This window comes from Puntigrus tetrazona, chromosome 15, assembly GCF_018831695.1.
Source record: "Puntigrus tetrazona isolate hp1 chromosome 15, ASM1883169v1, whole genome shotgun sequence".
In the NCBI taxonomy this organism is placed as follows: domain Eukaryota; kingdom Metazoa; phylum Chordata; class Actinopteri; order Cypriniformes; family Cyprinidae; genus Puntigrus; species Puntigrus tetrazona.
In genome coordinates, this window is record NC_056713.1 from 4,989,213 (window position 1) to 5,061,301 (window position 72,089).

General features: G+C 37.8%; 4 protein-coding genes and 7 pseudogenes across 4 annotated transcripts; 1 reads left to right on the top strand and 10 right to left on the bottom strand.

Annotated features, from left to right (window-relative positions):
• Positions 1-2,396: 2,396 nt before the first annotated feature.
• Positions 2,397-3,414, bottom strand: LOC122359336 (annotated as a pseudogene).
• A 2,539-nt stretch (positions 3,415-5,953) lies between these two features.
• LOC122359337 lies at positions 5,954-6,858 on the bottom strand (annotated as a pseudogene).
• A 9,042-nt stretch (positions 6,859-15,900) lies between these two features.
• On the bottom strand, positions 15,901-16,819 carry LOC122359529 (annotated as a pseudogene).
• An 11,243-nt stretch (positions 16,820-28,062) lies between these two features.
• Positions 28,063-28,978, bottom strand: LOC122359536 (annotated as a pseudogene).
• Positions 28,979-31,467: 2,489 nt separating this feature from the next.
• LOC122359339 lies at positions 31,468-32,156 on the bottom strand (annotated as a pseudogene).
• Positions 32,157-36,305: 4,149 nt separating this feature from the next.
• On the bottom strand, positions 36,306-36,960 carry LOC122359340 (olfactory receptor 52L1-like). Its single transcript, XM_043259637.1, is given in 2 exon segments — positions 36,306-36,719; positions 36,721-36,960. Coding segments are annotated over 2 exon segments (654 nt in total).
• Positions 36,961-39,761: 2,801 nt separating this feature from the next.
• On the bottom strand, positions 39,762-40,712 carry LOC122359437 (olfactory receptor 52N2-like). The gene has a single exon (XM_043259738.1). It carries the CDS (start codon positions 40,710-40,712, stop codon positions 39,762-39,764), a length of 951 nt encoding a protein of 316 aa, XP_043115673.1.
• Positions 40,713-45,271: 4,559 nt separating this feature from the next.
• LOC122359341 (olfactory receptor 52A1-like) lies at positions 45,272-47,208 on the bottom strand. The gene is given in 3 exon segments (XM_043259638.1): positions 45,272-45,298; positions 45,300-46,105; positions 47,196-47,208. Coding segments are annotated over 3 exon segments (846 nt in total).
• Positions 47,209-49,752: 2,544 nt separating this feature from the next.
• LOC122359428 (olfactory receptor 52K2-like) lies at positions 49,753-50,712 on the bottom strand. The gene has a single exon (XM_043259726.1). The coding sequence runs from the start codon at positions 50,704-50,706 to the stop codon at positions 49,753-49,755; it is 954 nt and encodes a 317-aa protein (XP_043115661.1). The 5' UTR covers positions 50,707-50,712.
• Positions 50,713-56,640: 5,928 nt separating this feature from the next.
• Positions 56,641-62,115, bottom strand: LOC122359342 (annotated as a pseudogene).
• A 6,792-nt stretch (positions 62,116-68,907) lies between these two features.
• Positions 68,908-69,893, top strand: LOC122358523 (annotated as a pseudogene).
• Positions 69,894-72,089: the final 2,196 nt, after the last annotated feature.

The following is a 72,089-nucleotide window of genomic DNA, read 5'->3' on the forward strand; positions in this document are numbered from 1 at the left end:
GTTCATACAGGAACCCTGTCTGGCTCCTCTACATCCCGCCGGCGGCGGATGTGGCAGGAGCATCGAGTGTCAGGCCCTCAGTCGATGAATCCATGAGAACCGATGGGGGCTGGGGCCATATTAAAGTACCTTAAGAGGGACTTCGTAAATATGTGTGTATTTCTACGGTATAGCCTCCGACTCTTCCTCCTAGCGGACCTGTGCCGCGCCCAATCACTTCCAAGGTTTCCATATGTACTTTAAATGCTACCAAAGCAGATCCTAATTCCTTAGCCATTTCTGCATGTTGTTTGCATATATAGCAGATGTTGTCACATAACTAGACTGCCCATAAACCACGTTGAATAGCACTCCCACCTATCCAAGCCAAACATCCAAAAATTATTTGGGCTTAATTTTTGTACGCCATGTGTTCCAAACCCAAAAAGCTTTGTTCATCTTTTGAAACACAAGACAATATATTTTGGATGAAAACCGGAAACGTGACTGTCAATTGACTGTCAAATTAACTAATACTGTAAATTTCAGAAAAGTATGAAAGACATCTAAATATGTTGGCATCTGCTGGTTGCAAACCAGTATATGTAGTTCTTGATCAGTAACAATGAGAAGAATATACTTATTTTGAAAATCAAAGCATGAATATATACAGAGGATATATCCCTGGCATAACAGATGTAGTGGATTTGACTGTCATGTTAGTGATTATGAGAAGAAGCACATCGATAGTATATACAGTGCATCCGGAAAGTATTCATAAAGTATTCATTTTATTTCCCTCAAAATTCTACACACATATACCCCATAGCCATTAAAGTGAACAAAAGATTTTTTGAGGGTGTGTGCAAATTTATTAAAATAAAAAACCTGAAAATCACATATGCATAACTTCTTCACAGCCTTTGCCGTGAGGCTCTAAATTGAGCTCAGAGTTACATTCTGATTTCACTGATCATTCTTGAGATGTTTCAGCGAAAGCTTAATTGGGAGTTCACCTGTAAAGTAAATTCTGATTGATTGGACACTTGATTTTGTAAAAGCACTGCACCTGTCTATATAAGGTCCAATTGCATATAAAAGCACGACCAAGCATGAAGACAAAGGAATTGTCTGAGACACCTCTGAGACAGAGGATCCCCTATGGTAGAGCATGGTGGTATGACATCATGCTGTGAGGATGATATTTTCAGCTGGCAGGAACTGGAGAGACTAGTCAGGATAGGAGAGGAAAGATAAATGCAGCAATGTACAGAGACATCCTGGATGAAAACTAGCTCAGAGCGCAAGCTCTTGACCTCCTGGGCAACCAGTTCATCTTCCAGCAGGACAATGACCTAAAGCACACTCGCCCAAATATAAATGGAGTGGCTTCACAACAACTCAGCAATGTCCTTGAGTGCCAAGTCAGAAGGCCCAGACCCAAACTTCTATTCAACATCCTATGGACTAGCAAATGTTTGTACACCGTCGCCTCATCCAAACTGATAGAGCTTGAGGAGGTGCTGCCAAGAGGAATGAGGCAAAATTCCCAAAGACAGATTGTGCCATGCTTGTGGCATCATATTCAAAAAAAAGACTTGGAGGCTGTAATTGCTGCCAAAGGGTGCAGACTAACAAAGTATTGAGCAAAGGCTGTGAATGCTTATGTGAGCATGTGATTTTTTTTTTTTTCAGCTCTTTTTTTTTTATTTTGAATAAATTTATAAAATAATTTCAAAATCTTTCACTATCTTGTCATTATGGGGGTATTGTGTGTGAATTTCGGAGAAATAGAACTTAATCCATTTTGAAATAAAGCTGTACGCAAAAAAACACCATATTATTACATCACAGTCTTGCCTCATTAAATTTATTAGTGATAGCATAGATCTGGCTGAAATTATATATACTTGTTAGTGTGCAACATTTTCAATTTGTCTGAATCCTGAGTTTTTGTTTACTGTCTAAACACAAAGAGAGATAAATCATCTGAACTATGCACTTTTTTTATTAATTCGTTTTCAGGCAAAAATAAAGGAATTAAACAATACCTATTTCATTACTACCTTTTAGGTTATTAATAGAAATCATAATATTTCTTAATTTACAGTTAGTGCCTTTAGGAGTAAACTTAGTATAATAACACATACCACAGTCTCTTAAATAAATACACCACGTTTTATCCCAAGGTATGTCTTAACATTTTAAGGCATATACATTTGTATTTTCCTGTGTGCAAGACTTCAAGGAAATACATGCATACATCAACAACTACAAAATATGCTTTCTCCTACCTTAAGTTCTCATTTTGGTTCTGAGTCAGCGTATGGACATTTCACTTTTATTTGATTCATTACAAAGCTAAGACTCCACATTTTTATGAACTTATAAATATTTGCCTTGTATTTCTTTAGTTCTCACCCATAAATAATTAGGTTAAAACAACTAGGAAAAGAAGTAAAGTACATTGTGCTCACAAAGACGCTAGCGATTTGCTAGGGAGAAAATTATTGGCTACGTATTCTGTACATGTAAAGTATGTGTCCAAAGCAAAGTCAAAGTAACCGACATAACAATGACATGAGTAATGCAGGTGTTTAAGGCCTTCATATTTAGTTTTCATAGATTTAAACACAGAGGTGAAAATCACAATGTAGGGAAATATTGATGTGAATAAAATCAGCAGTTAGGGATAAAGAAAACAGTCAAAAGTCCTACAATATTATTAATAGATATATCTCCACATGCCTAACTAGACCAATACCATGTATGTTCACAACAAAATAATGATCAATTATATTTGTTTATACAAAGGACAGTGCCTTCCTGCCAGAGAGACAGTGGTGACTACCAGGAATACATTTCTGATGACTGGAAAAACAAATCTTTAGGAAGTTTGGGATTTGCATGCATTATGATAATAAAGAGGCTTTTACAAACTGCAAAATGCTTGGTCGATTGCCATCCACAAAGAAAGTAGTGCTGAAATGTTCCAACAAAATGAGAGCCAAACATTTGCATCAAACAACCAGTCAGAGATATACCACTCCAATTAAACAAAGGTTCAGAAGCATGCTAAATTACAAAAAATATAGGGCAACATTCAGATCTACAACAGCCATAAGACCAATTAATACATACATATAGAGAATGCAAGACTTTTGAGAGGTGTGATTAAATATGATGATGAGAATTTGCTATGACAGCCAATAAAAACATCAGAAAGAAAGGATAAACAATGAGGCCTCATTCTTTCTAGACTGCTGTAGAAACCAATAAGTTTGAAGTCTGTGAATGAAATATTTTCTGCAGGATCCTCCCATTGCTGAATAAAATCCTCTTCACATGATGTTCTTCTAATAAATTATGTTTTAAAAAGTAGTAGATCAAGACATCTTTATAAACAAATACAACAATGCATCATACTTTTTCCATTCTGAGGAATAATATATCTGTTTTTCAGTACAATTACTGTTACTTAAATGGTTTCAGAAAAATTATGATTGCACCCCTAATTACAAATAGCCTTAACAAAGTCTCGTTAGAGTTTATCTGACTGTACTTTGTAGTATACAATATTTCAGTTTCACCACTTGAGCCTTTGTTTATTAATGTGATATAAATCTACAAATACAGACTTTGTCTCCACACATACTCTTTCATAATTTAGATCAACATTTGAGTTAAGTAGATAGTGGAAGAATAAAAAATAACAAGCGCTAATGTCATACAAACCTACTTTCTAGCCACTGCACTTGTCTTTACTTTTCAGAGTCTCAGGAAGAAATGTAAGATAGACACATATCATAGTCTCGAAATGTACCATGTTATGTCCCCAAGAGTCTTCTGTACTCCCATAGAGCTCACCCTCAAGGCATTTTTAAATTATACACATTACTATATACATTATACAATTAATTATATTGTATACTTTCAGATGTGTCATACATTTAGGATCAGTCCCTCGCTTAATTCTAGGCACCTTATTAAATTTAGACTCAAAACTGCTGCATGCTGATATATAACCATACATGTTTTTATCCAGTCAAATTTATCATCATATATTTTATTTGTTTTGTCTTCCATTAGAATGCTGTTTATGATTAATTTCCAGCAATGCAAGATAACATGTATAATATTTGCTGTAGATAATTTATGGTAGCCTCTGGTTACTAAAGATCGTATTTTAGTATTTTGCATTTTCCAGCTTTTTGACCAGCAGATGTCCTCCATACATGCTTTCCTTTAGCGTTTCCAAACAGTGAGTCATTAGCTCTGTCCCATCATTGAGCTCGCTGACTCGAAAGTGTACGTGATTCAGTTACGCCTCCTAAGTGCATGTGATGCTCCGTTTTAACAGGATTTGCTCCACCATTTTTAAATGCAAATCACAATACACTTTGGGGCGGCCCAGTGTGTATTCTATTGGTTGCTAATGTATTTTTTTCTACGCTCATACTGTGAGGGCTCAGTTTTTAGGCCAAAATTGTTTGTTTCTTTTCCATTTTGTTTTTATATTTTACTTGCTTGTAAGGTGTCCATGTGGTGTCACATGTTATGTAGTGATGAATAAAGGTATATTATGCCTTATTGTATAATATACAACATTTAGGTTGCTAGGCTGGATCTCAGGCCATGCTGTAGGTAAAATCCTGGATGAATGGCTAGATTGTGTGAAACTATAGCTTAGACAGTAGACATATTATTCACTAGGCACGGGATGGGAAAAATATTGAACAAAATGGAAGCTTTGTTCACTATGCACTAACTGCATAAATTGAATAGCCATAATGTGAATTTTGTCTAGTTTTTTAAAGAAGAGAAAAAAATTACTTACCACATAAACATTACACATAACAAAAAAACAATGTGTTAATATTACTTCTCTTTGGAAGCAGGCATGTCTTTTTACAATTCAATCTATCATACAGTAACCAGCAACAGCCACCTGAGATGCAGTGCTGCTCTCTCCTGTCTGTGCTTGTGAGTGAGTTCATCTTTCTTGGACCTATCAAATGCTTTTACACTGCCAGCATATTTGCTGCATTGGTGTGTGGGCATATCTTTTGGTTATTCGGCTGAACACTCATTTTGCCATTTCAGCCCCTAACAGTTTCTAGTTGATGGACACAGGAGCATCCCTAATATCTACCTGCTCGACTTGTAGAAATCAGAGTATAGGTATGAGCAGGATCTCAACCCTGCTCAGGAGAGCTACTGTCTACACACTTCATTTTCAAGCCTGCTCCAACACACTTGCTATACAAATACTGAATAATCCCACAAACACCTGTAAAAAGCTGGCTTTGAAGGTGGGTTTGACTGAGATTGGACTTATGGTCGCAAGACATGGGCAGAAAATGTATATAAAAGATATAAGGCCAAGTTTAGAAAGATAAATCATTCATAGAAAGGAAAATAACATTGGCAAGCAGCCTTACCTTTTTAAGATTACATTTTATTTAATGGAAACTCAAACTTTATAAAGTTGCAGAAGTAGATGAATTTCATTTATTTTCTTGTAATTTGACACTTTACAATAAAACATGCATTCACATGGTATTTAAAATGATTATTATTGATTATCCATTACTGTAAATTATTTCCACATATACCATTATTAGAATAACTTTTTTCTGCTGTCTGTATTGATTTTAGTATTATTAAAAGAGGCAAGTGCCATTTAAACTAACACTGCTGAAATTAAGTATATAAATATATACTTCATTTTGAAACATTTTAAATTACATTTTTACCCATTCAAATTGAAAAGAAAATATGCTGCATGGCTGCTTCTATAATTTAAGACTCAAGATCCAACAAACACAATTACACATAATAATAATAAACATTCTCTTCGCCTTATAATGATTATTATTGGTGATAAATAGGCAGCAACAGTTAATGTGAATCAACCTTTTAGAATATAAATATTTAGAATTGAACTCTTGTATTTCCTTTCATTTGTATTCACTTAGATTACTGGGTTAAAACAGTTCCCGGAAGAAGGAGATATGACAAAGGTACCTAACACCTGAAAATCTCTAGGTATAGTAGAAAAACCCTAGCCAACAAATACAACTCTACAACAGCAGAAAAAAATGCCACCACCACTACTGACAATTAAATGTATTGCTAAGAAGTATAGATGGCTTTTTGCGCGACTCACCAGAAGGAGATTATGGGATATAATCCACGAAAAATCGCATGATATCACGAGCAAAATGCAAATACACAGTCACATGTTACTAAGCGAATGATAGGTTCCAGCCATGTAGTTCTTGCTCCCACATCACCTGGGCTCTAAAATTAACAACAGATGTATGCTCACAAAACACAACAGATAAATCTCATTTGATTTACAAAAATAGAGCTGCCCAATCAGACCGACTATTGCAACAAGCGCAAAGCAAGTTGCGGAAAAAATGGACAAACAGAATATTGGGGATGTTTTGAAGTTTACGTAGTGATAGTATTGTAATGGAAAGATAATGGCAAATAATCGGTCAACTGCCATTTCAAGCCAAAATACTTGACTGAAAACAACCCGCCATATGCAGACAAAACATTTGAGCAGAGACACTCATCTCTCTATAAATCCTATTTTACGCACGAACAGAAAACTGATTAACATCTCTCGAACAAGAAATATCGGCTGCTTATAAACCCAGAGCTGCAATAGAACCCGATCAGAATGTGGCACATGGGTGCATGCAGCTTGCTTTCTTTATAATCCACCAGCATTATTAATGAGTTTGCAAACAATGTGAAAGCAAAGATGATTTAAAAGGAATGGAAAGATATTGGCGATATGTCTTTCAGATCCGTGAATCCAATCAAGTAGAATTCCTGATGCGGAAAAGTTGAATGCTCTGACATCCATTCCTTTTATCACAAAGTTTGCTATGAAGACAAAAAGGTTGCAGTTAATAGAGAAATCATTTACAGAAGCTAGGAAACAGACACAAGAAACAGAGAAAATAGGCTTACATTTAGCATTAATAGTGTATTCTTGTAGTGGGCTTATATTTCATGCACTCAGACCTGCATCACATCTAAAACCTATTTCTCTTATTATTTTTCATGTCTGAAAATGAAAGCCTAAATTTTCTAACACGATTTTCAAATCTTACGGCTTATATCAGGATCTGTTTCGACTGATTCCCACCTCTTCTGATTTAGGATATGCTACCTCCTTAAATATTCCTGCGTTCCCCTCCTGGTACTGTGCTAGGACAATGACTTATCTTCATTATTACTGTGTTATATTTTTTGTAGTTTGTTTTCCCTAAAGTGGTTGTTGGCTTGAGATGCAGTATTAATTTTTGCAATTATAGAATAGGTCTTGCCGATACTAACAGGCCTTATTATTTAATAAAATTAACTGAATAATGAGTATAAGGATCACAGCTTTCTTTTTATATCAGTCAAATTAAAAATTTCTTATTTAAATATAATATTAAATATACCCTATATTTTTTAATGAATCACTTGATTACTTTATTTAATTTCAGTTGAAATAAGATATTATTTACAACTACGATTTTACAATTAGAATATCAGATGCCCATGAGCTGCTAATATATACTATACCATTTCTGAGATTGTGAATCAAAGTCACAATGAAAGCAACTACATAAAATGGAAATTGCAACATGTCTTTCTTTTGTATTTCTCTCCATTGTCCAATTAAACTAGAAAGACCTGAAACAAATGAAACATTAACTGATAAAACTAGTTACAGCTAGTCAAAAGGCAATGTGAAATAATTAATCTATAAAAGATAAAACACAACAAAATCTCATAACTTCAACCAAATTAAAAACAAAATTCCAAGACAGTCTAAGAAAAAAAAACAATTCAATTCGAATTTCAACAAAATATAATATCAGTGATACTAAAATAACACATAGCTAGTTAGGAGTTGAGGAATCTTTTTAAAAAATTGACAATAAAGCCAAAATGGATAGAAGATTGCTTCCTAAATGCACATTATTTTATTATTATTGTTATTATTAATACATGCAGCGTAATACATACATTAGAAATTTTTCAGCAGATGTCAGTAACAAGTTCAAATAATCCACACATACAAAGAAAACAAAGCAAATAAGTTCAGAAAATTACATTAATTGTAAAAGTAGAATAAAACAGAGTAAAAGTACTAAACTTACGAAGAAAGGAAAGCCATGGAAAACCAGGACACCCAGTTTAAATCTATCAGTGACTAGAAAGCAATCATGCTCATGGTGTGTTAAATTAATTAATTATTAGCTCTTTTCAGTCCCAATTTACCGGCTCCAACGATAGGTAGTATTCTCATTGTCCAACACTGTGTCACACAGAGAAACATTTTATGATTTTCACAAACGCCTTATTATTTACAAAAACACTGTGGCATTAGATTACACACTTCTTTCAAGGATGTATTAAGTATATATATAAATATTTTTGTCCTATACTACTTGTATATTTGTGTATCATCCTCTGAGAGACAACAGACACCATGCACCTTTTTAGATTGATGTCATAAGAATATACATTTGTAGTATAAGTAACAAAAGCCATTTATTAATATTTTACTAGCTCTTTTCTCAGGAGCTCTCTCAAGCACCTTAGTACATTACTATTTAGGCCTCTATCTTCACAGTTGGCACGACACATGCTACGAGGCTAAGTCCAAATGCATCACTCGCATCTAAAATATATATCACAGTGCTACATAAAGACTTAAAATATCTTCTCGTGATATCAAATACAGCTGTTAGTAAAACACTGTTATGAGCAGACTCACTGAGACAGAAACGATTGTCAATAAATAGACTAATAACTTAGCTGCAAAAACTGGAAATGTATACATACATCTGCTAGATGAGACACTGTGAATTTATCATTACTATAGGAGATCTGAGATTCACCTCGCTTAGACCCTATCAGATCGTCCATCCTCCATCAAAGCTGAGAAAGATAAATAATCTTTCCTGTACTTGAGAGACATAAAGGGAAGATTCCAGATTAGGCCATCTTTTGCTTTTGATTTCTCACTCATAGGCGGGAATAGGATACCCAGGTCTCCGGCTTTACAGATTATCTCCATGTTTGTATTCTGGGGGTCCTTAGGCAGGCTAGGGAACTCATATTAATGTTAAAAACTCTCACTTAAAGTGAAATGTTCATGCCACGCGGACCATTAACTTCAATACTTCCAGTCACATCGCTGCTAGAAATGTTTCTCAGATCAGTCCTGCTGGTGACAGTGATGTTGCTAGTATGCTTCCTGAGATGATCATGATGTGGAGCCTTTAAAGTGTTGAGGCACGCTATTTGGAGAACCTTTAGATTAACACTCAGAGTATGTTTGATTCCACAATACCGAGTTAAAGTAACACTGAACCAGTTTGACTTAATTTCTGTCAGACAAAAAATAGCAATGCAAATTAACAGTATGTGTATTTAATTTTATTTTATTGTTGGGCTATTGGCCCTTACACTTTTTATATTAATATACAACTGACCACTTATCAGTAAAAGTTTTCTTCTAGCACTTATTTTGTTATAAATGTGTTAAATTTACAACACAAGTCGAAGGTCAAGAGCCCATCTAAAGCAAACACAGTGATGATTTGTGATCGACAATCTTCCTCTGCTGAGACTTTGATAATTGATAAATATAATATAATTGAAGTACTTACAATGTATTGTCCTAACTACACACACACTGTGTGTGTAATTTTATTGTTGTTTTTAACACACACATGTTTTTATCACACTAATGTGTCACCCAAATAACACAGTTTGCGTCAAGAAATGTTCTATTCCTAAATATTCAATATTTTATATATTTGAAAAAATATCAAAATTAGAAAAACGATACAGTGAGCGCTATTGGGGCCACATTTGACCACAAACCGGTACGATTAGATATACCTGGAAAGATTTCTAACAGAGAGGAGTAAAAGAATTATCAGAAGAGTTGTCAAAAGCCAGGGAACCACTTGTGGAGAGCTTCAGAAAGACCTGGAATTATCATGTACAATTGTTTCAAAGAAAACAATAAGTAACTGCTATAACCTGTACACAATCACTATGCAAAGATCTATTGCTGAAGAAAACGTCATTGTTAAAGCTCATTTTACAGTTTGCTTCACAACATTTAGAAACAAAAAATACATATCTGGATGCCATAATTTGGAATGCTGTAATGTCAAAAGTAAGCACTGTACATCAACCCAAAACATGGGTGCTCAGCACTGGCAAATTCATATAATTAAAGGGAAGGATGAATGGAAATGTAGTGCAGAAACATTCTTGATAAAACATCTTCTGTCATCTAATTATGATGATGAAGATAGAAATGAGATAAAGAAACCCTCCAATTAGGTTTAGAAAGAGAAAGTAAAGCTGGTAGTATTGCCCAGCCAATCATCTTACTTGAGAACTAATAGAAAATCTATGGAAAGATCTAAGTTTAGAGTTCATAGAAGAGACAATCTGAGCAATGCATACAACTAGCATACAACTTATCTTAAAGCCACAGTTAGTGATTTTCAGTTGAACTTTTATGATACTTTTCCTCAAGGTAATTCCTTAATTTCTGGAAACTTATTTACAGAATTTTGAAGATTTCTTGGTTTATTTCAACATCTGGTGAAAATTTCATGTCAACAGCACTGCCGACGTATATTTATTGAAAAATTGTCACGCATGTTGAATCAATATTTTATCTCTGCTCGTTAATTCTTTAAATAATTATTAAAATAGTTGTGTTGAAGTTGTTTGGCATACTGACATTTTATACGATACTTGTATATTTGACTATCAGGTACACCTGATAGTCCACTTTCAACATTCAACTATAAGTAATGTTTGCAAGTATATATCAACTAACTCTCATTAGAGTACTTAGCAGACCGCGAGGTTCACGGTTAGTAAAAAAATCAACGACTTCACAGTTAAAGTCATCTGTATTGAGGCTATCAAACGAAGTGTTTGCAGACATTAAACAGACAATCTACTAATGCTTCATTGACTTCCTAGTTTATACATAGGCCTGGTTACAATGTTACTTAAATGTTGGGAAATGGACTAGCAAAAAATAAGTTTTACTTATTTATATAATATCTTGATGAATATATTTATATATTCATGTACTTAATGAATCTATATTCAAATATGCTCTGTATATTAGTCAATTCCTTTGATATATTATAAAGCAATGCATTATTTGAGATAAACATAATTTTTAAACACTAATTAGTGCATACTCATTTTTTTTCTCTTCAGCACTTGGACTGGAGTAAGGACAGTACATTCTCATCAGCAGATTAAAGTGCTAATAAGCAAAACAAAATACTTACTGTACAGTGTTGCATGCTGTTTTGATCATTCCTATTAATTATTAAACTTTGAATTAAACGAGGAAGACACATCAACATGGGGCTATCTCACGTAATGGTTCCATGGCTCTCATGTTAAATATATTTTACTGGAATTATTTTCATTATCATTATAACTTAAAGGTTTATCAAAGCAACTCTTGTCATATGTGACTAATTACAGACAGATGTATCCAGTAGCAGTTTAATTAACTAGCTTCCAGGCTTCTTAAAAGTGTGCTCCTCTTTAGTTCATTCTTGTCAGGGATCCCAGATGCTCCTGGGTTTTATTGTTTCAGTGCTTGAACAGTCCCCTAGGAAACTCTGAATAGGGCAGACACACACACACACATTTGCATTTGTAGTTTACAGGAGTCTCATCATAGAAGTAATTTTTTATACTGCTACGAAACCTATACAAACCCTGCACCAACTCTAAATCTAAAAACTACCCCTAACAGGAAACTAATGGTTTTTTATTTTATTTAATAAACTCTATATTTTAGTATGTTTGTTCAAATTTTGTTTTCGGGCACACTCCTGCTATGGAAAGTGTCCTCATAAACCATGTTTATGTTGTAGCACCCATCTCATTATACACGCATGTGTCCCATAAACCAAAATGCCAGTACACACACACACACACACACAATATATTACTGACAAAGTAATGGGACAGGCCCTACTAATGAACAGCTTTATGCTACTTCTGTAATTTCTTCGACAAGTATAAATGTTAATGTTTGAGCATACAAACAACTCTCTTTCTATTCCAACATAGGTGTCCCAGTATATGCTCACGTACGCCTCATCACGCTCCTCCATTACCCGCGCCACAGGCTCAGTCGTCCTCAAAACAGGCTCCGTCTTGGTCTGTCGTCGACCATCCGTCACCCTCGGGATTCCTCTCCTCCTCCCGTACCTCGTCCCTCCATCCACGGCTCCTGTCTCCAGGCTCCTCCTTCCCTCGGGTTCACCTCAGTCCTCCTCCATCGCTCTGGCTCCGCCCGGCCGTCTTCCCGTCCCCACGTCTCCGTGTCAGTGCGCCGAAGCCTGTGGCGTGCGCCTAGGACCTCCAGCGCCTCGCGCGCTACACCCTGGCTCTTCGGCTCTCATCTCCGCCTAGTCTTCTCCACCACCTGCTCCGCCGCCGTTGATCCCATAGAGTCGATGGCCGCTCCTCCTCCATGGCTCCTGTCTCTGTCCGGCTCACTAGTGACCACCATAGCTAGGCTCTGGATCTCCTCCTGCTCCGGACTCCTCCTGTCTCTCCTCCTGGCTCCTCCCTCCGTCTGCTTTCCTCCCTGGACTGTCTGTCTACTCCCTCCTGGGAACAGTCCTCCACCAGAACCTCCTCCAAGATCCAGTATCCCCAATTCCCCTAGTTGTTTTGTTTTGATGTTACTCTTTAGCTGTGACACCTTCCGGGAGAGGAGTGGTAATATCACGTTCTCTGGACTTTTGTTATGGTTTTTGTAATTGTGCTTGTGTATGAATTCCATTAAAGTATTTAAGTCCTGTGTTTTCAGTTCCGTTTGTCCGATCTTGTCTTTATGTGTGTGTGACTTTGATCGTATCTGCCTGCCTGCCTGCCTGTATTTATATTATTTTATTTCATCCCTAGGTGGATTAAAACTCTTTATTTTCATTTAGGCTAGTTGTGTGCTCTCATGCTTACCACACTCGTGACAATATATGAGCAATGTTTAAAAAATAATACAATTATTCATTCAGTCAGAAAGCCATCTAAACACCTATGGTGTGACTTTTAAATAAAATGTGAACTAAAAACTCATCACTAAACACCCAATCCACAAAAGTATTAGGATGCCCCTGAAAAAAACACTTTCAACACTGTTGCTGAAGAAATTTTTAAATACATAAATTTATTTTAATTTTTGTTGCCGCAGTTTTGAAGTGTATAAAATAACTATACTAAACTATACTATAATATAAGTGTTTAGCTTTTTGTTTGTTGTGTAGACTATTTGCACATCCTAAATAATCTAAAGTGGAAACTATTCATCAATTGTAAATGCCTATAAACATTTTGTCACGACTCTGGTCCATGACCTTCCCATATGCATTGCCACCCAGAGGTTGCTTTTCTATTGTATTGACTCACTAGAGGTAAGAAATGCAGGGCTAAAGAGTAAAAGTCTTGCCATAAATATCTTTCACCCATGAACTCAACAGCTGAGTCTCACCAGTGGAGGAGGAACCAATCATTACATTCAAGTCACAAGCAAATCTTGAGTCAAATCTCAAAGAGATAATTATATGACTGATTAAATGATGATTGTGCATTAGTGATGAACACTTGCTGTGTAGCAATCAGCATCACTGAAGACAGAATACAAAGAGATATACAAGAACTACAACTGACGTGTGAAAAAGAAAAGAAAAACATTACCATCATAACTGTGATCAATGTTTGCTTTTAAACAAAGAATACTCATTCATAATAAGTTATAAACAAAAAGCCTAGTTAAGGTGGCAATGTTTTTTTCTTTTGATTTATCAAGGCTGTGGCTGAAGTAGAACTCTAAATACTGTATTTCTTCTTGTTTCTTTTTTGCTGTTCTTCTCTTTTTTCAATGATGTAGTTTAAGAGCTGGTGTTCTTTCATTTATTTTAACACTGCTTCAGTGCTATATTTTTTTAACTTCACTGCATTTGGGAAACAAATATGATTTCAGTTTTCTCTTTTGTTTAACTGAAAAAGTTTTGCTTACTTCCAACTGTTAATTTCATCAACGTGTTTGCAGAGGAGTCAATGGAGCTAGTCATTTGGTGATAAGGATAGGTAAATCTGGGTTTCACCTCCATAGCTGTGATAGGCAAATTGGTTCTTTCTCATTATTTGAATTATTAGAAGACATCCAGGCTAAACAAGAGCAGTGCAAGACATGGACATCTACCTAAACTCTTATGCTCATATAATAACCTCTTCTTTCTAAGTATGACCTGTAACACCAGCACTGATATTTTGCCAGAATCAAAATACAAAGTAATATAATTTTTGTTATTTTTATGAGAGCTGTCTCTGTGCTGTGCATTCAGAAACCGTATTGGAAACTGTCTAGGTATCCATTTTGAGTTTAAGTGGTTGTTCAGCTGATTAAAAACTACTTTTTCAATTAACTTGTCTACAAAGGTAGATTTGATGTAGGTCCATACACACTGTATTACTCAAATATTACTTATGGGGGGTGTTAAATACAGCCCATTAAATTGCACTATTAGTATGCTTCTTTTAAACTAAAAATAGGGAAAGTACACTTTTAGTCTACATTTTATTTACTTTTTCAGAAATGGGCATGGTCTCAGAAAAATACTTTTAAAGTATACTTATAATTAGAAAAAGTATATTCAGGCTACATTTGTGCTCATTGAATCTGTATTGAATGGTAGGGGGCGCTAGTACATACATATTACATGCATCGACATGCATATTACAATGCAAAATGAGTATACGTATTTCCAAATAAAGCCAGAACTTGTGCAATTTTCTCGAACTCTTTTATGAATACTGAGGATTCAAATATGCTTATTCCACTTGCCTACTGCCTTTTGGCTGCCATATAATAGTGTAAGTATGCCATTTGGATGCAGCCACTATTTTCTTATTAATCTGACTTTATTGAAGTACATAAAACATACAATGATATATCCACCCTTAGTAGTTTGCTAAAGGAGGTCTAAAATGCATCACACATGGATCCAAAGATATTTGTGTACCCATGATTTCATTCTTTTTATTAAGAATAAACCAACTCTAATATCTCTTCTAGATGTAGAAATAATTTCAGTATATTTATAATGCCAAGCAATATAATTCAATAATTTAGTGAAATAAAGAATATAGTGTTCAGGCTACATGGCACTGACACTGTAATAAGACAGTATACTGAAACACTACAGTCTTGACTGGCTGAATTTGAGTCAGGTGATGTAGTGCAGAGCAAGACCATACAGAGACATTTGTCTTTAGAAATTTAGGAATGTCTTTGTATTTTGTGTGCTGTATTGTTTGTCATGTTATTTATCACAATCTGTGTTTTAGGCAGTATGGCCAATAAAAAAACTAAGAATTGTATGTGACTGTTTTATATGTTCTTCACTGTTCTTTTTTAAAGAAGGATGACACGCATGCTATATGGGTTATGCGTTTAGAAGTGGAGCATGCTTAGTTAGCTCTCAAAAAGAGACACGGTGGCTTGTGGTTGTGGTTTGAGTCCTGCATTTGTAGCTCAGGGATATTTTGTGATTCTGCACACTAAACTTTCTGTCACGTCTAAAATTTCCCATAATATCACATTACATATAAAAAATAGTGTGATATGCACCACAATTGTCCTGTCTCTGCAACTCTTCGGTTTTAATCTTTCAATAATAACTACTAATGGCAGAGGTAGAAATAAGTATTAAGTTTATGTCATTAACATTTTAGAATAGAGGAAATAAAATGATTTAAAGCTAAACTAAGCTGGTTTACGATAATAAAATGATCTATCTTCTGTTTAATATTCATTACAAAAAAAAATTACTTGAATGGGTTTATGAGGCAAATAATTTTTTTGCGAATATCAGGCAGGTTTAAAGCATAAACAAGTGGGTTGAGGATGGGTGGTATGATAAGAAACTCCAGTGAAAGAAAAACTGACAACCCTACAGGAAGATTTAAAGTCACAACCGACTTAAAGTGACATCAGAAATAACTGCAACTGAGAAATTCAAAGGACCACTACATGTGGAATACATGTTTGATAGGCTTTGCCTTTGAATTGTGATGAGCTTCTTTGACAGATGATAAGAATATTTACATAAGAATATAAAATCAAACTTAATGGGATGACAGTAGTTACAATTGTTATAAACATACCAAAAACATTAATAACTATAGTGTTTTCACATGAAAGCTTTGCTAATTCATAATTGTGGCAGTATACCTTAAACAATTTGTTTCCACACATTTTCATTTTTGTAGTTAAAATACCAGCAATACCAAGCAAAATCATTGTATAAGTCAAGTTTATAACTATTAAAATAGTTAGAGACCGTGAGTGTAATTATGGTGTGGTACTGTAAAGGTTTGCAGATTGCAGCAAATCTGTCAAATGCCATTAACATTAATATTGTATACTCATTTACTACATATGTGAATATCACAAAAGACTGTAAGATACATAATTCACGGAGAGATTGAGTGTATATCAGACAGTAAGTCTGTCAGTACTCTTAGGGAAAAGGCAGCTGTACCAAATACAGAGTTAACAGACAAACATGAAATCCAGAATGTACATGGGCTGGTGTAATGTCCTTTCCAGAAATATTGCAAGAATAGTAAGAATATTAAAAATATGATAGTACAATACAGAATAAATGCCAAACTGAATAATACATATCTTGTATATCCAATATTTTTCAAACAACATGAAGTAAAAATATGTTGAATTTTCCATATTGCATTAGCCAAAGTTTTGTCACTGACCTGTGGAAGGATTAGATAAATAAATAGTTTGCATTGTTTTTAAATAGTTTACAAGTGAGTATTTTACATTTTTAACATGTAAACAATAAGGCAAATGCGAATATTTAATTTGTTAAAGCCAACAATTTACAGCATTTATTAATGTAGTTGATAGACATTTCTGAATATTCTAATAGCTAGATTTCTAAGATAATTTACCGTTAGTTAATGAAGTATGAATTACCATTATCAATAAACAATAGTATATTTACAAATTAACATGAATTTAGATTAATAATTGCTGTAAATAATTGCATGATTATACATATAATCTTCAGGTTTATTCAGTTTACTTATCAAACATAATATTTTTGTAATAAACATTGGTCAAATGTTTCAATACCTTTAAAACAAACATTAAATTATTTATATACCTTGTGTGATACACCTTGGAATGATTATTGCTGCTTCTTTATTTGTGATGTGGCGATGTGTGAGAATAAACTGTTTTAGAAGAACTGCAAATCACCAGTATGCTTGTGTTTTTATAGTGTCTAACAAGTCTCAGGAGGCTTTGCAAGTATTAGACATGTTTAATGAGGTTTTTAGCTTGTACACTCATTTACATTCAGCTAAAAATTTATTTACACATTATTTACTCATTTACACATAAGAAATTAAAATGAATCTACAAACATGTCAGTAGTCTACGAATCACTGTTAAACCCTTATTAATTGTCAGTATGTTGAGGATGCAGACATGTTGAGACCATATCACCAGTGGAATACTACAGTGAATCACTTCATTTGCAGTCATAATTTATAGGCTATTGTAAAATACATGAATCATGGCTGAAAGCGAATACCATTTATATGTTGTTACATTACAGTAATGGGAATAATCATCCTAACATAAAGATAGCTATGAAACACATCTTTTTGGAGGCCAGTATCAGACAGCAGTTGAAGTGCACTTGTACCTGCAAAATACCTCCAGGCCATCTATGCTCTGTAGCCATTGTGATTCTGCAAGTTCCCCCTTAAACAAATACAGAAAGGCACTGATGCGAGGTTTATGCAGGAGCTGTACACAGTCAGTGGCGAATATACCACCACTGGAGAGGACCATGCTGCTATTCTGTCAACAAACAATTCTGTAATAAAGCTTTAATACTGAGAAGAAAAAAATCATGTTTACAATCAGGCTTTTAGGCATGAACATTTATCATATGACCTTCAACAGTGTTGACAATAATTATTCATGCTTGATGCATGATGGGCGTTTTACTATGGTGTTAACCATGCATTTGCAGCATAAAGCATATTGTTGATTGTCACCATTGTTGAGATTCATATCCTGCTTCTTGATGTCTGTCTGTACTTAAAAAAATTGGTCTGCCATTTACCAGTAAGTACTGAGAATGTTGTTTACTGTAACTGTTATTAAAGCGCTTTATAGTAAGGGTACTTGACTTACCATGAATTCATGCATAAAGTAGTGCATTAATTATGCCTTTCTTCATTCAGTAATGTTTCACAAAAAGGCATTTACTCCAACATGCTGTGACTAAACAGAAAACTATTACACAAAAATCAAAACATAATTTTAGGAGTGACTCCTGGAGCTCTACGTGAGTCTCCCCATGGTCGTGGAGCTGGTCAGTTGGGTCTGGCTCGATAGAACTGCTCGATGAGGACGGATCCAGAATATCCCCAGGCGGCTACCCCATGATCTCTCCTCCGGTCAGTAACCCTCCTACCACTAGGTATTGGAGCCTGACCCCTCTTCGCCCTAGACTCTAGCTAGCAACTCATTTACCCGATAGGCGAGAGCCCTGTCTATATCCAGAGGTGAGTGGCGATTCACAGAGACCTCATGGCTGGGAGTCAACATCCAAGTGAACCGGTTTGAGGAGCGACACATGGAAGGATGGAGAGATACAGTAATTAGCAGGAAGCTTGAACATGTATGTGACTTCATTAATTCTCTCTAGAATTTTGAAAGGGCCCACATACCTTGGGCTGAGCTTCCTGTGATAGCTGCAACTTGAAATCCCTGGTAGAGAGCCAGACCCGTTGACCAGGTTGGTAGGAGAGTGTGTGGTCGTCTATTGGCTTGTAGTGCTTGAGTTCTGATGGCTCGTTGAAGCCTAACATGAGCACTGTCCACACCTCTCACTCACGATAGACCCAGTTGTCCACGGCTGGAACTGAGGAAGGTTCTCAGTCCGCTGGGAACATGAGAGAGTGAAAGCCCAGAACACATTTGAAAGGAGTCAAGCCAGTGGAGGAGTGATTCAGGAGTTCCTTTGCAGTAGGAGTCCTTAAGTGGGATTAGACGGCATGATTTAGAGGTGGTCGATCACAACAAGTATGGTGATAAAATTTTCTGAGGAGGTAGATCAGTTACAAAATCTATTGAAAGATGGGACCAGGGACGTTGAGGATGGGTAGAGGCTGGAGGAGGCCAGAAGGTGGTTCCTTTGGTGTTTTGGATTGTGCGTAGACATGGCAGAGTTCTGCACCAGGCAAATAGTTCGAGATATACCGGGTTGTCCACACTCAGGGGAGGTGTGTACCCATTGCATAACACAATGTCTCAAGTTGGAGGGGACATATTGCTTGTTGGGAGGATATTGGTCAGGTGGGGGTTCTTGAACCTGTTGTTTTTCATTATATCCCAGGATCACGTGGCGCCAAGACTACGGTGGGTGGTAGGATGGTTTCTGGGTCAGAGCATCTGCCTTACTGTTCTCCAGGTCGATATCTAACAGTGAATTGAAAGCAGGTGAAAAATAGGAGCCCATCGGGCCTGACAGGGATTAAGGCATGTAGCAGCCTTTATATACTTAAGATTTTTGTGGTCCATGATCACTTGAAATGCGTGGACTGCGCCCTCTAGCCAATGATGCCACTCTTCAATAGCAGCCTTCATTGACAGCATAGTTTCAGAGAGAAAAAGGCACATGGGTGCAGTTTACTAGACTGTGGTTGCTTTTGGGAAAGGACAGCTCTAATGCCACAATCAGACGCATCAACCTCCACTATAAATGGAAGGTTAGGTTTGGGATGCTGGAGAATGGGAGCTGAAGTAAACCTTTCCTTTAAGGCCTCAAAGGCATGGGTGGCTTCTGATGTCCATCTCAACGTGGTGGGCTTGCCCTTTAGAAGAGAGGTTAGTGGGGCAGCAACCAGGTTATAATTCGAATAAAGATCGATATCGATAGAACATCGATAGAAATTTGCAAACCTAGAAATCTCTGGAGTTCTTTGATGAGTGTTAGGTTGAGGCCATTCAATCATACTGTGTTGACCTTCACGTCGTCCATTTTGACCCCTGGTGACTGATGTGGTAGCCCAAGAATGCGGTTTTGGCGCCTTCACATACAAGTGGTGCTCTATGAGTCGGAACAGGACTGTTCTGACATGGGTTATATGTTCAGATTCTGACTTGAAGGATCTGAGTATGTCATCAATGTAGGCAATGACAAACTGGTTGATAATGTCTCTGAAGATCTCGTTAATAAAAGATTGGAAGACTGCTGGTGCATTTGCAAGTCCATAGGGTATAACAAGATACTCATAGTGCCCCTAGTGGTAAGGAAAGGCCGTCTTCCATTCGGTAGGTTGTAAGTACTCCTGAGATCTAACTTGGTGTATATAGTAAAAACTATGCAAAAAACTTGATATAACTGAAACTATGCACTCTCTTTTTCTAGCACTTTAGATACAGTTGCTCCTTTGCACTTAAAAAGATAAAAGAAAACAATCTGACTCTATGGTATAATGAAACACACGCACCTAAAGAGAGCAGCCCGGAAAATGGAGCGCAGGTGGAGAAAAACTAACTAGAAGTATTCCGTATTGCCTGGCGTAGGACAGTATCCTGTCATACAGAAAAGCATTAAAAATTGCAAGATCTGATTATTTTTCATCCCTTTTAGAAGAAAACAAACACAACCCCTGGTATTTATTCAGTACAGTAACTAAATTAACAAAATAAAACATCAACATGTGCTAATATTCCCCAAGAGTATAGCTTGTAGGATATTTTCTATCCTTTGAATGAATATATATTACTGATGTTTTATTTTTTTATATTATTATCATTATTATATTTTTTATTATTATTAATTCACTGTTTATTTTGAGCATTATATTCCGCTATGGTATTTAAATACAAAATAGCAAATATATCTTTTAAGTAGTATGGTATTTGTGCAAGCAATATATTGTGCAAAAGAATGTTAGTTGAACAGGGAACTGTCAGCTAACGTCCCTGGCCTATGTCTGCGTGCAGAGAAGTGATAAGCAAGTTGCATGCTTGGGAGTTGAGAGAGGTCCAGGGTCATGTATGTCTCTCTTCAGGTTCTATAGGTCACAGATGGAATGAGGAGGTCAGCTTTCTTGAAAGAGGATACAACACCGAATGGGCAATGGAGTCAGATAACGTGAGGGGGTGTGAACTGAAGAGGGACGACGATAAATATTGAGAACTGCTGGAGTGTGGACACACTGTCTTGTGTGAATGAACTCAGCAGCTGATGTTTGTATCATATGCATCTGTCGAATAAATGATTTGGAATATAAAGTTATGTCTCCTCTTCGATAAAAGAATGCGCATGGATTGCAGAAAATAATTACTACAACAAGCTGCAATGAGTTCGTGAATTTCTTTACTTCTAAGATTGATACCATCAGAGATAAAATTGTAACTATGCTGCCGTCAACTACAGTTTCACATCAGATAGTGAGCTTTAGATCCCCTGAGGAAAAATTACTCTCTTTCTCTATTATAGGAGAAGAAGACTTGTACAAACTTGTTAAATCATCTAAACCAGCAACATGTATGTTAGACCATATTCCATCTAAACTATTAAAAGATTTGCTTTCCAGAAGTCATAGATCCTATTTTGAACATTATTAATTCATCATTGTCATTAGGATATGTTCCCAAAACCTTCAAACTGGCTGTAGTTAAGCCTCTTATTAAGAAACCACATCTTGATCCCAAAGACTTAGTAAATTACAGACCAATCTCTAATCTCCTTTTCTGTCAAAGATACTAGAAAGGTAGTATCCTCACAACTGTATTCCTTTTTAGAAAAGAATGGTATCTGCGAGGATTTCCAATCAGGATTTAGGCCGTCCCATAGTACTGAGACTGCTCTCATTAGAGTCACGAATGACCTGCTTTTATCATTGGATCGTGGTTTTATCTGTTATTAGTGCTATTAGATCTTAGCGCGGCATTCGATACTATCGATCACAACATTCTCTTCGATAGACTAGAAAACTATGTTGGCATTAGAGGAAGCGCCTTAGCATGTTTTTAAATCATATCTATCTGATTTAATATCCATCATATCCATCTGATCATATCCATCAAGCTATCAGTTTGTAGCATTAAATGAGGAGGTATCATATCATTCACAAGTGAAATATGGTGTTCCTCAAGGCTCAGTGCTAGGACTGTTACTTTTCAACCTGTACATGTTACCTCTGGGAGATATTATCAGGAGTCATGGTGTTAGCTTTCACTGCTATGCTGATGATACTCAGCTCTATATTTCAGCGCAGCCTGGTGATACACACCAAATTGAGAATCTAACAGAATGCATAGTCGATATAAAAAGCTGGATGATGAGTAACTTCCTAATGCTAAATTCTGAAAAAACAGAGGTGATAATAATTGGACCTAAAAACCCCACATATAATAATCTAGAAACACAGCCTATCACTTGATGGCTGCTCTGTTAATTCTTCATCATCAGTTAGGAACCTAGGTGTGCTGTTTGACGGCAATCTTTCCTTCGAAAATCATGTTTCTAGCATCTGTAAAAGTGCGTTTTTCCATCTTAAAAATATATCTAAATTACGACCTATGCTTTCAACCTCTAATGCAGAAATATTAATTCCTGCGTTTATGACCTCGAGGTTAGATTATTGTAATGCTTTATTGGGTGGTTGTTCTGCACGCTTAATAAACAAACTTCAGCTAGTCCAAAACGCAGCAGCCAGAGTCCTTACTAGAACTAGGAAGTATGATCACATTAGCCCGGCTCTGTCAACACTGCACTGGCTCCTATCAAACATTGGATAGATTTTAAAATCTTATTAATTACCTATAAAGCCCTGAATGGTTTAGCTCCTCAATACTTGGCGAGCTCTTATTACTTTATAGTCCTGCCCGTCCGCTATGTTCTCAAAACTCTGGCCATTTGATAATACCTAGAATATCAAAATCAACTGCGAGCGACAGATCCTTTTCCTATCTAGCACCTAAACTCTGGAACAATCTCCTAACTCTGTTCGGGAAGCAGACACACTCTGCCAGTTTAAATCTAGATTAAAGAAACATCTTTTTAACTTAGCCTACACATAACACACTATGGAAGAGCATAGCGGAACTTGGCAATAACGTTTTTAAGGCCCGGTAATCAATACACAGTCTCAACCTCCACCTTTCTTTTCCACAATGAAGAACCCGGCTGTAGCAGGAGGCGTGAAGGGCGAATAAAACCTGAAGCGAGGCTTCAGAGATGTAGTCCTCCATCGCCTGATTTTCAGTTTGAGATAATGGGTAGACCTTGCTTTTAGGAGGCATAGCATTGGGGAGCAGATCAATGGAACAATCCTAGGGACGGTGTGGTGGTAGTTGGGTGGCTTTTTTTCTTCCTAAAAACTTCAGACTTATCCTGGTTACAGACAGGGATTTGGACAAGATTGAGGGTTTCAGGACTTTTTATGCTAGTGGTCATCAAGGAGCAGGTTTGGTGGGGATGCAGTGACTATGACAAAAGTCTGACTAAGGTTTTAATTCACCAGCCAGGAAAGCCTAGGATGACTTGATGCTTAGGGGAATCTACTACATACAGTGAAATGTGTTCCTGATGTAAAATACCCACATGAAGAGTCAGTGTTTGGGTTTGATAGGTGATATCTTTTCCGATGAGGAGTCATTGATGGCTGTGATACGAATGGGTGGAGTACTTGGTTGTGTAGGAATCTGGAATTTAGAGATGATACTTTGGTCAATCAGGTTTAGAGCAGCTCCAGAGTCAATCATGGCTGTGAGATCAATAGAAAGTCCATCAGTTTCAAGAGTAATGGCTAACATTAGTATTTTGTTGCTAAGTAGAGCAAAATGATCCATATTCACCCAAGATTGTTGGGGTTTTTGCAGGCATCCAAGGCTGCGATGTCCTGCCCTTCCACAATAGAGGCACAGATGATTAATTCGACATCTCTCCCTCTCACTCTCTAGAAAGTCGTGATCACGTTAAGCTGCATGGGTTCGTCATGTTGGGGTGAAGGCACAGGGATATGAGTAGTTCTTTGCAAGTTCATTCTACTGTTCTTGTGGTAGGGGTTTGTCTCAGCAAGTTATTTATCTTAATTGTCAAAGTGATAAAATCAGAAAAGACAAATCTCACCCTTACAAGCCAGTTCCGTTTGCAAATTGTGGTTCAAGCTGCGGTCAAGCTGCGATAGCATAGTCAGCGGCAGTCGATTACCTTGAGTGAAATTGATGAGCTGAGTGGAGATATCCTTACCACCAGAAGGGTATTCAGAAACTTCTTGAATTTGTTGAAGGAAGTAATTTGCGGAATATTTAAGATGCAAATCCGTTTCCCACACCGATGAAGCCCAGTCAATAGCTCTGCCAGTCAATAACATCATGAGAAATGCACATTTCTTTTCCTCTGACTCGAAATTACCCCCTTGATGGTTTAGATACACTTTAACTTTTGACCGATGAAGCACCTACATTGTTCCATGTTACCATCAAACTTATCGGGGAGAGCAAATCTTACCGTCTGGGATGTTGGGGGTGCAATGCTTGGATAAAATGAGTCAGATGTTCTATAACTGATTGCAGCTTGGTCAGTTGCTACTGGTAACTCTTTGAGCAATTCTCCTTGGTAGGTGAATGCAGCTTGAAGATTTGAAACATCCGCTGGATTTGGGGTATGCAAAGTATTCTGTAACGAGAACGCTGAGGCAGAGTTGGAATCCTTTTGCAGGAGTTTTTTTGAGGTTTGAGACAACAATCATAAACAGGTAGGCATGCAGAAGGTCAGAACCAGAACAGCAATCCAATCAGACAGACAAAACAGAAGGGCAAATCCAACAATCGGGAAACAGGCAGGCAGGCAATGATCATACACAAGATAGCAATAGGTAGAATGATAAGCGCTCATCAACCTCTCTCTCTTTCTAGGGACAACACTTCAGCTGGTAGTCATGGTGAGGCTCCTGCCCAGCTTAACATTATTGACCTGATCCCCTACCCCTTACCTCCTGTTATGCCAAGCCAGCAGAGGGAGCCCTCCCCTCGGAATGAACTGTGATTGCTTCCTCTGCTGCCACTTCCTGTTTGGAGACTATAAATTCTGATCTCTGAGTTGGTTTAAAGTTCATTAGAAATAAAGCATTATATATCATGTGTCTTATGAACCTATTGTTCTTCACTTTCATGTTTGTTCTCATTTGAAAGGTCTGCAGTTGGTAAATTGGTCTCAATTTCACAGTAATCACTTATATTATGTAAAAGATTAAGAACTTGGTAGAACCGTGTTCTGTTGAGAAGGAAGTGTGTCCTCCTTTTGGGTCTCTGAAAATGTTCCAGCCAGGTGTGACCCTGGAGTGAATATTCTCGGACTTTGGGGCCTTGATTGCCCGTTGTATGTTTTCTGTCTTTGTCTCTGCTTCTTTCAGGTCCTGGTCTCATGTATGCTGCCATGGTCAGTCCAGTCCGCCCTAGAGGGTTTCAGTTCTGGCTCTGCCTGTCTTTTGTGTCTTGTCTCTTCTTAGGGCCCACCTACTTCCTGGGGTCTCCAAGCCACCAGATCCACCCTGGTTGGCATCTGACTCAGCTACTCCTACGCCCGCACTGCCCTGGAGGCTCTCTGCTCCGGCGCGCTGCCCTAGAGGATCTCTGCTCCACATGGGGAGCTTTCGACCATGCTTGCTGTGTTCTGGAGTGTCTCACTGAAGACACAACTTGTTCATAAGGGTCATTTGCACAGTTTGTGGAGTTGTGGAGTTTGTGCCTTAATATCTGTGTGGTCAGTGATCGCGATTGGTTTATTGTGGAGGAAGTGGATATTGCATCGACCACTGTAATGGCAGCTTTGCTATCCAACCCAGTTCACAAGATGGCTACCCTGCCTGAGCCACTGCACAAGATGGCTACCACCCCTGATCCCTTGGCTAAGATGGCGACCACGCCTGAACCCCAGCACAAGATGGCGACCACGCCTGAGCCACTGTCCAAGATGGCCACCAACCTGATCCACTCCCCAAAATGGCCACCACACCTGAGCCACTGCACAAGATGGCCGCCTCCCCAGAACCACTGCACAAGATGGCCGCCTCCCCAGAGCCTCGACACAAGATGGCCACCTTACCAGAGCCACTAAACAAAATGGCCACCTTACCAGAGCCACTACACAAGATGGCTGCCTGCTTTGCCTGTCTTTTTGTCTCGTCCCTTTCTTAGGGCCCACCTACTTCCCGGGGTCTCAAGCCACCAGATCCGCCCTAGTGGGTGTCCGACTCTCCTGATCCGCCTAATTAGCTTCTGACTCGCCTACTCCACCTGTTCTACCCTGGAGGCTCTCTGCTCTAGCGCACTGCCCTTTGCTTACTGGTTCTTGTTCACCTCACTACCCTCTTGTATCTGTCTGTTTTGTCAATAAACCTCAATCTGCTAATGGGTTGTCCTTCCAGATCCCTAACACATCATTAAACCTTTTTAAATGTTTTTGTTCCTAGGAAGGTTGCGGCATCAGCCATTTTAGGATAGTTGTGAATTGGTTTTAATAACTTAGAAAAATCATAGTCGTTTAAACCAAAAATATTTATTTATAAGTGAAGCTGACACTTGAAAGTTTGATTCAGCATTTCACAAAATCTTTTAATTTCTTAAAGCAAATTTCTGTGTATTGCTGTAAAGGTCCAACTTTTTTATATACCTTTTCAGTTATTTTATTTCTCTTATCACTCTTCAGTGATGTTGATTGTTAACAGCAGGTGTTAATCAGTCACTTAATTATTTCATTAACTTAAACTTTGTTTGTGATTTTTCTTGAGATTTGCTTGCGATTTGAAAGTAATGACTTGGTTCCTTTGCTGCTAAAATCAGCTGCTTAGTTTATGGGTTTTCATGGGATTTTAATCTTTAGCCCCTGGATTTTTGGATATATTCTGAGTTAGGAAAGTGTTCTATCTATGCACATTGGGCTGAAGCGGTAGGACATCCAGGGATTTCTTGCCTAATCTTTTATGAACACTGTGCTTTTTGGACATTTTTATTTCTTTGCAATCTCTTTTTTTCCTCCTATTAAGTAGGCATATTAAACGTATATCCAAATAAAACATAAAATAAAATATTCTTTCACAAATACTAAGGATTCAAACATACTTATTCTTTTTCCTACTGTATAGTAGGGAAGTATGCCATTTAGATGCACCCACTATGTTCCTATTCATCTGACTTTATTGAAGTACATAAAACATACAATGATACAACCACCCCTAGCAGTTGCTAAAGGATGTCAATAAATGTATTGTGCATAGATGATCCAAAGATATTTGTCTACCCAAGTTTCCATTTTTTTATAAAATAATAATAAAATAAAATTAAGAATAAATATAACTAATAATGCTGCTTCAGCAAATAATTTTCAGTATATTTACATATGCAATAATTTAGTGAAAATAAAAGAAAATAAAGAATACAATTTACAGGCTCCACGGCATTGACACTGTAATAAGACAGTATACAAAACACTGCAATCTTGACTGGCTGAATTTGAGGTCAGGTAATGAAGCACAGAGCAAGACCATAAAAAGAAATTTGTCTTCAGGAAATCACGTCTTTGTATTTGTGTGCTGTATTGTTTGTCATGTCATCACAATCTGTGTTTTAGACATTGTGGCCAATAGAAATGCTAAGAATTGTATGTCACTGTTCTCCTGCTTTATTATGAAGGATGTTACACATGCTATATGGGTTATGTGTTTGGGAGTGGATGCTTAGTTAGCTCACAAAAAAAACCCTCTTCTTGAAGGACAGTAGCCAGACATTCATGGTTTTTTGAGTCCTGCATTTTCCAGTGCAGCTAAGGGATATTTTGTGATCCTGGACACTAATCTGAAAAAAATTTAGTCAGGTCTAAAATATCAAATATAATAAAATCAATTATTAGGCTACATCAGGAAAAAAACTTACTTGAATGGGTTTATGAGGCTAAGAATTTTTTGCGAATATCAGGCAGGTTTAAAGCATAAACAAGTGGGTTGAGGATGGGTGGTATGATAAGAAACTCCAGTGAAAGAAAAACTGACAACCCTACAGGAAGATTTAAAGTCACAACCCGACTTAAAGTGACATCAGAAATAACTGCAAATGAGAAATTCAAAGTACCACTACATGTGGAATACATGTTTGATAGGCTTTGCCTTTGAATTGTGATGAGCTTCTTTGACAAATGATAAGAATTTTTATATAAGAATATAATATTAAACTTAAAGGAATAACAGTAGTTATAATTATTAAAAACACACCATAAACATTATTAATTATAGGGTTTTGACAGGAAAGCTTCGCTAATTCATAATTGTGGCAGTATACCTTAAACAATTTGTTTCCACACATTTTCAGTTTTGCAGTTAAAATACCAGCAATACCAAGCAAAATCACTGTATGAGTCAAGTTTATAACTATTAAAATAGTTAGAAACCGTGGTGTAATTATGGTGTGGTATTGTAAAGGTTTGCAGATTGCAGCAAATCTGTCAAATGCCATTAACATTAATATCGTATACTCATTTGCTACATATGTGAATATCACAAAAGACTGAAAGATACATAATTCACGGGAGATTGAGTGTATATCAGACAGTAAGTCTGTCAGTACTTTTGGGAAAAAGGCAGCTGTACCAAATACAGAGTTAACAGACAAACATGAAATCAGAATGTACATGGGCTGGTGTAATGTCCTTTCCAGAAATATTGCAAGAATAGTAAGAACATTAAAAAATATGATAGTGCAATACAGAATTAATCCCAAACTAAATAAAGCGTATTTTATATATCCAACGTTTTCAAACAACATTAAGTAAAAAGATGTTGAATTTTCCATATTGCATTAGCCAAAGTTCTGTTATTGACCTGTGGAATAAATAAATAAATCAATATTATATATATATATATATATATATATATATATATATATATATATATATATATATGTTTCTATAGGTTTATTCAGTTGACAATGTACTTTTTGTTAAAAGAACAATTTGTTAAATATTTCAATACCTTTAAAACAAACATTAAATTATTTATATACCTTGTGTGATACACCTTGGAATGATTGTTGCTGCTTCTTTATTTGTGATGTGGCGATGTGTGAGAATAAACTGTTTTAGAAGAACTGCAAATCACCAGTATGCCTGTGCTTTTTATAGTGTCTAACAAGTCTCAAGAGGCTTTTACATGAAGTATTAGACATGTTTGTTGTTGTTTTTAGCTTGTACATTCATTTTCTGTCAGTCAGTGTTACACATAAGAAATTAGTTTACGATTTTATACATTAAAATGAATCGCCAAACATTTCAGTAGTTTAAGAATCACTTTTAATTCCTTTAGCAAGTTTCAAGTCAAATCCCAAGTCCTAAAAGAGATAATTAAGTAATTAAGTGACTGATTAAACAATGATTGAGCATTAGTGATGAACACCTGCTGTTAACAATAAAAACCACTGAAGAAAGACATATGAGAGCAACTGACTTAAACCAGAACAGTGTTTGCTTTAGTTGGACTGAGACATAGTTTTTAAGCAATTTATAGCAAGCTTTTTGTTCAATGCAGAATCTAACTTTTAAGCAGCAAATAAATTTATGTTTTTAATTGTTACTTTTACATAATTTTTACATAATCTCTGTGTTTTAGCGTTTCTCTGTTTGATTTAATACATTGACGCTTAAAGAAATGTAATTTACAAATGGATGCTTTAAAATAATAATAATAATAATAATAGTAAGAAAATATGTTTAAGATCAGGCTTATAGATGTGAACATTTATCAAATGGCCCTCAACATTGGTAATTATTGTTACATTGCATGATGTGCTGTGTGAAGCATTTTGTTAATTGTAACCATTGTTGAGATTCATATGCTTCTTTTGATGTCTGAGTTCACCTTTTTATATGCATATGGATCTAAAGAGAAAAATAACATCTGCCACTTTCCAGCATTGGTCTCTCTGTTTTACAATAGAACATGCATTGTTACAATCAGAGATCGACACACGAGTCAAGGCTCAAGAGCTAAACACTAACTAAAACAAACACTGATCTCTATGATGATACCGTCATTTTAACCAATAAAACATCTACATCTAACCAAATTGTTTTTAATTTACACAAATTTTATGAATCTATGTAAACTCTTTTGTGTCGTGTCAACACCACTGAATGAGGAATAATCTATGTGAAATTGATACAACCAAGTTCAACCACCTTAATTTATTCGCTTCCTTATAACTTAAACAAGTTAAGTTTAATTAACATGTTCTGGATTATTAAAAACTGGCCTAATGTCTTCAACTTTAACAAAATAAGGAGGTTTGTTTTAAACAACTCTAAACTTTAAGTTATGGACAGTGGTTCCATCCAATTGTTCTAGCTACTTTAAAAAAGGATTTCTAATAAAAGTTTAATACAATTGTGTGTTTAAGGAGAAAATCACAATTTGTCCTTTACTTGGGATCTTGACTTGAGTTAATAGCATAATTTTTTTGGTTGCTGCAATTGAGTTATAGTAGCCAGACAAGCCAAGAGATAAAACAATCATCATCATCATTATCAGATGATGATGATGATGATGATTATGCTTATTACTAAACTTAGACTATTTTGTGTGTGCAGTTCCATAACAGTAGATCTGAAAAATATAGTGATGCCTAGACGTTGCAAGTGACAATCAGTTTGCTTACTTATGTTATTGTGATTTAGGTATTTTTATTTTTTGTGAAAATTATTGTAGTAAATACTTATTTGTTTAGTAATGACCAAAGCTCAACATTTAGGTCAGCTCAGGCCTGAAATGGATGTGTCAGACAAAGGAAACATGCAAATTGTACAGTATTCATAGGCCTCCAGCAACATGGTTGGGAACCACAGTAGATGTTAGATAAATAAATCAACTGCGAAAACAGATTTTTATCTAAATACAATAAAAAAAAAAACAATTAGATAAAATGTATTTGAATACAATATAAGAGTTCACATTATATGACAATAGACTGTGCTTTACATACATTACAAAAGCTAATTTCACATTTTCACTTTGTAACATCCATTCATCACAGACATTCACAAAGGTAAAACATTTCTTTTCTTTATAAGTTCGTGAAAAGTTCGTCTTAATTCTTTTGTTCTCCACCCATAGATTATTGGGTTAAAACAGCTTGGAAACAGAATGTATATAATGCTCATAAATATACGGTTGCTGGAAGAAACATTACTCCTTATTCTGTAGGACATAAATGCAATCAATGCTGAAGTCAAACTAAGTGTTATAACAATGATGTGGGTAATGCAGGTATTTATGGCCTTTAAATGAACCTTAACAGATCTAAACACAGAGGTAAAAATCACAATATATGAAATTGTAACAAGAATAAAATCAGTAGTTGGGATAATGAAAGCAGACAGAAGTCCTACAATGTTATTAATAGATGTATCTCCACATGCTAACTGAACCAGTGCCATGTGCTCACATAAACAGTGATCAATTATATCTGTACAAAATGACAGTTTTCCTGCTAAAGAGACCATAGTGACCATCAGAAATCCATTTCTAAATAACGGCACGAAAACAAATTTTGCAAAGTTAGCAATTTCCATGTATTTATGATAATTAAGTGGCTTGCATATCGCAAAGTAGCGATCCAGTGCCATCCACAGAAGCAAAGTAGATTGAAATGCTCCAACAAAATGAATGCCAAACATTTGTATCAAACAACCGGTCAGAGATATGCCACTCCAATTGAATAAAAAGCTAAGAAGCATGTTAGGTACAAAAATATTGGCAAGATCAAGTCTAAGACAGCCATAACACCAATTAATACATACATAGGAGAATGAAGAGACTTTTGAGATTTGATTAAATATATGATAATAGAATTTGCTGTGATAGCCAATAAAAACATCAGAAAAAAGGAATAAACAAAAAGGCCGCCATTCTCCTAAATTGTAGAAACCAATCAGCTTAAAGTTTGTGAATGAAATATTTTGTGCAGCAAGATCCTTCATGCTGGATGAAAGCTTTGTTCTGTTTCAACAAGTTGCGTTGATAAAACGGAGAAATTATAGTTGATCAAGTTTCCCACTTAACCACATATGGATACCCTGAAATGAAATACAAATTTACACAATGGTGACAAATATAACCCTGTCTTATAAAACGAATTCATTGTAAAATGACAACACAAAACAAATTAACCTCAGTCAGATAAGAGGTGTGTTGCGTTTGAAGCTTTCATTACACTCATTAAAATTTATAAGCTCTAAACATACTGTTTTGTTTTCCCACATGTCAGTTTGCTACTCCCATAGAGCAATAGAGTTCATTTCCTATTTGTGATATTTGCTTCTGTCGTAGTGGTCATTGGTGTTTTTTATGACCAACAATAACTACAAATGCAACTAAGAACACTTTCAAAGAAGTGTACTGTATTATAATTGTGTGACTATATGAAAAGCCACTACCTGCTAATAATACTTTTTTACCTTGCTAGCTTGTCATATGATACTCAGTGTATTTTCAGGCCTAATCATGAGTAGGCCTTTGAACTCTGTGGAGAACAGCAGGAATCAGTTTCCAAATTTGAGAGAAAAAATAAATAAATCTCAGTATCTCTAACTCATTACTGGACTGTTTACCTGGCTAGATTCATCTCAAGAGCCCTTTGTGTTTCTGTTGCTATAACTATAGTCAGGGTCAAACTGACTTTCAACTCACTAGAAACACACTAAATAGCACTCAAGGGATGCAGGCTTAAGGTCTGAGTTGACCATTAGAGACATTTGACATCACCAGGGGGCCAATTAGCTCACACCAGCGATGTCATGCCCGTTGCAAATAATCACATACCATTTATATGGAGAGTTTTGTCGTTGTCCACAATAATAATGTACATGATTAAAATAATAAAGAGCAACAAATGTTTTCCACATATGGAAAACCTAAGGACACAACAAAACCTTGTTTGTGACAATCGTGACTGAGCTTGCATCATGACCCAGTTTATGAACATTTGTGTAATTTACCAAAAATATGTTGGTACCACATGACTGTATTAAATATAAGAAAGATTTTGGGGTCATACTTAATCTTACAGCATTGGGATTATTTGTTTTCCTGCTTCATACATCCCTTTGATATGTGCTGTGTCATCACCCTTTAACCCATAGAAACAAACAGTTATACGATATACTGACTTCAAGTAGCCATGCTAGGTCACCCTGGTTAGTCAGGTCACCAAGTTAACAGGCAATTTTCTTTTAACATCAACAATAGCCATTTTTAATTGCAAACCTGGAACAAAAGCTGCATGTGACATAGCATTTATATCTAATTACAAAGACTGTTTAATGATGCTCAGACATGTACTGTATCTACACACACACACACACACACACACATAGACAGACACACACACACACAAGCTCAGATAGTAGTATCTGTGATTTGCATGAATTTTTATGTTTTAAACAGGGCTGTCAAGTGATTTTTTTAAATATAATTATGGTGACGATAAAGTTATCATTAAAGATAAATAAATATTTTAATGCAACATACAAATTTATAAGGAAATATTGAATAATTAAAAAAAGATACTCCAAATGTCCAGAAGGTGGTGACAAATCCCTGTATTACATTATTAAGTGAATCATTCAGTCGATTCAAACAGCTGATTCATTCAAAAACAAAGTTACTGCCTGTATGAATGGTTTACTGAATCATTGATTCAATCGGTTCTTTTAAAAATGTCAATTCATGTAGATTCTACAATACTACGCATATAGTCTTCTTTCTGTCTGACACCCCCCTTCTTTATGGGGGTCAGACCCCTCCATAATTCACACCCTGGTGTTGGTGTGCCTCCAGGAACAGGGTGGGAAACGCTGATTTAGACTTATGCTTTCATATACTCACATAACACCCTCTCTCTTCTAAGTATGACCTGAATCATTTGAGCATCATCCCAGAAAGCCTGACCAAGTTTTTTGGTCTCTCTAGAAATATGTTATAATCGACAGTGTCAGACGCAGCACTAAGATCTAGTAGTACCAGCAGTAATATTTTGGCAGAATCATAATTAAAGAATATCACTTATGATCTTAATTTGTCCTGTGATTTTATTGTTTCTGTGTCATTGCACTGGGAAAAGGCATCACAGAACTGTAAGGGGTGTAACATTTCCATCACATGCTTGATGTATTCAGCCAATCACACCTCACTTCACAGAATGATGAGCTTTGTAAAATTGACGCGTGCTTCAGAAAGGTGGGGCATGAATGAACAGTAATATACAGTATGTGGAAAATGTTGTTGTTTAAACCGCATAAATATATTGCATTACACCAAACATACAAAATAATGTTCTTTTTAGCAACATCATATGATCCCTTTAACCCCTTAACTGTCACTCACATTTTTGAACACAGACATTAGGATGCACTATCCAAACTTAAACTTATAATTTAGGAATTTGAACATTTTGTAATATGATTTTGATGTACACAGCAAAATCACTGGCGTTAAATGAACACTTCCAGGTGTCTATATGTGTCCACACTGAAGCAGTGTTAATAAGGTAATTAAGAGATTCATTGAGTGATGATTGTCCTTTATTGAAGACACATGATAACAAGTGAACCAAATATCACCAAATGATCACCAAAAACCACAAGTGGTCAGTGTTTAGTTGGGCTTTTACCCTTGATGTTACAGCATTACATAATGTTTGTTTGCTACAACTGAATGATAATAACCAGACGAGCAAAAGGCATCATGTGGACATGATACTGTTTTTGATATGAGCATCATGACCTGAATAAATTAGATTTTTTGTTGGTTAAGTCTGTGAACTGTGAACAACATAAGACAGATGCATTTACAAAAATTATTTAGATCAAAACCTTACACACATACACTGATTCTTGTCTGTATGTGCCTAAAAGAACAACATTTTTGAAGTTTTTTCAGCTTTTAAAACAGCCTAAGATTTATGTAAAAAAACAAAAAAAATATCAAAATGTTGCTGTAATCACTAAATGAAAATTAATTTGAAGATTAGTTTTAAGGTAACACTTTATATTAACCACTCAATTTTCAGCTAAAGGCATTTCATTGTTGAATGCAGAGACGTTGTTATCTAGATCAGCTCAGTTTCAATAGGATCTTTGTAATGAAACTGATTATAATTACTGGAAATTAAGTGTCCCCAACCAAGAAAGGACAAGGAACCAAAACTCCCATCCATGACATAATGGAGAAGAAAAAACCTTGGGAGAAACCAGGTTCAGTTGAGGGCCAGTACTAAATTTCCAGTTAAATTTTAAATGCAGCTATATCAGACTGTGTAAAGGACTCACTGTACTGTGTGTATGAGAGAGAGAGAGAGTGTGTGTGTGTGTGTGTGTGCGTGTTACACTGTTGACCCTTAGACCTACCCATACCAGTTAACCTTGCGCTGATTCATGTCATCTTCCCACTTCCCATTAAACTATGACAGGTCCTTTACTGCAAAAAGACGGTCAATGCGACACTGTAAAGTAATGAAACTATGGCACCATGTGCTTTTTAAAACCATTTACATAGGTTTTATATTATATTGTTGGCTCAAAAAATATGCAAATATAACCAGAAAAACATACAACATGGCCTCTTCGTTAAGGAACAATAATTAAAAAAAAAATAATTATTATTTTTGTACATTATTATTGTGAAACAAATTATGTTATTGTATAATGATGTGCACATGTCCAGTAGCCACAGATGTATCCCTTCTAGCCTTAACCACAAATTAGACAGGAGAGCAGATTAACTTCAGTGGACTTAAAAGTAAAAATCGATGTGTTTCATGGTTAAAATAAAAAAGTTTCTGATGTTTATTCATGCTGATTTTGTGCTTGAAGTAAATGTAAAAAAAAAGGGACTGGTTCACGTATCTGAAAAGGCAATGCAGTGATCTGTGTTTGATGTTTCATATATGTGTGTGTTTGTAAAGACATAAATTGTACACTTTTTAATATACATATTGTCTTTAATGTGCATTTATTTATTTAAAATATATTTTACTGGTAGCCTAGCTTTTCTTCCCTCGAAAGCAAAATTGTCTTTTTATATGTATCATTGTTTCAATATAATATAATGCTATCATATACTGCAAACATTCATTTTTCTAAAGAAAAGACCTTTTGGTTTATAAATTTCAGAAAAACGTGTCTTATTTCCTTTGTTCTCCATCCATAGATTATTGGGTTAAAACAACTTGGAACACATAAGTACATGACACTTATAACTATACGGTTATTGGAAGAAATGTTGTTTCTTATTCTGTATGATAGAAATGCAATCAAAGCAGAAATCAAAGCAACTGACAGGACAATTAAGTGAGTGATGCAGGTGTTTAAGGCCTTCGTGTGAGATTTGCCAGATTTGAAAACAGAGGTAAAAATCGCAATATAGGAAACAGTAATGAGAATAAAATCTAAAGCCGGCACAAGAAAAACAGTCAAAAGTCCTACAATGTTATTAATAGATGTATCTCCACATGCTAACTGAACCAGTGCCATGTGCTCCATAAAAACAGTGATCAATAACATTTGTTGCACAAAATGAAAGTCTACCAGCCAGAGAGACGATGGCAACAATCAGCAGTCCATTTCTGATTAGAGGTGCGTACACAAATTTCAGAAAGTTACAGATCTCCTTATATTTATGATAGTAAAGAGGAATAAATAAAAAAGGCCTCCATTCTCCTAGACTGTAAAAACCATTAAATTTGAAGTCTGTGAATGAGATATTTTGTGCAGTAAAATTATTCATGCTTCAATCTGTCAAAATTCCTTTTGTATGCAGTGTTTAAAGAAATGACATCAGAGAAAAAGAAAAAATAGTAATTAAGTTCCCTTTCAACAACACCAAGATACCCTTCAGTGTCAGCCATGGCATTGTGAATAAAAATAAAGAAATGAAACTTTTTAGTATTTAAGATAATTTCCATTTCATATTTATATGTTAAATATATAGTACAGAGCTAGGAAGTTCTTTTCTCTCTCTCACTCTCTTTCTCTCTCTCTCTAGGTAAGACGTCTCATCTTATCAGAGTGTAATGAATGCTTGAGAAATATCACAGAATCTAAATACACTGTCATTTTCCCATGAGCAAAAAGCTATTTTTTTTTATCATAGGACTACCGTTTCTGTGGCAGTGTTGGTTTTGTAAGCTCTGGATTTTAATGACCACCAATTAACGGTCATAACAAATGTTCCTCCTGGTGTGGAAGGTAGCATGGCAAGCATGTAACCTTAGACCTGTATTCAATGAGAGAGACGTCCGTTGTATATATGATGTAATTTTTCAGTTGTAGTGTTATCTTTAAATATCAGACATTCCATAGTCTTTTCCAGAGTCCTAGTGAATATTTTCTAGTGCACTAATTAAATCCCGAAACACAATGTCTATGTATAATCTATGTATGCTCACTGATCAGAGAACCCCCATCATGCACTGTTAGGCCACACTGGTTTTATGGCTTATTTTTAGCACAACCATAGGCATAAACCGTTTTTGTATGTTTGAATAGAAGCTGAAACATGCAATACGGATGTACTCTGATACATCTATAACACAACGCACAGCTGAGGAAATGCAAAACACATTTTAAAGATATGTATAGATGTACCTTTACCAATCTATAGAGACATTTTAAATCACATTTTAAAGTCAAATAAATATAAGGCAATCCGGTTGGGCAATCCACACATACAGAGAAAGTATTAAAGAATAATCCATATGCATTTTATTTGTGAAATAACGTTAATATCCCCCAAGAGAGTTTAAGATTTCTTGAGCCATTTATAATGACAAAATGTATAATATTTAGCTCACAGCAAATGTTTTGTTTTTGCTTTGTCAGAATCACATTTTAAGATGCTTTAAGTGTTTAGGAGAAATCTTTGTTTCTTCCCTCAAAACAAGCTCATTTCCAGTGTTTTGTCATGTTGCTTGTCCATTTGTTCATACAACTCATTCATATTTTTAAAGGAAAGACTTTTGCATTGTTTTACATTTCAGAAATGTTTGTCTTATTTCTTTTGTTCTCCATCCATAAATTATAGGGTGAAAACAACACGTAAAAAATAAGTAAACAATGCTTATGAATACACGGATACTTGAAGAAATGTTATTTCTTATTCTGTATGACAAAAAAGCAGTCAGTGCAGATGTCAAACTGAATGACAAGACAATTAAGTGAGTGATGCAGGTGTTTAAGGCCTTCATGTGAACTTTCCCAGATTTCAACACAGAGGTAAAAAGTGCTGTGTTCCCATGAGTCTGTGTGCTGCTCCCATCTCTCCTTTGTGCTGGTTCGGTTTTTGTACCAGTGGTAGTGCTAGTTTAATTTCCTCTTCCACAGCTTCTTCTTTTTTTCAGCACATATTGTCATGCACTTTTGTTTACCACTAGCAAATGCTGATAACGTTTTATTCTTTAATAGTAACCTGCATTGTAACATTGCACTGTCATACAAGTCATGCCCAAGTTCATTAGCTTCCTGTCACACAGTGTGATTTGTAATGATCTTATAAGATTGTTGAAATTGCACAGTCTATAGAAGGCTAAACTTGGTATCCAAATGCGATAATGACACAGAAGGGTTGCCACTTCATCAAATATTGCAGAAGGCCGTCTTAATCAGAATGATCCTTGAAAGACAGCCGTGTCTCACCCTTCAATCAGCTGAATTTAACGGATGCTTTGGATGTATCCTTCGTGACCTTCAGTCATCCACAGTTCTTTGTACACATTCCAATAGAGGACAAAAAATTAATCGGTACTGAGCTTGTCTGAATGTATAATTCAAAATTATAAACGTTTTAAGCATTAAAGCATACAGTAGACGTTATCTTTTGTTTTGGTGTGAAATACTGCCAATACTGCCAATACTGAAAAAGTTTTTCCACCCCAGCATCCCTCAACAAATTCCACAGAAATATGGTCTTTCTTCACTGAAATGTGCACTTCACTTTCACGGAACGTTATTGTCTTGCAGAGACCAGCAATAGCTGCTTTTTGACTTTGCCATTGTAGCTCTGAAGGAAGAAGAAATCTAGAAGTCATTCACTATGATGAATGAATTATTGGAGATGGATTCTAAATGATTTATTTGCTCTTATAACGCTTGTTACAGCAGTCAGAAAGTCTTTTAACATTAAGAACATACAGTATTGACAACATATTCTGCTCATAACACATGTATTAAATGCAGTAGTTATTTTGTTTTTGCTTTGTTTAGAGAGCCTAGGGCAAGTATGATATTTCATGCACTACTGCATGAAAAAACAAAAAACAACAAAAAGCAATAAAATAGTAGGCATGCTTTACAACTCTGATACACATAAGTACAGATGCGTTTAATCTTTAAAGTAATTGTGATTTTAACAGAAAAGTAACTAGAATTACCTTATTCGATAATATATTGCGCTTTATTAATGTTAATAATGAATTTATCTGCAAGATATATACAACTTTGTTCCCTCAAAGAAATAGCTTCTTTTTTTTCAATGTACTGCATTATCATGTCAGGATTAGATGTAGCATCAATGTCTTAATAAAAAATCATTCATTTTTTTAATGCAAAGACCTTGGCATTGTTTATAAACTTTAGAAATGATTGTCTTATTTCTTTTGTTCTCCAACCATAGATTATTAGGTTAAAGCAACTTGGAAAAAATAAGTAAATGATACTTATGAATATACGGTTGTTGGAAGAAATGTTATTTCTTATTCTGTATGACAAAAATGCAATCAAAGCAGAAAACAAACTAATGGACAGGATAATTAAGTGAGTGATGCATGTGTTTAAGGCCTTAATGTGAGCTTTTCCAGATTTCAACACAGAGGTAAAAATCACAGCGTAAGAAACCGTAATAAGAATAAAATCGGCTGCTGGTATAAGAAAAGCAGACAAAAGTCCTACAATGTTATTAATAGATATATCTCCACATGCTAACTGAACCAGGGCCATGTGCTCACAAAAACAGTGATCAATAACATTTGTTGCACAAAATGATAGTCTTCCAGCCAGAGAGACCATGGTGATCATCAGGAGCCCATTTCTTATTGCTGGTGCAAAGACAAACTTCAGAAAGTTAGGGACTTCCATGTACTTATGATAGTACAGAGGTTTGCATATCGCAAAGTAACGATCCAGTGCCATCCAAAAAAGCAGTGTAATTTGAAATGTTCCAACAAAATGAATGCCAAACATTTGTATCAAACAACCTGTTAGAGATATCCCACTCCAGCTGAATAAAAAACTAAGAAGCATGCTAGGTACAAAAAATACAGGCATGATCAAGTCTAAGACAGCCATAACACCAATTAATACATACATAGGAGAATGCAGAGACTTTTGACATATGATTAAATATATGATAATACAATTTGCTGTGATAGCTAATAGAAACATCAGAAAGAAAGGGATAAACAAAAAAGGCCTCCATTGCCCTAGGCTGTAGAATCCATTTAATCTGAAATCAGTGAATGAGACATTTTTTGCATTAAAATCCATTGTGCTGAAACCTCCTTTTCAGTGAGCTGTTCTAACTACTGAAGCTGATGAAACTATGAAGAAAGAAAAGGCTAAACAAGTTTCCTTTTAACCACACAATGATTATCTGTGTACTGTCCTATCCTATCTTCTAACATCATTCATTAACCCATGCTGTTCTTATTACATTGATGAATACAGATCTTAATTTTTTCAAAAGAAAATGAAAGCTTCACACATATCATGGTCTATAAATACAAATCTCTGTTCTCAGTTGCTTTCCCATGAGTCTGTGTGCCAATCCCATGGAGGAATAGACCTCAGCTTTTTCTGAATGCCAGGACTGCAGTTTCTCTGTTAGAGTACTTGTTTTCTATTAGAGCACATGGGTAAAATTTGAAATGTAACATGCAAAATGCTAATAAATTTTTCTTCAACATTTTTGTCAGGATCACTATCATCAAAGATGGATGACAATTAGCACATACATTGGATTGGCAGTATGGCTCTTTTCTGGGCCAGAACTCCCTGTGCAGCCTTGCATGAATGAGAGCAGGGAGAGCAGTGAGAATCCCCCAGGGTAAACAGAACAGATCAAACAAATGCTTTAAAGATATTGTTAAAGTTCAGTAGTTTTAGTGCATGTTTTATAATTAGTCTAATTCAAGGAGATCTTGACTCACAGAGGAGGAATTGGGGATGGAGGAGGGTAATTAGCTATGGAGCAATGTGAAAACTGCTGATACTGAGGGACCTCATATAAGGATTCTTGGATATATGCCATATTCCTATAGGTAGACAGGGATCAGCTTAGAGTCAGCTGATGTGAGCTCGACTAACTGTCAGAACTAACTAACTTCTATCAAGACCACTATGGTCAAAGATTATTGGCAATAAGCATATAGTTTGGATTGGTGGAATGGTTCTGTTCTGGGCGAGAACTCCCTGAAACAAACCTCCCAAAACAAAAGCATATGCTGATATTCCCCAACTCAAACTGATATCAAAATCTCAAAGTCTTAATCATTGGTTAAGACAAAATTATTGATGCTTGAGAACTGACTTTCTTTTGAGAAACAATGACTTCATAAACAGTACACTTTCATATTAAAAACAGGATGTGTAACTCACCTGAGCCACCACAGATATGTTATCGAAACCTGCATAACATATAATGATCTAATGAATATCAATAAGCAACATGTTACCAATAACATATAAACAGACTTAAGAAAACATGCTACCTGATTTGTCAGTTGTTCATAACTAATGCAATGATGTTGCTAACAATCAACATAATTGAGGAAAAATAAGGTATCATCAAGGCATTAAGGCATCTCTGAAGAGCTCAGCAGAGGAAGATTAAACATGTTCACAAACAGCTTCACTTCACTTCACTCATTACTAACCAGACTGATTTTATTTCTTTCACACATCTACAGAAGCTCTTACTGAGAATTACAGAGGATCAGATATTGATGCTTTATTGGTTACAATGATATCACCACCATGGAGATCAGTGTTTGATTTAGCTGGGCTCTTGACCCTTGACTCCTGTGTTAGATCTTTTTCTGTAGCAGTACAGTACTTTACATTAAACATATTATGAAAGCTTTTGTGATAACAGTAATTTTGAGGCTGATGCACTATCACGCCATGATCTTCTTCTGGAGCATGATGTACCTTACTCTATTCTACCTCCCACTGTGATATTAGCTCCAGTTTCTTGGGATATAATGGAGGAGATTCAACAGGAACAATAGGCAGAACCAGCCCCTGCACAGTGCCCACCTGGAAAGCACTATGTACCTGAAAACCTTCATCATGCAGCCGTAAGCAACATCGCTGGTGCGAATTATCCGTATTGGGCAGTGTACGTTCAGAATTCCCTCATGAAGGCATTGTCACATGTGGACTCCTTTTGTGTTGTTGTTTTTGTCATGTGCCATGTGTTCTGTGACCTACTTAAGTAAATTTTTAGCGTTTTCACCTGTGTCTTATTTATTAAATATTTACTGTTCAGTTCTATGTTTTATATGGTTTAGTTCACCTGCCCGTTTGCCTACCTGCCCAAGGTACTTATCCTGTATATGTGTATGATTAAACTCGTTTATTTTATATATTCTCGTCAAGTGCTCCTTCACGCTAAACCACACTGTGACAGGCATCTACAGGATTAACCCCCATCCAGTGTGTCCTAGGCTTTCAACCTCCCAAGTTCCCGTGGTCTGGAGAACCCTCTACTGTACCGGCTGTTGCCGAGTGGATCCATCATAGTGAGTAGATGGGGGACAGTGCTCATGTGCGTCTTGAACGAGCCGTCAGGATTCAGGAGATCCAAGCTAATTGAAGACAACGCCTACACCCTCCCTACCAACCTGGACAACGGGTCTGGCTCTCTATGTGGGACATCAAGATGCGGCTGCCCAGCAGGAAGCTCAGCCCAAGGTATGTTGGTCCTTTCAAGATTGTTAAGCAGATTAATGAAGTAAGGTACCAGCTCGAACTTTCTGCTAATTATCATATCTCTCCATCCTTTCATGTCCACCTGGAACCTGACCCTGGCCACGAAGCCCCAGAACTGCCGCCACCTCTTGTTCAGTTCATATCCAGATCAAATGGTAGATAAGCACCCAGAGATGACGTCCATCTGAGACCAGAACAACAGACACGCACACACACTGGCCCCAACAGGTTTCTCCCAAGATTTTTTTTTGTCCATTCTGTATGGATGAGGTTTTGGTTTCTTGCCATTGTCGCCTCTGGCTTGCTTAGTTGTGGACCCTTAATTTCTAGGGATTATCATCAATAAGCGCTACATAAATAAAAGTAATTGATTGATTGACTGATAATTTATTCAGGTCAATCCATAATAATCTCCACATGATGATTTTGTTCTTTGTTTTTCTGGTTGTTATAACTCAGTTATAGCAGCAAAACACTACATAATGTTAAAATGTCAAAGTCAAGAGCGCAACTAAAGTAAACACTGTCCACTGTAATGGTGACTAAAAATGTGATTTTCTTCTTTGGTGATTCTGCTTGTTAACATTAGGTGTCTTTAATAAGGAATAATCATCACTCAATAAATCTTGATTAATTCATTACCTTATTAACTTTAACACTGCTTCAGTGTTACTTTTACCATCTTGGACATATGTAGATGCCCAGCAGTGTTAATTTGACACCATGGATTTTGCTTTGTATTAGGTGGTGGTAGTAGTATTACTATTGTTATTTTAGTCAGTCACTTAGCTAGTTAGTTGGTTAGGGCATTTTATTTATTTATTTGACTGAAGGTTGAAACAATAATAATAATAAAAAAACATTTACTGTAACTTGAGACTGGGTCTTATTTTCAGGTAAAAAACAACAGTGGTGTGTTTGGCATAGACAGAAAAATGTAGATCAGCCTTGTGCAGACAAGCCTCATAAACAATGCCTCCCAAGTAGTCATAATGTCTGTTTCTTTATCTAATATAATAGGGGTCAGACCGTCTAACATGCCGAATACTTCTCAAACATTGCAGAAATAAGAATGGAGTTGACTGATAAACAGTTAGTTCTAATAACCAAAGGGCCCAACTAGTTATTTTTTACATTTTGTGACTACAAATTATTACAAGTAATATGTATAGGCAAAATCACATCATCAATTGTTAACACTGTTTTTGTATTTTTTCATGTACCTGTGAACACAGTTAGAAGCAACATTGATTGTTAGGCAGGCATGTGTTTTACATTTTTGGCAAAATATATAAAATAAGGTCACAACAGAAAACAATAATCCTCTCATGGTGGTTAACTTTACATTAAGCGTAAGGACAGTTTGGCCAAAATACCTAGTAGTACTGAACTGCACATTGTTCACATGCACATATAACGGCACATGAAAAAAGCATTATATTAAATATCTTCATATTAACAGTTTTTTTTTTATTAATGCAGTATAGTGAAGCATCATCTTTTGTGGCCTCCCAGTGGTTTACATAAAATTAGGGTTTCTACATTTATTCTAAATATCAAAGCTTAATTCCACTGAGACTACTGAATTGTTACAAGAATCAGAAAATCTTACAATGCTCAGGGCTTCAGTGTTGACAAAATAACCACATTATTTCTTATAACATGTTTTAAATACAATTTGATTTTGTAGTGTTTACAAAATGGTCAAATTAAAGACCCAATTCAGGCTACAGGATATTTTTCTACATGCTATTCTGTTCAGATTAAAATTCTTACTGATTACAGATACAAAGCATGCCTTCTGTTTTTATTCTGTTTGTTGATGATATATTTTACAAGCTGATGTCATTGTACAGATTACACATATGTGTATAGGTTACTCTTTCTATTATGATTTATAGGTTTAGACATTATATATATTTGAAATGCATTTATCTACAAAGTATCATAGAGCTTTCATCCAGACAACAGCTCCTTGTATCAAGCTTATGTGTTTGAAGTATCATCATGTTATTTCCATGTAAAAACCATTCATTGTTTAATAGGAAAGACCTTTGCACTGTTTATAAACTTTAGAAATGTATGTCGTATTTCTTTTGTTCTCCATCCATATATTAGTGGGTGAAGACAGCTTGGAAAAAGTAAGTATAAGATACTTATAAATATACGGTTACTAGAAGAAATGTTATTTCTTATTCTGTATGACAAAAATGCAATCAAAGCAGAAATCAAAGTAAGTGTCATAATAATTATGTGAGTAATGCAGGTATTGATGGCCTTTAAATGAGCCTTACCAGATCTAAACACAGAGGAAAAAATCACAACATAAGAAATGGTAATGAGTATAAAATCAGTTGTTGTTATAAGGAAAGCAGCCAAAAGTCCTACAATGTTATTAATTGATATGTCACCGCATGCTAACTGAACCAGTGCCATGTGTTCACAAAAAGAGTGATCAATAACATTCGTTAAACAAAATGACAGTCTTCCAGCCAGAGAGACCATGATGACAATCAGAAGTCCATTTCTGATTACTGGCCCAACAACAAACTTTAGAAAGTTAGGGATTTCCATGCATTTATGATAGTAAAGGGGTCTGCATATCGCAAAGTAACGATCAAGTGCCATCCAGAAAAGCAAAGTGGATTGGAATGTTCCAATAAAATGAAGACCAAACATTTGCATCAAACAACCTGTTAGAGATATCCCACTCAAATTGAATAAGAGACTAAGAAGCATGTTAGGTACAAAAAACATGGGCATTATCAAGTCCAGCACAGCCATAACACCTATTAGTACATACATAGGAGAATGCAGGGACTTTTGAGATTTGATTAAATAGATGAGAACAGAATTAGCTGTGATAGCCAATAAAAACATCAGAAAGAAAGGCAGAAATAAAAGCGGCCTCCATTCTCCTAGACTGTAGAAACCAATTAATTTGAAGTCTTTGAATGAGATATTTTATGCAGGAAGTACATTCATTCTGGGAAAAAAACCTTTAACACACAGAATGTAAATTTGATGAAATCATATAGAAGCTGATCAGGTTTCACTTAAGTTATACAAAGTATAGTCTGCCAACAAATATAATCCCTGTAGTGTTCGCTATCAATTTTCAGTCATATAAGTTACAAAACAGCAAAAATAATTATTGTACAGTGTGAAGCTAAAACATTATTCTAAATAAAAAAAAAAATATATATAAAACATTGTTCTTTTAATGGCAATATAATAAACGCTATTACATACATTAAGTTTTAATACTGTGATGTAAATTTAAAACATAAGTTACATTTATCACTTCAGCGAGTTAGAAGTACAATAAATGACTCAATATATCAATATATTCTATTAAATCTACCCATACGCATTTATGTATTTGTCCCTCTTATACTGCTAAATACATAACTTATTATTTTTCATATAAGATGTGTTAGAGTGTAACTCTTGTCAGAGTGTAATGAACGCTTGACACATATCATAAGCTCTAAATACATGTTATGTTCCCATGAGTCTGTGTTTCCCATAGAGGAACAGAGCTAGAATAGAGAATAGATCCCTGCCTGTGTTATAGGGCTGCAGTTTCTGTGACAGTAAAAACCATATTAGGTTCCACATACCATTGGATACCACATTACAATATAGCTGCACTAATGTGGGTTAATTCATGTTTAACTAATACACCGATAATCTTGCACTGTAAAAAATATGCTGTTAAATTACAGTAATGTACTGTTCATTTTTCTTCATTTTTACAGCATGTTACTTTTATACTACCGTGGAAATGAACTCTGCTCCAATTGCTCCAAACAGTACAAGTTTGAATTACTTATTACTACCGTATTTATACAGTGTTATTAATATGAATTCACATTGTTTAATCCATAGAGAGGAAATATGTCTTAATACAAAACATCAAACATTTTAACATTTAACATTTACCCACAAAACTACGTTAAACTGACTTCACCCACAATTTAGATGAAATCAACTGAGACATTAAATCTGATTAAACAACTCCTAAATCAGCATTACCATTTTCATACATTACTAACCAGACCAATGCCATTTCTTTTAGATATCCGCAGAAGTGCTTATTGAGAATTAGCAGAGATTTAAATGTTGTTGATATTCTTTTTGTTTTTGGCCACTACCATGATGGAGATCAATGTTATCTTATTTGGGCTCATGACTGACTTTTTTAAAATTAGTTTATTATTCTTATTATTGTTATTGCTATTATTTAAAGATACACATTTATTATGGTAAATTCTGTGGAAGTGGACAGTTCATTGACATAATTTATTCATGTTGCAATGCATGCTGGGAATCATTGCTGAGAATTGTACTGTGCTAGTACCCAGCATGCATTGTAGCATGAAGTTTTTTTAAACTCAGCATTGTTGAGATTCATCTGCTGATTTTTTATATCTCTGTGTGTCTTAATGATGTTGTGGTATTAAAGGTTTTGTGCGTAATAAGTCCTGTACAGATTGCTCAAACTTGATTAGTTAAATGCATCAATGTCTGTAAGTCTGAAAGCGAAGAGTCCAGCAAGAAGATTGTTTTCTTTTTTTTTTGTAGATTTATGATTCATGCATGTTCAGGTTTTGTAGAACGGTTTTCTATAATTCTACAAAGTGGATTAATTTTTAATCTATATAACACATATAAATATTTGAAGTCCAGCATTATGTAGACACACACAGACAACAAGAAACAGCATGTGAATCTCAACAATGGTGACAATCAACAAAATGATTCATGCTGAAGTGCATGCTTGGTAACAGCATAATAAAAACTCCCATCATGCACTGCAGTAGGAAATATGATTGTCACCACTGTTGAGGATCATATGAAGTGTTCAGGTCTAAAAGACTGAGGCAATTCAACTCTTTAGTAGTTCTGCCCCCTTCTTTTTCCCCAATGTTTAAGTATAATGATGGTTTAATCGCAGTTTTTGTATTTCAACAACAAAACAGAAAGTACTTCATGATGTTCATTCATCAAGTGGATTTCTTGTTCTTAGCATACTTTGCATATGGATAGATCAGGAGAATTAATGTAGAAATTACATGCTGTTTAATGTGTTTTTAGTAAAGGGAAAGACCTTTTAAAGTTTGTTGTTCAGTTATATTTGTGTTAGGCTATGGCTACATGAGCTGTGAATGTGCTCACACTATTGATGAGAACATTTTTGTTTGATCATTATATGTGTACTGGAAATGATGTCTAATACAGTAAGCATGCAATAAAATAACTATGTCAGATGAGTAGATGATTTACACAGTCTACATGGTTGTCATACTTTCAAATAAATAAGTTCAAATGAATGGAAATAGGTGTCAAAAGTTAGATCTAGTTAGAGCTATTTTTTGAGTGTATGAAACCAACAAAAAAACAACTAAACAAAACACCTCATTAAAGATTCCCCGCTGAATGAAATCAGAAAAGCATGCCACTTCATAATAACGGCAATCAATACACATCTGCAAACATTTGTTCTTGTTTTATTTATTTTTGCTGTAAGAAGTATTTTTTACAAACACATCTACAGCAGCCAGAAAAAAAGCTAGCATTAAAAATTTGAGCAAATGCTGATCACTGCAATGCTGAGGTCAAACAAAACGTTTTCAATAAAACATCTAAAGCCATCTGCCATAGCTGCATTTAAAATTTAACTGGAAATTAAGTTTTGGTCGTCAAAGGAGAACTGGCCCCCAACTGAGTCTGGTTTCTCTCAAGGTTTTTTTTCACCATTCTGTATGGATGGGGTTTTGGTTCCTTGCCGCTGTCACTTCTTGGCTTGCTTTGTTGGGGACACTTAATTTCTAGGGATTATTGTTGATTTGATTACAGAGACCGTCACTGCATTTAATAACAAATTGTTCAATCTCGTTATCATACATCATTGTATTCTGCTATTGGATACTGTTCAGTGCTTTGATACAATCCGTGCTATATAAATAAAAGTGATTGATTAATTGATTGATTAAAGGTTGTGGCTACTGATCAGTTGTAGTTTCATTTCTATCTCTTTCATTTCATCACTAGCTGAATTCACTCGTTAGTGTTCATTCTCTCTGTCAGATGGGTTATATTAGCCTCTTATTGTTAATTCACAGGACTACAAAAGGATACTTTCTGTAAAACAACAAATAATACCCAGAATGCATTGTTTTATTTATAAATTCACAGTCTTATATGCCTGTTTGCAGGCCAATACATGTTGTTGAACACACAAATTAAATATATCCATACAAAGAAAGTTAATGTTTAAAAAAGTCCCACATTTTTGTTATAATAAGGTTTAGAATTACTATTTAGCCAGTATACATACAAGTGCACTCAGGAATGGTCCAAGAGACACAGTTAGCCTCAGTAAGGGCCTAATTATCTTATGTCCATGTTATTTAGTCTTTATTCTCAAATGATCACAAGTAATGTCATAGCCATATATGACAAATTACATCATCCAATTGCTGTTATACTCAAATGTTTTGGCTTTATTTAATGTGTTAATTGTACATGTTTATAATGACTGAGAAAATCAAGGTTGCTGTCTTTACTTCTGAATGGAATGAACAGCCATTCATCTTTTTAAAGGAAATACATTTGAATTGTTTATGAACTTAAAAAATGTTTGTCTTATTTCTTTTATTCTCCATCCATAGATTAGTGGGTGTAGACAGCTTGGGAAAAATAAATAGATGATGCTTATAAATATACGGTTATTGGAAGAAATGTTATTCCTAATTCTATATGACAAATATGAAATCAAAGCAGTTGTAAAACTAATTGACAAGACAATTAAGTGAGTAATGCATGTGTTAAATGCCTTCATGTGAACTGTTCCAGATTTTAAAACAGAGAAAAACATTACAGCATAAGAGACAGTAATGAGAATAAAATCTGCCGCTGCTATAAAGAAAGCAGCCAGAAGTCCTGTAATATTATTAATGGTTGTATCTTCACATGCTAACTGAACCAAGGCCATGTGTTCACAAAAACAGTGATCAATAACATTTGTTGCACAAAATGAAAGTCTTCCAGCCAGAGAGACCATGGTGACAATCAAGAGCCCATTTCTGATTACTGGTGCAAAAACAAACTTTATAAAGTTAGGGACTTCCATGTATTTATGATAGTAAAGAGGTTTGCATATTGCAAAGTAACGATCAAGTGCCATCCAAAAAAGCAAAGTAATTTGCATTGCTCCAACAAAATGAATGCCAAACATTTGTATCAAACAACCTGTTAGAGATATATCATTCCAACTGAATAAAAAACTAAGAAGCATGCTGGGTACAAAAAATATAGGCATGATCAAATCGGCACCTGCCATAACACCTATTAGAATATACATGGGAGAATGCAGAGACTTTTGAGTTTTGATCAAATAAATAAGAATAGAATTAGCTGTGATAGCCAGTAAAAACATCAGAAAGAAAGGGATAAATAAAAAAGGCCTCCATTCTTCGAGGCTGTAGAAACCAATTAATCTGAACTCAGTGAATGAGACATTTTGTGCAGAAAGATTTTTCATCTTAAAAAAAACAAACCTTTGTATACAGTATATTGTTCGCCAAATGAACCTGATGAAAATAAAAAGAGAAATTTTGCAGAGAACATTGTTTTATTACAGTAATATAATTAATAATTTACCAGCAATTGTAAAGTCTGTAGTGTGAGGCTAAATAATTTTCTGCTAATAGCAACAATAATAATACTAATAATAGTACTACTAATAATTATAACAGCAAGAAGAAGAATCATTCATAGAACTTTACCTTTTTGTTTGTTTATGATTGTTACTGTGATATGAATTTGACTAAAAAAACCTTGACACTTCAGCAAGACAAATGAATGACTCACTACAAGACAAACATACAAGTAATATATAACTGAATAAAGCATTAAATCAACCCCTGTTACACTCCTGAACAGTTCATTAAAAGCTTGGTCTCTAAATACAAAGTGTTGTGTTCCCATGAGTCTGTTTGTTCCTCCCACAGAGAAATAGAGCTGCACTCATTTTTGTCGCATCATAGGACTGTTTCTGTTTCAGATTGTTTTCTAAATTCTAGATTTTGTTTTGTGACCAACTATAAGCAGCGGGTGCAGCGCATATTCAGCTTTTCGCTTCGGAGCCGAGTGTGACTGTTCTGCTCCAAAGACGATCTGCGAGTGTTGGAGTACGGCGTTTCAGCGGAGGTCGTTTTCCTGCGTCGAGTGGATTGCCACAATCAGGCTGCACTACCCCCCTTTTTGTGTGCAGAGCGGCCATCTCCTGTTGCCTCAACACCAACTAAAACTAAAAGACCTAGCTCACAGGCTAGCTCGTGTTTCTGGATGTGGTTGTTACCTGGCGCCGGGTGATGGTCACGATCGCTGTCTCACGTGTCTGGGCCTTAAGCACGCTGAGGTGGCTTTCGTGGATGAGTCATGCTCCCAGTGCGGGAGGATGACCATTGCGGAGTTGTGGACCAGACTTTGCTTCCTGCACGTGTCTTCACGAAAGTCGCGGAGGCTGCCCTTGCTCTGCTGAGAGAACAGGGCGTTCACATCCTCAACTTCCTGGACGATTGGCTCATTTTGGCTTAGTCGCGGGCTCAGTTGTGCAAACACAGGGACCTGGTGCTACAGCACCTCAGTCAGTTGGGGTTTCAGGTCAACCAGGAGAAGAGCAAACTCTGTCCAACACAGAGGATCTCTTTTCTTGGGATGGAGCTGGATTCGATCGAACAGATGGCTTGCCTCACACAGGAGCGTGCCGAATCAGTGTTGAACTGCTTGAATATGTTCAAGGGCAGGATGGCGGTCCCACTGAAATATTTTCAGATGCTCCTGAGGCATATGGCAGCCGCGGCCGCAGTGATGCCACTGAGACTACTCCATATGAGACAGCTTCAACATTGACTACACGATCGAGTCCAGAGGTGGGCGTGGCAACGTGGCACTCACCGGGTTCAAGTAACACCGGCCTGCCGCCAAACCTTCACCCCGTGGTCAGACCTCTCATTCCTTTGGGCCGAAGTGCCCCTGGAGCAGGTCTCCAGGTATGCCGTGGTTTTCACGGATGCCTCCAACACCGGCTGGGGGGCCACATACAACGGTCATGCAGTTTCAGGGGTTTGGATGGGCCCTCAACTGCAATGGCACATCAACTGCCTAGAGTTGTTGGCAGTACATCTCGCCCTAGGGCGTCTCAAGATCCGCCTTCGAGGCCAGCATGTACTAGTCCACACAGACAACATACCGACCGTTGCATACATCAACCGAGAAGGTGGTCTATGCCACCGTCGTATGTCTCAACTAGCCCGCAACCTCCTCCTATGGAGTTGGAAGTTTCTGAGGTCGCTTTACGCCATTCACATTCCAGGAGTGTGCAACCAGGCAGCCAACGAGCTGTCATGAGCTGCACTACCTGGAGAATGGAGACTCCATCCCCAGACGGTTCAGCCGATTTGGGAATGTTTTGGAGCCACTCAGGTAGACCTGTTTGCCTCTCCAGAGACTCCCCATTGCCAGTGGTTTTTCTCCCTGACCGAGGGGACACTCGGCATGGACGCACTGGCTCACAGCTGGCCGCGTGGTCTTTGCAAGTATGCGTTTCCCCCAGTGAGCCTTCTTGCACAGACACTGTGCAAGGTCAGAGAGGACAAGGAACAGGTCCTGCTAGTAGCACCCTACTGGCCCACAAAGACCTGGTTCCCAGAACTTGTGCTCCTCGTGACAGCCCCTCCTTGGCCAATTCCTCTGAGGAAGGATCTTCTGATTCAGAGACGGGGCACCCTTTGGCACCCGTGTCCAGACCTCTAGAATCTCCATGTCTGGTTTCTGGACGGGACACGGAGGCTCTAGGTTGACACCATTTCTTCGGCTAGAGCACCGTCCACGAGACCGGCCTATGCCTTGAAGTAGATCCTGTTCATCGAGTGGTGTTCTTCTCAAGGAGAAGACCCCCGGAATTGCCCCGAATTGCTGACAGCACTGCAGCAGGCTCCATTTGAACCTTTGCCAGCAGTTGAGCTAAAGTTCTTGTCTATGAAGACACTGCTCCTGCTCGCATTGGCCTCCATCAAGAGGGTAGGGGACCTGCAGGCTTTTTCGGTCAACGAACCATGCCTACAGTTTGGGCCAGCGGATTCGCAGGTAACACTGAGGCCGCGGCCCGGCTACGTGCCCAAGGTTCCCACTACCCCATTCAGAGACCAGTTGATGAACCTTCAAGCGCAGCCCCTGGAGGAGGCAGACCCAGCCCTGTCGTTGTTTTGTCCCGTCTGAGCACTAAGATGCTATGTTGACCAGACACAAAGCTTCAGGACCTCAGACCAGCTCTTTGTTTGTCATGGAGGCCGGCAGAAGGGGAATGCGGTCTCTAAGCAGAGGATGGCCCACTGGAAAGGCATACCCTGGCCTACCGAGCACAGGGTATGCCCTGCCCCCTCAGGTTATGAGCACACTCAACAAGAGGTGTTGCATCGTCCTGGGCGTTGGCTCGTGGCGCCTCGCTTTGTAGAGCTGCTGGCAGGGCAACCCCTAACATGTTCTCTAGATTCTATAGCCTACGTGTGGAACCGGTATCCTCCTGTGTTCTCGCCTCATACGGGTAGAAACACTGAGAGGCCCGGTTTTGGGTCGGCTTGTTAACTGCTCCAGAGCGTCCATACAGTAGACCCTGTCGAGCTCCTTCATTCCCCTTGGCAGCCAGATGTGGCGTAACATCTGGCGCCAGGTCCTCTCGATGAATCCGTGAGAACCGTACCCAAGTACCCAAAGTACCCAAAGAGGGGTGCATATTCCATAAGCAAACTGAAATATTGTCCATATGCGTATTCGTTCTGAGACCTCCTACGGGAAAGCTGGACTTCTGCACGTCCCTGTTCACCAGTGTTCCAGTCTTACGAATGGGTAGTGTTTACAAGAGTAGCTTGTGCTTCTGGGCTCCTGCAGGACACTAGAAGAGGCAGCGTCCATGGTGTTTTGGTAGAGATCCCAATTCATCGGTTATCCAACGTGAGTCGGTGTGACCGACTGAATGGGAACATCTCGGTTACATATGTAACCCTTGTTCCCTGAAGAACACATTAGCGAATGCCAATCTTCAATTGGCTCGTTTAGATACATTCGAAGTAGATTGGTCTCTCGAAACGAAATCCCAATTCGTTGGTCATTCGACGTGAAGTCTCCTTTTCCTTCTTCAGGGAACGAGGGTTACATACGTAACCGAGACGTTCTTCACATTAGACACATTATTTAAAACTAACTAACTAATGCTGCTACTTAAATTACATGTATTTACTGATTACGTCCACTAAATGATTATGCCTGAAAACACTTTTTCCTAATTTTATCAACTTATCCAGACAGATTTGTATGAAGCAGCTCCACAGAGTACCATTTGAACAAAATTAAAAGAAGTGCACTATGAATATGCAGGTAAGCGACCCATTTGTGTCGCTAGTACTGTAATACAATCTGTTGTGATTGGTCTAACTTTTCAAAAAAAACAACAACTCTGTGCCATTGTCAGTGTTCCAGGACAACGTGGTGGCGACATCACATTGTGAGCAGCCATTGGTCATAGAGGTGTTCATAATGCCATTTTGGTCCTTACAGTACTACCCACATTATCTCCTTCCTTTTTACTTTGCATGATATTCTCATTCCCAGTGACCCCTGATATGAACCAGACCAGTTGAAGTTTGCTGTCATCTGGGACAATGTAAGGTTCCATCAAGCTTTTCTGGTCTGTAACTGGTTCATCCACAAGTTTTGATGCTACACCTGCCTCTATATTCTTCATTTCTGAACCCCATTGAAGTTCTTTTCAGCATGGTGTTGCATTTTATAGGCTGAAAGTTATAGGAGCCAGCCCCACCAACACATATCCCTTCTCTAGTAGGCCTGTGTTGTGGCCATACCAAATATGAGAGGTGATGCAGATTATTTTTTATTACAGTAATACAGTAAGTCAGTTTACAGTATCTATATATATATATATATATATATATATATATATATATATATATATATATATATATATATATATATATATATATACATATATATATTTGTATTTTACTGTTAATCCCAAAGCCATTTGAGAATTAAATGATGTCCAGCCTCATATTTTAGTTTATTTTTTACAGATAAACTATATACTGAATTATAAATATTTACCTGTATAACTATATGCTGTATATACAATATTTATGCACATACTTGTGAGTGTAAGTGCTATGACAAACTGCAGTATGCACTTAATTGCAACAACCAAAAAAAAAAAAAAAAAGTAAGATAAAGTAGTGGTGTGGTGTTACATCCATCATACATCTGTATTTTGAAGTGCATCATTTGATATTTTAAAGTTTGAAGTTTTTAATTTATTTATTTATTATGATTTATTATTAGTTGCTTTCACAAGAGATGTTTTGCATCATATTTTGCAGTGTTTCCATCTAATGTGCATGTTTTGTGTGTTTAGAGTTTAGAAGAGAAAAGGAGTCATAGATTATGAAATGATGTGTAATCTCATGTAAAGCCATAGATTTATATGTAATAAATAAATATTTTTTTTGGACAGAACTGTTTTTTTGTGATTATGTGAGCTGATCTTTAAAACCTAATAACCTACATTTATAAATCATAGAGGAATTATTTTCAGCATTTTGTGTAGCATAGTATTCCTTGTACACATGCTCCATCATGTGGACAAGATTATGCCATCACATCAACCAAAGCTTAGGTCTGCATATCTATATATTAGTTTTTATAGTAAATATCTTATATTTTCAGTCAGAGAAAAATTAATTTTGCAACAAAACAAACTAATATCAGTTATGCTAGTGATTAAGGTAACATTAGAGTCAATGTTAATAAATTACTTTATTGTGTGCTATCAGTGAGAATTAAGAGCTGATGTAGTCTTCTAAATAATAAACATAATAGACATAATACAAAGAGGAAAAGGAATAATACATTTTCTGAAAACTGAAATAAAGTTTGGATCACTCTTTTTGTTTTGTTGATGAAAAGAACCACACAAGCCAAAGATAACACTAGGTGATGACAAATCACCACTAATCAGGACACATGTTTGCTAAATATTGTTGAGATGTGGGAGATTTGAAGATATTGAACAAATTGGGAATAATTGTACATTGTCATTGGTGCATTACTAATCATGAAATATAGTAAAATAATAGCGTCACAGTACTAAAAGAACAGGTAAAACTACTGTATAGGTTATTAGCACAAAGCAATGGTAGAATAATTGTCTATGATAATAATAGTACATTTTACAGTCTATCATTTTTGCTTTTAATCATGTCCTTTGTTGTTTGTAGGTATACATAGAACTGTTTGCAATTTTTTTTACTAAATTTACAGAGATCCTGAAATTGCTAATATTTTAGGCACTTTTAGTTTTGGAGTATAATAACAGTTTGCTGATGCATACAATCTCTGCGTTATTTTAACTGCATTTTTTTATCTTTTTGGTTCTAATACCATATATTACCGGATGCAAGAGTGGTGGCAGCGTTGTTACTTGGACTGATATAAAGACATTCCTCTCACTAGGCCTAATCACAGTCAGTTATATGTTATATATAACAGAAACAATTGTGGCAATGGAATAGTTTATGAAGATTATCAAATGAGGAATGCAAGTTCCAAGTGCTTTGCTAAACTAAACTAAAAGAAAGTATTTTAAAATAAGACAGCAAAATGTAGGGAGCACCGATAAACTAAATATTATGACTAAACCATACACATTGCTTAAAAGGCTGAAGCTACTTGTTCCACATGATACGTTAATGAGAGAAAGATTATCACAAATACGTTTGTTAAGTGTGGCTGCATTGATGTCAAATATATTTGACCAGCTACAGAAAAAACAGGAATTAAGTTGCTTATCTTCAGCCAACTTTTAATTTTACTAGGATTCATGATATTATGGTACTGTATTACAAATGGATACATACCTATCACAGGCCATTACTGTTAAAGTAAGTGCAAAGCGTGTAAACATTAAGCAAATAGACCTGAAGAAGACAGCCCTCGTATGAACTAGTGTGCAAATCAGAGATTTGAAAGCACTTTTGGCCAAACTGCACTGCTTCCGAGCAGTCCAGTGCATAACAGGTTAAACAAAAACATATACATTGGTTTATGGAGACTTGATTCTAAGTTTATAACAAACATTATAAATATGTTTGCTAAGGTTGCAACTGAGTAAACTAAAACAATTAAAATAGTCAATACATATTTCTGTGGGCCCAGTGACTCAGGTTGAAAATACCAGATCAAAACCAACAGACTTGTTCATCCTTCAGGATGGAAAAGCAAATATAAGTGTATTAATGAAATATCATAATACCAGAATATTATTATTAAAGAACAAATAATAATAATAATAATAATAATAATGAATACAAAAACCAATCAGAGTATCTTGCGCTATATGTATATGTAAAATGTGTATTTAGGTTTTGTCTAGTCGGCAACTTAACAGTTAGGGTGAATTAATTTTAATCTATGTAAGTTTATAAGTCATTAGCAAAGTACTTGAATGTAATAGAATGCTGTATTCATAACCAAAACTGGTCCAAACTAGAGTTTGTTAAAATGAACATCGAAGCAGTGTAAAAGTTGATGTCAATCAATCAATCAATCATTTTTATTTATATAGCGCTTTTAACAACACAGGTTGCATCAAAGCACTGTACAGTATAATGACAGGGATGTATAATGACAGGGATGTATAATGACGAAAGTGACCAATTTCTTATTAAATGCAGAGACGGTCTCTGTAGTCAATTCAACGATAGTCACTAGAAGTTAAGTGTCCCCAACCAAGCAAGCCAGAGGCGACAGCGGCAAGGAAACAAAACCCCATGCATACAGAATGGAGAAAAAAAAACCTTGGGAGAAACCAGACTCAGTTGGGGTCAGTTCTCCTCTGACCGGACGCCCAGCACTTAACTTCCAGTTCAATTTTAAACGCTGCTGTGTCAGGTAGTGTCAATGACTTAGTGTGTGTGTGTGCGTGTGTGCATCAGGATCTGGTGATTGGTCCACGGGGCGCATCTAGGTTTTCTGGTCTCTGATGAACATAATCTCTGGGTGCTGATCCACCATCATACTTCCTAGTTCTAGTAAGGACTCTGGCTGCTGCGTTTTGGACTAGCTGAAGTTTGTTTATTAAGCGTGCAGAACAACCACCCAATAAAGCATTGCAATAATCTAACCTTGAGGTCATAAACGCATGAATTAATATCTCTGCATTAGAGGTTGAAAGCATAGGTCGTAATTTAGATATATTTTTAAGATGGAAAAACGCAGTTTTACAGATGCTAGAAACATGATTTTCAAAGGAAAGATTGCTGTCAAACAGCACACCTAGGTTCCTAACTGATGATGAAGAATTAACAGAGCAGCCATCAAGTGATAGGCTGTGTTCTAGATTATTATATGTGGGGTTTTTAGGTCCAATTATTAGCACCTCTGTTTTTTCAGAATTTAGCATTAAGAAGTTACTCATCATCCAGCTTTTTATATCGACTATGCATTCTGTTAGATTCTCAATTTGGTGTGTATCACCAGGCTGCGCTGAAATATAGAGCTGAGTATCATCAGCATAGCAGTGAAAACTAACACCATGACTCCTGATAATATCTCCCAGAGGTAACATGTATAGGTTGAAAAGTAACGGTCCTAGCACTGAGCCTTGAGGAATTCCATATTTCACTTTTGAGCGATATGATACCTCCTCATTTATTGCTACAAACTGATAGCGATCAGATAGATATTAAACCATGCTAAGGCGCTTCCTCTAATGCCAACATAGTTTTCTAGTCTATCCAAGAGAATGTTGTGATCGATAGTATCGAATGCTGCGCTAAGATCTAATAGCACTAATAACGAGATAAAACCACGATCCGATGATAGAAGCAGGTCATTAGTAACTCTAATGAGAGCAGTGTCAGTACTATGGTACGGTCTAAAACCTGATTGGAAATCCTCACAGACACCATTTTTTCTAAAAGGAATACAGTTGTGAGGATACTACCTTTCTAGTATCTTTGACAGAAAAGGGAGATTAGAGATTGGTCTGTAATTTACTAAGTCTTTGGGATCAAGATGTGGTTTCTTAATAAGAGGCTTAACTACAGCCAGTTTGAAGGTTTTGGGAACATGTCCTAATGACAATGATGAATTAATAATGTTCAAAATAGGATGCATGACTTCTGGAAGCAAATCTTTTAATAGTTTAGATGGAACAGGGTCTAACATACATGTTGCTGGTTTAGATGATTTAACAAGTTTGTACAAGTCTTCTTCTCCTATAATAGAGAAAGAGTGTAATTTTTACTCAGGGGTTCTAAAGCTCACTATCTGATGTGAAACTGTAGTTGACGGTTGCATAGTTACAATTTTATCTCTGATTGTATCAATCTTAGAAGTAAAGAAATTCATGAACTCATTGCAGCTATACTCTTGGGGAATATTAGCACCTGTTGACGTTTTATTTTTTGTTAATTTAGTTACTGTACTGAATAAATACCGGGGGTTGTGTTTGTTTTCTTCTAAAAGGGATGAAAAATAATCAGATCTTGCTATTTTTAATGCTTTTCTGTATGACAGCATACTCTCCCACCAGGCAGTACGAAATACTTCTAATTTGGTTTTTCTCCACCTGCGCTCCATTTTCCGGGCTGCTCACTTTAGGGTGCGTGTGTTGTCATTATACCATGGAGTCAGATTGTTTTCTTTAAGTGCAAAGGAGTGTAAGACCCTAGCATGCAGTGACTCTCCCAGCCACTAGGTGGTTCCAGTGGGGTATAGTTCTTTGTGTTAATGCTAATCAGGTTCATTTGTAACACCTGTGGACTGGTCTATTTAAGCATGCTTCTCTCAGTCAATTATGTTCAGTCTTGGACCATCAATGGATGTTTTTGTTCCCGAGAAAAGCTGTCTTTTGATTTATGCAAGTATTCTGCTGCCTTTTTGTTTTTTCTGTATCTTTTGTGGAAGCTCGGCTTCTGAGTTTTGTTGTACTTTGTAAAATACCCAGTAAACACCTTTTTGTTCAGCAATCCAAGCCTTCTGAATGTTGCTCCTCTGCTCTTGGGTCCAACTAAAATACATGCCTGCTGTGGCTTAGTGAGAAAGACCTCATTCCCTCAACCGAGAGACCTGTGTTCGATCCCAGTGCTTGGCACCCCATTACAAGGAGCAACTGTATCTAAAGTGCTAGAAAAAGAGAGTGCATAGTTTCTGTTATATCAGAATATATATATATTTTATATATATATAAAAGTTTTTACGTCATATTGGATGAGCTAAGGAATTGAGATAAGTCAGGAAGGTTATTTAGAAAGCTATCTTTTGTGGTGGAAGTGATGGTTCTACCATACTTGTAATAAGGTGCAGAGTTTACAGGTTTAACCATACAGAGTTCACACAAGACTAGATAGTGATCTGAAATGTCATCACTTTGCTGCAGTACTTCAACCATTTTAACATCAATTCCATGTGACAGTATTAGACCTAGAGTATGATTTCTACAATGAGTAGGTCCAGAGACGTGTTGTCTAACCCCAACGGAGTTCAAAATGTCTAAGAAAGCTGATCCTAATGAGTCTTTTCATTATCAACATGGATATTAAAATCGCCAACAATTAAGACTTTATCTGCGGCCAGTACTAACTCAGTTAGAAAATCAGCAAATTCTTTAATGAAATCTGTGTTGTGCCCTGGTGGCCTGTATACAGTAGCCAGTACAAACATAACAGAAGATTTATCACTAGCACATGATTCTGTAGATAATGTTATATGCAGCACCAAGACTTCAAATGAGTTATACTTAAAACCTGCACTTTGAGAAGTACTAAGAATATTGTTATAAAATGTAGCAACACCTCCCCCTCTACCTTTTAAACGTGGCTCATTTTTATAGAAATAATTTTGGGGGGTAGATTCATTTAGCGTAATATAATCATCTGGTTTTAACTAGGTTTCTGTCAAACAAAGCAAATCTAGCTTCTGATCTTTGATCAAATCATATGCATAAAGGGCTTTTGTGGAAAGTGATCTAATATTTAGCGAGCCAAGTTTTATCGTTTGCTTATTTGAATTATAAGTAGTTTTAATTTGTTGGACCAAATATATGCCAGATATGTCACCAAAAACTTCAAATTGGCTGAATTTGAGTCTCTCATTAAGAAACCACATCTTGACCCCAAAGACCACTCTCAAATCTCCCTTTTTTGTCAAATATACTAGAAAAAGTAGTATTCTATATTCATTCTTATAACGATATAACTATATTCATTCTTAAAGAAAAATGGTATCTGCAAGGATTTTTAATCAGGATTCAGGCTGTACCATAGTACTGGCACAGCTCTCATTAGAGTTACAAATGACCTGCTTCTATCATCTGATTGTGGTTGTAACTTGTTATTAGTGCTATTAGATCTTAGCGCAGCGTTCACTATCGATCACAACATTCTCTTGAATATACTAGAAAACTATGCTGGCATTAGTGGTACCGCCTTAGCATGGTTCAAATAATATTTTAGTGACCGCTATCAGGTATCATAAGTAAAATATGGAGTACCTCATGGCTCATTACTAGGGCAGTTACTTTTCACACTTTACATGTTACCTCAGGAAGATTTTATCAGGAGTTAGCTTTCACTGATATCCTGTTGATACTCTCTATATCTCTATATGTCTGTATCCTTCATGATGAGTAACTTCTTAATGCAAAAAATTATTTAAATTAACAAAACGTTACATTCATTTTACAAATGAGATTTGGGTGTAGAATCTGGTTTTCAGAAATTTGAACAACAGATCAGTTCTTTGTCTCTGGGTCCCAAAAGGGCATTGGGAGTCACAGATGGACCAGCATCAGACCACAATCATCATCCTCTCCATCCATCCTGCCTGCATTCCACCTCACTGACCAACTGTGGGTATATTGGTGGTCCTGCTGGTCTAGCTTGTATGGTGTCTGGGTACCTGATTACACAAAAACCTCTTACTGTCTCCTGTAAACCATCAGACTTGGCTATGCGACTCAGTTTGTCTGGCTTTCCCCCAAGTTCAGTGGCATCCAGTTCACATCAGTAAAGGCAGCTGATGCTCCTGTCTTCCGTGTGTAGATCTCAGTTCAGCAGGCAAAGGTTGCGATAAAGCAAATCTGAAGTTTTAACCTTGCCTTAAACCTTTGCTGGTTACGATTCAAGATGGTGATGCGAAACACATTTTCAGTTGCATTCGTCCCTGAAATTGGTTTGCAATGATCAATCCGAAGGACACGTATGCGTGTCGATACTTTCCCACCTCAGACCATTGCTGTGGTTTGTTTTTGAAAGACAAGCATAAAAGTACAAATTCCTACTCTCTATGTTGTCCCTGTCACCCCACATCTTCACAAATGTTTGTGGAAGCAGCCCTTGTTCCCTTGAGAGAGCAGGGTATTCGCAGTGCTCTTACACCTCAGCTAGTAGGGTCTTGGGAAAATAGCAAACTCTCTAGGGAGAGGATCAACAGACAGCATGCCTCACGCAGGGACATGCTCAGTCGATGGTGAACTGCCACAGTGTATACAAGAGCAAGGCAGTGGTTCCACTGGCAGCTTTAGTGGCCGTCACACCACTGGAACTGCTTCATATGAGACTTAACACTGCTTAAACATTAGTTGTATGGCTGAGTCCTGAGATGGGTATGGCAACATGGCACTCAACTGGTCCAAGTCACACCCCCAAACACTCCCCCATGGTCATACATTGCATTTCTCTGGGCTATAGTGCCCCTAAAACAGGTGTCCATGCATACTGTGGTTTACCAGGACCAGTCCCAACTGCATTGGCACATCAACTCCCTAGAGTTGATAGAGGTGCTGGTTCACATGGACAAACATTGCGACCGTTGTGTACATCAAACTAAAAGGTGTTCTACGCTCCTGTTGCATGTCACAAATCGCACGCCACCTCCTCCTCTGGAGTCAGATGTATCTGAGGTCACTTCATGCCATTCACATACCTGGCCTGCACAACCATGCAGCCGACAAGCTGTCATAAGTTGTGCTCCCTGGAAAGTGGAGACTCCATCCCCAGATGGTCAAGCTGTCTTGGAGCTGTTTTGGAGCTGCTTGGGTAGACATGTGAGTCTCTCCAGAGGCATCTCTCTGTCAGTTGTTTTATTCTATGTTTAAGAGACACACAGCATATAGATGGCCATGGGGGTTGAGTAAGTATGCGTTTCCCCCAGTGAGCCTTCTTGCACTTATGTTGGGCAAGGTCAAGGTCAAGGTCATTTGAACCTGGTTCCCAGAATTAATAATCATCATGACAGCCTCTCCACAGATTCTATTGATGGTGAATCTACAGATCCAGCCATAGCTTTGCTTGTCCTGTTCGAGCCTTAAAATCTATATTGACTGGACACACTGCTCACTCAAGTTGTGAGCTCACTCTAAAAAAAAAAAACCCCTCTGGTGTAAGAAATATGGTCCTGAAACCACAGCTTCCAATATTACAGGACTATGCTACTATCCAATAAACATGACAACACAGGGTAATCTCAGAGAATGTAATTCAGATAATACAAAAAATAGTTTAAAGAACCAAGGGCCAGTGATCAGTTAACGTTTAAATAACCTGGTACCCATCAAATTATTTTTCATATGATTTTTTTCAAGAAAGTCCTATACGATTATACTTGCCATACTTGTCACAGCTGCTATGTTCAGCTGCTGACTGTTTTTTGATGCGAATGATGCAGGTTCGATTCTGTCCTTTACCAATGTCACGTATGAAGGGTCTGAGGCGTGCGGATCCATGTGCAGGCTTTTATTAAACGAAGGCATGGTCATAACAGGCAGGCGTCGAACAGGGCTAACAGATATATAGGAGGCAAGACAATAGCAAAATCCAGAGACAGGCGGTGGTCAGGTCAGGCAGCAAACAATCACGGAATCAGAAGACAGGCAGGGTCAAAACCAGATAAACCAGAGACAATAATCCACGGGCGATCTAACAACGAAACAGGCGAAACAATGCAACCTGCAGTTGAGTGGCTTGCTGCAGTATTTATAGTCCTCTGACAGGAAGTAGCAGCAGAGGAGTGATCGCAGATCACCCAGAGGTAAGAGCTCCTCTGCTGGCTTGGTGACATAGCCCCCCTCCTAGGAGCGACTCCTGGCGCTCCACAAAACAAACAAAACAAAACATAACTGGGAGCTTGGGAGGGGTTCGGGAGGAGTCAGCAAGCTGAGACCAGGGAGGAAGAGACGGTGGGAGGAGCCAGGGAGAAGACGGGAGGAGTAAGGAGCGGGAGGCGATACCGAGCCCAGCCATGATGGTCAGTGGTGGAGCCGACGGAGGGAGGAGCCATAGAGAGGGAACGGTCATCAACCCCATGGAGCCGACCGGCGGCGGTGGAGCAGGTGGTCGAGGAGACTGAGGCGAAGGCGGAGAGCAGAAGAGCCAGGGTGATGCAGAGGCGCTGGAGGTCCCAGGCGACACCGCAGGCTTTGGCGACTGATGCGGAGACGGGGGACGAGAAGGACGCGGCGGAGCCAGAGCGACAGAGGACTGAGGTAGAGCCGGGGGAAGGGAGGAGCCTGACAGAGCCGGAGGGACGGAGGGACGAGGCGAAGCTGGAGGAGAGGAATCCTGAGGCGACGGATGGTCGACGACCGACCAGGCGTAGCCGGAGGCGATGGAGCCTGGTGAAGCTGGTGGATTGACGGAGCACGGTGGAGAGGAGGGAGCTAGGAGCCTAAGGGAAGCCGATGGGTCTACAAGCCGAGCTGGAGTCCGGGGCTCGGAGGCGGGACGATGAAGCGAGGATCCTTCACCCACGCGGCAATGGAGACTGGCAGACCCGTGGCGAGCTCCAGGTGGAGGGCAGAGGATGAGTGCAGGGGCTGCTGGGATCCATCGTCGACGTGTGGTAAGGGTGGTGGGAGGGTGGGTTAACTTGAGGAGGCGCCACGGCGCGCGGGCACTGGACGGCGCACGAGGCGCGGGCACTGGACGGGGCGCACGAGGCGCGGGCACTGGGCGGGGCGCGACGGCGCGGGCACTGGGACAGGCGCACGCAGGCGCGGGCACTGGGCAGAGCGCGCGCGGCGCGGGCACTGGGCGCGAGCGCAGGCGCGGGCACTGGACCAGGCGCCGAGGCGCTGGCACTGGGCCAGGCGACGCAGCGCGGGCACTGGAGGCTTGGCACGAGGCGCGGGCACTGGAGGCTTGGCACGAGGCGCGGGCACTGGAGGCTTGGCACGAGCGCGGGCACTGGAGGCTTGGCACGAGGCGCCGGGCACTGGAGGCTTGGCACGAGGCGCGGGCACTGGAGGCTTGGCACGAGACGCGGGCACTGGAGGCTTGGCACGAGGCGCGGGCACTGGAGGCTTGGCACGAGACGCGGGCACTGGAGGCTTGGCACGAGGCGGGCACTGGAGGCTTGGCACGACGCGGGCACTGGAGGCTTGGCACGAGACGCGGGCACTGGAGGCTTGGCACGAGACGCGGGCACTGGAGGCTTGGCACGCAGGCGCGGGCACTGGAGGCTTGGCACGAGGCGCGGGCACTGGAGGCTTGGCACGAGGCACGGGCACTGGAGGCTTTGCACGGCAGCGGCCATGTTGGAAGCGGCGCAGGGCAGGCGGCCATGTTGGAAAGCGGCTCTGGGCAGGCGGCGACCATCTTGGGAAGCGGCTCTGGGCAGGCGGCGACCATCTTGGGAAGCGGCTCTGGGCAGGCGGCGACCATCTTGGGAAGCGGCTCTGGGCAGGCGGCGACCATCTTGGGAAGCGGCTCTGGGCAGGCGGCGACCATCTTGGGAAGCGGCTCTGGGCAGGCGGCGACCATCTTGGGAAGCGGCTCTGGGCAGGCGGCGACCATCTTGGGAAGCGGCTCTGGGCAGGCGGCGACCATCTTGGGAAGCGGCTCTGGGCAGGCGGCGACCATCTTGGGAAGCGGCTCTGGGCAGGCGGCGACCATCTTGGGAAGCGGCTCTGGGCAGGCGGCGACCATCTTGGGAAGCGGCTCTGGGCAGGCGGCGACCATCTTGGGAAGCGGCTCTGGGCAGGCGGCGACCATCTTGGGAAGCGGCTCTGGGCAGGCGGCGACCATCTTGGGAAGCGGCTCTGGGCAGGCGGCGACCATCTTGGGAAGCGGCTCTGGGCAGGCGGCGACCATCTTGGGAAGCGGCTCTGGGCAGGCGGCGACCATCTTGGGAAGCGGCTCTGGGCAGGCGGCGACCATCTTGGGAAGCGGCTCTGGGCAGGCGGCGACCATCTTGGGAAGCGGCTCTGGGCAGGCGGCGACCATCTTGGGAAGCGGCTCTGGGCAGGCGGCGACCATCTTGGGAAGCGGCTCTGGGCAGGCGGCGACCATCTTGGGAAGCGGCTCTGGGCAGGCGGCGACCATCTTGGGAAGCGGCTCTGGGCAGGCGGCAGCCATCTTGGGAAGCGGCTCTGGGCAGGCGGCAGCCATCTTGGGAAGCGGCTCTGGGCAGGCGGCAGCCATCTTGGGAAGCGGCTCTGGGCAGGCGGCAGCCATCTTGGGAAGCGGTTCTGGGCAGGCGGCAGCCATCTTGGGCAGCGGCTCGGGAAAGCGGCCATCTTGGGAATAAATGCAGTGTCTTCTTCCTCCATAATACCCAACGTGAGAGCTGACCCCACAGTCACTAAACCAAACTCAATAAAGTGTGCCAGTGATTCACGTGGACCCTCTCGAACAAGTTGTGTTTTGAGTGGCTGATTTATTCCCTCGTGAAAAAATTCAATTAGCAAACAGTCCGGTAAATCAGAGAAGTAAGCCAGGTCCAGAAATTCCTGAGTATAATCCTCAAGTGATCGGGTGCCCTGCTTGAGGGTTAGCAAAGACATTGCAAGGTGCATACCTGGCCATGGTTCGGGTGAAAAGCCGCTGGATCCTGGTGTGAGGTTGCATTCTGTCACGTATGAAGGGTCTGAGGCGTGCGGATCCATGTGCAGGCTTTTATTAAGCGAAGGCATGGTCATAACAGGCAGGCGTCGAACAGGGCTAACAGATATATAGGAGGCAAGACAATAGCAAAATCCAGAGACAGGCGGTGGTCAGGTCAGGCAGCAAACAATCACGGAATCAGAAGACAGGCAGGGTCAAAACCAGATAAACCAGAGACAATAATCCACGGGCGATCTAACAACGAAACAGGCGAAACAATGCAACCTGCAGTTGAGTGGCTTGCTGCAGTATTTATAGTCCTCTGACAGGAAGTAGCAGCAGAGGAGTGATCGCAGATCACCCAGAGGTAAGAGCTCCCTCTGCTGGCTTAGTGACAACCAAACTTTTTTTTTCTTTTCAGTTTTTAAATCTCATATTAGATTGGGTAGGTGTAGGGAGGGCTTATTTTGGCCCCATACGGTGTCATCCATTTAATAATTTGAATTAAAATGATAATTTACACTCAATATGTTATTACTGCATTTTTATAATGTTATAAAGTACTAGCTGTAATTGCCAATATTTTGCACTTAGGATAAATAATATATCGCGGAGAAAATACTGCTGTTTTCTGCAGTGTAAATAGCAACTAAGATTAATAAATGCTGCAGAAGTGTTGTTCATGTTAACTAAAATTCTCTCTACTTTTAGCCTACAGTATGCCATAAGTATGTTAATGATACTGAAATACATACATGTTTACCTTCTTCAGTATTTTTATACTGTAGAAACAGTGGTTTAACTGTTTTTCAAGAAAAAATTGACAAAAAGAGTAATGGGGGCCTGTGCCCCAGTACAGCTTTTGGTCTAGCACTGCCCTTATTTTGATCATAGTTTATCATGAAAAATAAAGACATTTTATTGTAGGAGAAGGATGGTGCACAAACTGTTCTGACCAAATATTTGATCACAATGGCCATTAATTGGCCACTGATGAAAATGTGATAAAAATGAATGAATCAAAGACGACAAATTTTAGCCTAGGATTATAGGAATCTTTTAGGATTTAAAAAATTTGTCTCAGACTGCCAAATTGTGACTAAAATCTCACAGTGTGAGCCAGGCTTAATAATACTCATCTTCTTCTAAACGTGGAATATTGGCTTCACACAACAGCCTTCCAAAATCTTTACATCAGGCCTATACTCTGGGTATGATCATGCCTAAGGGACTTACCTCCCTTATTTCAAATTTAGTTTATGGACATGATCTCTGTCATAGATCCACTAAAAGTGTTACGCTGTTTGAGGATAATTTCTTGGATATTTAGACAAACTAGCTGCCCAACAAACGTCTTATATTATAGAATTGTTTTTTTTTTTTAATTTCATGTGTGTGCAGTACAATGTTGTTTATAATGTGATACTACAAAGCTATTATGTTGATGTTCTCTCATCCTTGTGGATGCAATTACCCTCATCCTGCATTTTCTCATTATTTAATAAAACTGCTGCTGAAAGATCGAATTTCAACACTTCACTGCCTGCTATTATAGTTAGAAAGTTTTAGATAAACGGGGGTAGGGCCTATTACATAAAATACTGTGGAGGTGGGTCTTGTGGATCAAAGCAATATAAAGCTACTGTACAATAGCTCAGATCGTCAGAAGATAAGGGAATCTAGAATCAGTAGGTAAATGGATATTTCAGAATGTATTATTTCATTAAAATATTTGATATTGCATTCTGTATTCTAACGTGAAATGCCTTTGTTTCTTTTCAGTAGGAAAAATGATTTTGCAAAGTTTGAACATCAGTCTGGTTTTACCAGTTATGGACCTCCTGGTGCACTTAATTATGGAGTTTTTGTAATCTCTCTTGCAGTATATCTTACAACTGTATTTGCAAATGTAATATTGATGCTGGTGATCTGCTTGGACACATCTCTCCATAAGCCCATGTACATATTTTTATTCAACCTGGCTATTAACGGACTAATCGGCTCCTCTGCTGTGCTTCCTAAAATAATGGAGAATCTTATCAATGATGCAAAAGATATACTATATACTGACTGTATTCTGCAAGTATTCTTTATTAATGTTTATGGAACATGTGCTTATGCAATACTGACACTTATGGCATATGATAGGTATGTTTCAATTTGCAAGCCTCTACAATATCACAATATCATGACTCCAGCTAAAATTAGACTTCTGCTTTTCATTGTATACTGTATTCCTATCTGCTCTCTAGCTGTACAGGTGTATCTTACATCAAGGCTGCCAGTGTGCAGGTATACAATAAACAAGTTGTTTTGTGACAATTTGGCGGTTGTTAATCTCTCCTGTGTCAAAAATACCTGGGGAGACCTGTATGGCATATGTCTGGTACTTATTTTTGTTGTTCTACCTCTAATCTTTGTCATCTTATCATATGTGCGGATATTATTTGTCTCTTTGAATGCATCAGTAAGTGCCCGGAAAAAGGCTCTAAAAACATGCACACCACACTTGATTACTTTTATAAATTTCTCACTGGCCTCCTTATTTTCTGTGATATACAATCGATTTAATTTCAGTCTTTCAAAAGAAGTTAATGTCTTTATGTCAATTCATTTTATCCTCATCCCTCCACTTCTGCATCCACTTATTTATGGAATTAGAACAAAGGAGATCAGCAATAGCATCACAAAAATATTTAAAAGAAAAATACTTACTCTTGGGTTTAATTTAAAAGTTGAACAAAGGTGTAATGATGCATTGTTTATTTCTAAATAAATGGCAATGACATTTGAATGTCTTATTTCACATTTGAGCATTTTTTTCCATCTTTGGAAAGGGACTCTGGAATTGTATGTGTGTATCTGATTTAGTTTGGATGCATTTATTTATAAACATGACAATATATGTAGAACAGATTCCTATGTATCCTTAAATTTTATGTGGGGTATCTGAATAGCAAATGTTCTTTAATTTTTATTCAGGAGTGCAGAATATGATTCATATAGAACGTAGAAAAAAATTTTCTTCAGATTTACTCTAACCACTGACACTCTATTCTAGAAATAATATACAAAAACTGTGATTTGAAAAGTATGTTGTTTATTTTTAAATACTTAAATGTGTAAAGAAAATATTGTTACTAGTATTATAAAAGTGCCATAATCATTATTTTGATAAAAAGTAAGTAAGTGTATAATTCCATGATCTGGTACGCAGTGCTCTTCAGGCTTGGTCTTTTTAATTGTATATAACTATTTTCTTCTAAAAATAGCAAAGACATTTTTTTCTTTCCTTTTTTTTCTTTTTTTTTTTTAACAAATTAATAGATGTTTGTTTTTCTGTGTGTAATGTATTTCAATAATTATGTTGCTATTGGATTAAGAAATGTTTTTGAGTAACACTTTATTTTGATAGACTACTTTAGACATAAGTAACTTTGCAACTGCATGTCAACAGTCATTAGTGTATTCGCAGACTGTCTGTTTAATATCTGACTATTGACTATGACAAACTTTGCAAGTTTGTCAATTTGCTCTACTAACCCTAAACCTACCCTAACAGTATACTCTGAGCATTAATAGAAAGTGATTGCAAATTAATGATAATTAGTTGTCATGTATTCACAGAGTTAACTAGGTGAGACGTAGGACCCACAATAGATCCAGAGTATCCAGACAAAAATGTGTTACCCATTCTCAGTGCAAAAGTGCCTAAGAAAAATTGGTTAAAAAAAGGTTGCCCAGCAAAATTGCATCCCATATACAATTACATTTAATCATTTAGCTGACACTTTTATCAAATGTGAATTGCAAATGAGAACAATGGACGCAATCAAAATGAACAAAAGAGCAATGTTACCCAAGGACTATAACTGGTCTCAGTTATCTTAACATAGGGCAAATAGCAAAGGGTTTTAAAACGATATAACAAATAAAAAGAAAACAAATAGAATAGAAAAAGAATAGAGCAAGCTACGGAGGCCATTTTTTGCTATAGTTGTATAAGTGAAAATAAAAATAATGTGTTTTTAGCCGATTGTTGAAGATGGATACAGATTCAGCTGCTTGGATTGATTTCATAATTGACAGGTTATTCCACCAGTAGAGAACATTTAATTTGAAATTGATTTTTGTACATCAATCAATAAATCGATCAATTATTTTTATTTATATAGCGCTTTTAACAACACAGGTTGCATCAAAGCACTGAACAGTATAAAGTAGAAGAATACAATGACAGGGATATATAATGACAAGAGTGAACAATTTGTTATTAAATGCAGAGACGGTCTCTGTAATCAATTCGACGATTGGCATAATTGACAACCACCAGGATGTGTTCATGTCCTGTGTTCGCTGCCGCGAGGTGACCAGCAGTGTTTCAGTTGGTCATCCTCTTACTGGGCCCTGACAAATGAGCCCCTTCCCGCAACCTGTTGAATCACATCAAGAAAGTGATTAGGATTATGGGAGGGGGACTCACCTTCTCTCCCGCTGTCAGAGGCCAGCAAAGCAGGGCATTGTTGCTGTCCTCTGGCTGGCTTCAATCTTCATCCTTGTGTACACAGGTGATCGTTAAGTAGGTCTTGCTCTCCATCACGGGCCCGAGGACTTGAGCCTGGACAAGGCTGACCATGCTGCCCCAATCCAGTAGAGTCTCTTGTTTACCTTCACCTCCCCTTAAGGGGCTCCGGTTGGTAGGTCAGAGTGAAGAATGAAGCCTGCCAGCCACATCTGCGTTGGTAGAGTAAGATCCTTGGTGGGCAGTCGACCACCATGCGCTCCGCTACCTGGCTAGCCAATGGAGAACAGCAAGTGCTTCGCAAGACAGGCAAGCTCAACAGCCTGAGCTCGGACAGGTAGGTGGGGCTTGTACTTCTACTCATGGAAGTGCTGCGCCGCACAGAAATGAGAACGACCCAGCCGACCAGGATCTGGGTTTTGCCAGAGGGGCCTTTTAAGCGGCAGCTGG

Coding starts and splice junctions, on each gene's coding strand:
- LOC122359437 (XM_043259738.1), bottom strand. CDS start 40,712: ATGGATTTTAATGCAAAAAATGTCTCATTCACTGATTTCAGATTAAAT.
- LOC122359428 (XM_043259726.1), bottom strand. CDS start 50,706: ATGAAAAATCTTTCTGCACAAAATGTCTCATTCACTGAGTTCAGATTA.